General features: G+C 39.0%; 1 protein-coding gene across 1 annotated transcript; it reads left to right on the top strand.

Annotated features, from left to right (window-relative positions):
* The first annotated feature begins 29,019 nt into the window (after positions 1-29,019).
* Positions 29,020-58,288, top strand: LOC130834490 (rho GTPase-activating protein 20-like). Its single transcript, XM_057704634.1, has 14 exons — positions 29,020-29,084; positions 30,043-30,210; positions 34,555-34,704; positions 37,119-37,160; positions 37,792-37,876; positions 41,663-41,740; positions 44,178-44,244; positions 46,772-46,972; positions 49,642-49,817; positions 51,206-51,367; positions 54,860-54,969; positions 55,513-55,702; positions 56,925-57,054; positions 57,985-58,288. The coding sequence occupies exons 1-14, from the start codon at positions 29,020-29,022 to the stop codon at positions 58,113-58,115; spliced, it is 1,755 nt and encodes a 584-aa protein (XP_057560617.1). The 3' UTR covers positions 58,116-58,288.
* The last annotated feature ends 13,801 nt before the right edge of the window (positions 58,289-72,089 follow it).

Genomic DNA, 72,089 nt, shown 5'->3' with positions numbered 1-72,089 from the left:
CTACTGAAGTTCAATATTCAATATTAACGGAAGCAAAGCAAAGACTCATAGATTTAATGTCGTGAGGAATTTAACTCAGGAAGAGACTAAAGTTTCTCCTAGGGCCTCTTAATGTGCAAGCACGTTACTAAATGAGGTGCCTAAAGACTTTGCCCAAGTGGGTTTCGTTTCCATATATAATTTTAGAGTATGAAAAGTGGGACCTCGCCAATGACATTTTAAAATAGAACGGCTGAAAACTTGGGTACTAGACTGTTACCATTGTATTTTTAGTATTAGAACACAAATACCCTAAGTACAGTATATTTTCAAAGAATTTTTATCCTCTGATACATTATTTTAGGCAAGAGTACGAAACACATTAAACTAGTTGCTCTACAAGTAGATTTCATCTAATTATATTTTTAACCCGTGAGAATTATGTTCACATCAGAATTTTACACTGCTTTGTAAATTTTTCTTTGCCTTACTTTTCTAGATGCCAGGAAATAGTCTATAAAACCTAGACAAAGTATTTAAATTATTTTTCCCTTTCAAGGCATCTGGAATACTGAATATGTACTTTAAGGTATTTCTGTCTTTTTAAGATGAGTGAGCACAGTAAAAGCTATTGCTTCGTGGAGCCCCTTTGTACACAGTTGCGAGTGCATGTGTGTTTGTGTGTGTGTGTGTGTCTCCCTTTTGCTAACCGTATTTGAAATGGTATGTGAGAATTTGCATCCCACTATGCAGTAAGTTTTGCATATTCTATTTAATACTTCTAGATAGTAAGCATTTGGAAGAAGCTATGACTTGTTTAGATTAGTGGGAAATTTCTAGAACACAAATTATAAACTGTAGTTTTCCTCCCTGGGATAGGTAATAATATTGAGTGAAAATTAGAAATTGCAAAAGGGGGAAAGTTGTCATTCATAACAGAGTATGTGCCATCATCTGGTGACATTCCATTTTTTCAGTGGATATTACTAATCAGTTTATAAAATTTTTGTAGAATATGAGATGAAGCATAGCTCATATCTAAAACTTAAACCTATTTAAATATCCCGTAAAAAGATATTCTTAGCTTGGTACCATTAAATTTAATCATTAACTTAATTGAATCTATCATTTTAAGAATGATACACTTTTCATCTTCTTTAAAAATATGAGCACACAGGATGTGTAGGAATGAAATATGTAGCACTTTGTTTCTACCATGTGTGTAATTTTGATGAGATAACTCTTTGTTACAACCGTTGTAAAAATGACAATTTACCTCCTAGGCTTTCTACCCCCCAGAATTTCTTCGATGCTTTTTTCTTATCATTCACGAATGAATTTATTCTTTCCATTTCTCTGTGTATTACCAAAGATCCCAAATGCCCGACACTGGAAATGTCAAGCTCAGCCTTTTCCTGCAGCAGCTGCTAGAACCTGGCCGCCTGGCCTTTTGAGTGCATGAACTCATTTAGTTTTGTAGGGTGCTCCAGCCACAATGAACATTGTCTTGAAGGATGCAGTGCCGTTGGGGCTTTACAGAAGCCTCCTGAAATCAAAATATGTTAAACGTTATTCCTCATGACACTGATGTTTGTATTAAATCATCATTGCACGGGTGGGACTCTTGAGCTGCAAGCGTCTTCAGTAAAGTAGAATACTAAGATAGTAGACTTCTGATTGGATTCATTGTTTTAAGAGATTGGGGGTTTAAAATCCAAGTCACATTTGTGATAACTCATGGCACGTTTTGATCAGCTTCCAGTGGCTGTATTTCCGGCTCTCTAATTAATTTCAATCTTTGGGGTTCTTTACTTGCTCAGGAAGGGAAAGGATCCCTTCGTGAGCCCTGAGCAGCATCTCTGGTACCTGTACGTTTGAAAGCACAGATGGTATTCACATTCATGTTACCTGAGTGAAGTAACTCCCAACATTGATTTTGGCACCCTCCAGGGTTTCTCCAGTTATTTTAAGACATATTGTAGAAGTTTAAAAACAAAACTACGTCGAATTTACCCATTTTAAAAAGGTGTATAATGCAACTCATTTATGAGGTGAGAAATTTTGTGTGTAATAAAATGTGGAAGGAAATAACTGACTGGAGAATAAGAAAACAGATTTCGGTGAGGAGAGAAGGAATGACTTAGATGGGGTGTTAAACATCGGGATCTTGTCATCGATGATAAATTCTTGGCGTTAATTTTTATTGCATTTCCCTTGCCTGTGGGTTTTTTTCAAGGGTCCAGGGCCTGTTGTCCTTCATTAACCAGGGCCTGTTGTCTTTCATTAACAGCCTTGTAAAAGTTAAATCAACTCAAAGACTTCAAGAGGTCTGTTCTGCTTTCGATTGCAGGGCAGTTAGCAAGGACTTGCTGATACCTGAAAGCAGAGTCACTAAGTTATCAGTGCTTGTAGGAGAGGGTGGAATACCTTTGTGGAACGTGCATCCATTTTGTTCTTTTCGTTCAAGTGGCGAGGATGTAACTTATGTAGAGTTATGATGTAACTCTTCTTTTTAGAGGGAGAACTCAGTGGGATTCTGTAATGAGTGACAATCTGCAGTATCTGCTTTGGACAAGTACTCTGGATGCTCAGGGTGCAGGTAGTCAGCCTGTTTCCAAACCCTCTTAGGCCCACTCAGCCTGTGGGCCTGTACCACCAGGAATACAACCTTTTTCTCCCTCACTTTCTCTGATTCTCTTGGCTGGACTTTAGGAGGGAGTGAACAGCCATGGCTCCTTACCCCAGCCCTACGTCTCCACTGGAATGAATCCTAAGGGTCTAGGAGACAGCAACATCTTCAATATATGGAAGAGATTTTGAAATGCTTCCACGTGCGTTTTCTAACTTGACTCGCACACCAACCCTGTGCGGTGAGTGAAGGAGGAAGACGTCTTTTGCCTGTTTAAAAATGAGGAAGCTGAGGGGCAAAAGGAGATGACAAGAGTTGACCAACCTAATCCTCATCACCTACTGGCCCGTTCATCATGTAAGCAGGCTTCATGACCTGTTCATATGGCTGACCGTGTGTACAATGAAGAACTTGTACTCTGGAGACAATGAACTCCAGAGAAGTTGTGATTGGTTCAGCCTCACATCTGTGTATTCTTATAGTTGGAACTAGAGTTCTCTCGTGATGGCCAGTTTGGTATTCTTGGCTTCATACTCTGCTGAAGAAAGTCAGCACCTTGCGCTTCATGAAGAAGTTAGAATAGGCAGTATTTCCCCTATTATACAGAGGATGAAATCGAAACTCAGAAGAAGAAAATTGTTTGCCACTGGTCACAAATCCCATTGGTAGCAAAAGCTAAGAAACAGATTGGAATTTAGGATTTATGGCTGAAAAACACAGCTTCCCGGGGTGTGGTTGTAAGTCCCAAGAGTTTTTAGCACTTAGTCAGCCTCCCTTTTATAAGTAGATTGCAGTTTGTTTTTTCTCTATTAAATATATGGTATAGTTTGGACAGTAAAATGAAAAACTTGATTTAAGGAAGACTTTTATGCCACAAATTATTAATCCAAGAGCTTTCAAAAGGTTCAGTTATCTTACACAGGATCCTTTGTGCTCTTTCAATGATAAAATTAGTATTAGTGATTTGATAGCCTGGAGCTCATTAGCATGCTGCATAGAACCTGCTTTTTTCTTTGTTGTCTACCTGCCAACAGTGTCACTTGGGAAAAATAGAATATCGAGTGACTAGTGTGGCCAGCTAAAATATAGGACACCCAGTAAAATTTGAATTTTAGATACTGCTGATATTAAAAAATTATTCATTGTTTACCTGAAACTGAGTTTTAACTGGATATCCAGGATTTGTATTTGCTAAATCTAGCAGCCCTGAGAATTATTCTTCTCTTGAACACATTTATTATATATTCTTTTCAGTGAATCATTTTCGGTTTGTAAAACATTTTATGCTTTCAGAGAAACATAGGCATGGGATTCAGTCAGATTTTTTTTCAGGACACTATCCTTAAGAATCTTTGTTCTCTGAATCCCTTGAGGCAGTGTTTTTACCTCAGTGGTTAAGTGTGCTGTCCTTTTATGATCTGGATGGAAAGAATTTAGTTAGAGGATGTGTATTATAGGTGATTTTATTTTCTCTATGCCTTGTGTGTTTAAATTTGATCTTTGACTCTTTCAGATGCAGCTAGACATTATGAAGTGTCTTCGTGACAAACATTGATGTTCTGGGAACTTTTAGGTTCTTGTAGGCCAGAAGACTTGGATTAGGAGACCCAGATTTGATTCCAGGTTTTGTTACCAGCTTGCAGAATGTGTTTGGTTCAGCCATTTAATTTAGCTTCATAATTTAGAAACTGGGATTGTGCATGCCTGCTTCACGAGGTTTAAATAAAATGGTGCTTTTTTTTCCCTTCCAATATCACTAATGTAAATACTTTTCAAAATCTCAGAGACTCAAGGAAGAGAAAGAAGGGAAAACAGAGATCCTATCTCAGGCCAAAGAAGTGATTTGCCCCATCAGAGCTACCAGCCAGGTTTCTTGAATCCCATCTGGTATATTACCCTCATATTTGACATGTTCATCTTTCCATCTTTATTCATTCACATGCAGTTACATATAACTTCATATGACAGCAAATTCAGTGTGTGTGTAAATTAGCTGCTGGACACAATATAAGCTTCAGTTTGGGGAGGAGAGGTCTGGGCTTGCTCACTCCTGTATCCCTAGTGCCTGACACACTCAAGGACCTTCATGAGAATAATTTATTCTAGAAAAAAAAGGACACAAAAGTGAATCCAATTAAAACGGAAAAATATCAGTGAAAAGGCTTTGATTGGAACTTTATCTTGAAAAATGGAACCACGGGTTATAAGAGTAAATTTACCTTATTTTAGATTTAAGAAGATTTAGATTATAATGAAAACGCCAAGCTGTTAAAATAAACAATTTTCTGGCAAGGCTGTATCGTAAACACAAGTATCTTTACTTCTTATTTGGCATTCGCAGCAGGATCCTAAAGAGAGTCTTTTTTCCTCAAATATAGTTTTTTAAAATTAATATTTGACGTTTTTCCAGCAGCCTTTCTTAATCTAGAATGCAGTTATTTTCACATGTTTGTTATATCATGATCCTTGTTGATTTTTTTCCAGTTGTTAGCTGTTTTTTAATTGGACTTAACCCTTAATTATCAGTGGCTTTATGTAATATTAGAATAGTTCTCCAATATCACCTTGGTTTCCTTCTAGAAATTCTATATCTTACATAAGAGTGTAAAATTGCAGTCTGCAGGTGATTTGTATTTGCAGAGATTAAAGTATTAAAAAACAATCAACAGGAGATGATAGATATTAGTCTTAGGAAGGAAGGCCCACTTCATACAGCCACATAGGTCATGCACTGCAAAACCTCAAGGGATGCCTAAAGGGAGAGAGGTGTGAGAGAGGATTTAATTTCATTTATGCTTGGTTTATAAGTGATTGTTTTGATGTTATGATAACATATGTTTTCCTACGCAGGGACATATCTACAGGGACTCAGATAATCAATAATGTGGTCGTGAGAAAACCCTTCCCTCCATGACTGGTAGTTAATAAAAATTGTTGATTGAGTCACTGAATATACCAGATCTATTTTTCCTGAGTCATTTAATACTGAGTTCATCTCTCCAAGAAAATATCTAGAAGTAAAACACTTGTGACACAATACAAATATAATACAAAACACCTAACAAAGAATTTTTGGACACTGGCTTAGTTTAAGACATATATTAGGCCCTATAGGATATCCTATAGGGTAAATTAGCCATGGTCAGTTATGAGACTCACATCCAAAGGAAGATGAACATTAATAGCTAAAACACAATGTTGATTTTCTGTAACAAATATACCAGCATTCAGATTTTCAAAGGACTATTGTCCCTTTTAATGCAGTTAATTTAGGAGGCTTCATTTATTTATTCATTCACACAAATAGTTATCAAGGACTTAGTATGTGCAAGGCATTTTCTAAGTACAGACATGCAGCCGTGAACAAGACAGACAAGTATGACATTTACATCTCCTCGGAGGAGGCAGACAATAAACCAACAGATTGGTAAACAAGAAAAATAGACGATAGTAAGAATTCAGATAGCGTGGGGGGAGAACATAGTGTGTCGAGGCCACTTGAGGTGGAGTGATCAGGGAAGACCTGTCTGCGCAGGGGATGAGGAGCTGCAGTCAGCCGGGTGCAGGTGAGTAGAGTGGTCCAGACTGGGGGCAGTTAGAGTTTGATGTGATGAGGAGTATCAAGGGGCCGGCATGGGCGAGAGGGGCTATGGTAGGGATAGAAAGAGTTTGAGTTTGAGTCTCAATTCAGTGAGAAGCCAAGTAGGGTAGTTAAGATGTTAAGGTTTTCTTTGTTCAAAGATGACTCTGGCTGCTGTGTGGAGAATGGATTGAAGGGAGGCTAGTATAATATCAGAGAGACCAGTTAAGGGGCTGTGGCCACAGTCCCAGGTGAGAGGTGGTGGGCTTGGATCAGGGAGGTAGTACAGGAGATAGAAATGAACAGACTAGAATATAGGGTTTTGAAAGTCATGTAGACAAGACTTGGCTGCTGGATTGGACGTGTGAGTTGAAAGAAACAGAAATTCAGAGTAACTCCTAGATGTTTGGTTGAGTAGCTAGGGAGATCATGGTGCTACTTATTAATATGAAGAAAACTGTCAAGGAGTGAGGTTGAAGCAAGATGAAGGATGGGCCATTAGGAATTCTGATTTCACGATTTTAAGGTGTCTGTTTAGATGTTCACATGGAGTTGTCAAGTAGGTGGTTTGATTAAAAAATTTAAAAGTCGACCACCATTTTTCAATGAGAGGATAAGAAATAAGTTGAGGCTGTGTTTCAGGTTTGTAGCTGAAATAGTTAAAATGCCTATTTTTGTATACATTTGAGAATTTAAGTTACATGTACACACTTTTAAATCACATGAGACGTTAAGTTAAATGTATTGCTCTTTTCTGTCTTACATTTTATGAAACAGCTTATATTCAAATGCTTCCTGTGCATTTTTCACATACATGTCTGACATCAGTGTCTTTGGCACTACTGCTGTGATTCTGGAGGTAATGCACGCATTTCCCAAAGTATGTCCCCCTCATTTCTGTCGAAGTTTTTGAGATACAGCATTATTTTATTATCAGCGTATGTTCTCATTGCTGAAAATTTTGTCCTAAGCCTTGTCATGAATTTATAAAACATTAGGCAATTATATTTTAAAAGATTCTGTGCTGTAGGTATACACCGGGGATCTGTACAGTATACTTACTACATTGCTTTTCTAAAAATAAATTTATTTATTTATTTATTTATTTATTTATTTATTTATTTATTGGCTGCGTTAGGTCTTCATTGCTACGTGCGGGCTTTCTCTAGTTGCGGAAAGCAGAGGCTACTCTTTGTTGTGGTGCTTGGGCTTTTCAGTACAGTGGCTTCTCTTGTGGCAGAGCATGGGCTCTAGGTGCATGGGCTTCAGTAGTTGTGGTGCACAGGCTTAGTTGCTCCATGGCATGTGGGATCTTCCCAGACCAGGAATTGAACCCATCTGTGTTCCCTGCACTAGCAGGCGGATTCTTTTTTTTTTTTTTTTTTTTAATTTTTTAGTTATCTTTGTGTCATTTTTTAAAATTTAAGCTCTTTTTTGGAATATAATTGCTTTACAGTGCTGTGCCAATTTTTAAGGTACATCAAAATGAATCAGCTGTATTTATACACATATCCCCACCCTCCCGTGACTCCCTCCAACCCTCCCTATCCCGGCCCTCTAAGTCATCACCCATCATCGAGTTTGTCTCCTTACGTTATGCAGGAACTTCTCATGAGCTATATATTTTACATTTGGTTGTGTATATATTTCAAAGCTACTCTCTCACTTCGTCCCAGCTTCCCCATTCCTTCCCCCTCCCCCAACCCTGTGTGCTCAAGTCCATACTCTACATCTGCATCTTTATTCTTTCCCTGTCACTGGGTTCATCAGTACCATTTTTTTTTTTTTTTTTTTTTAGATTCCATATATATGAGTTAGCATACAGTATTTGTTTTTCTCTTTCTGGCTTACTTTGCTCTGCATGACCGACTCTAGGTCTATCCACCTCATTACAAATAACTCAATTTCATTCTTTTTTATGGCTGAGTAATATTCCATTGTATATATGTGCCACAACTTCTTTATTCATCTGTTGATGGGCATTTAGGTTGCTTCCACGTCCTGGCTGTTGTAAGCAGTGCTGCAATGAACATTATGGTACATGTTTCTTTTGGGATTATGGTTTGCTTTGGGTATATGCCTAGTATTGGAATTGCTGGGTCATATGTTAGTTCCATTTTTAGTTTTTTAAGGAACCTCCAAACTGTTTTCCATCGTGGCTGTACCCCAACTTACATTCCCACCAGCAGTGCAGGAGAGTTCCCTTTTCTCCACACCCTCTCCAGCATTTATTGTTTTTAGTTGTTTTGATGATGGCCATTCTGATTGGTGTGAGGTGATACCTCATTGTGGCTTTGACTTGCATTTCTCTAATGAGTAGTGATGTTGAGCATCTTTTCATGTGTTTGTTGGCCATCTGCAGGTCTTCTTTGGAGAAATGTCTATTTAGGTCTTCTGCCCATTTGTGGATTGGGTTATTTGCTTTTTTGGTATTAAGCTGCATGAGCTGCTTGTATATTTTGAAGATTAATCCTTTGTCCGTTGCTTCATTGGCAAATATTTTCTCCCATTCTGAGGGTTGTCTTCTAGTCCTGTTTATGGTTTCTTTCGCTGTGCAATGGCGGGCAGATTCTTAACCACTGCACCACCAGGAAGCCCTATATTGCTTTTTTAAAAACTAATTATTATTATTATTATTATTATTATTATTACTATTTTGGCCCATGCTGCGTCACATGCAGGATCTTAGTTCCCCAATCAGGGATCAAACCTGTGCCCCCTGCACTTGAGGGCATGCAGTCTTAACCGCTGGACCACGGGCGAAGTCCCTACATTGCTTTTTAAAGAGAACTTTAAAATTTATAACTGTATCTAACACTTGGAATTATGGGGTAATCCTGATCATATCTGTGTTATCTTTTTTTTGACCCATTTCATTCTAGACTGGTGTCATTTCAGGGTAGTGCAGTATTTACCAAACAATAGTTGCTGTTCAAAATAAAATAATTAAGGGAACATTCTATAAGTGAAAGACTTAGTAGAGACTCAGAAAAAAGGCTAACTCTTCTTTCTCCCTTCTGGATCTTCTTTTTTCACTTAATAAATTGTGATAACTATTCACATCAGTACCTATGACCATTTTTAAATGTCTGCCTAGTGTTCCCTTTATAAATGTGCCATGATGTGTTTTTTTTTTTTTTTTTTGGCACACGGGCTTAGTTGCTCCATGGCATGTGGGATCTTCCTGGAGCTTGGATCGAACCCGTGACCTCTGCATTGTCAGGCGGATTCTTAACCACTGCGCCACCTAGGAAGTCCGCCATGATGTGTTTTTGCCAGGCTTCTGTTTGTGGTATTAGGTTGCTTCTTATCTTCGCTATAACAAAAAGTACCACAGTAAATAAATACCCTGGTACTTCTTTTCCCACATGCGTAAAATCTGTGGAACAAAGGATAAATGCATTTTAAAAGTTGCTAGCTATTGCCTACTTGCCCTCTGAAGAGGTGTTATCAATTTCTATTGCATTCAGAAGGATTAGAGAGTGCCTGTTTCCCTGCACTCTCCAAAATGATACACTGTCAAACTTTTTTATCCTGGCTCCTTGGTGAAGATAATCAGTAAGTCATTGTCAAGTGGAGATTGCATTGCTTTTATAGGGCAGTTCTTTTAAGTATCCTCAGTGGTAGCAAGTTTCTGTCTCTTGAAAGTGAATTTGAGTTTCAGAAAAAGTCAAGTCTAATGCATAAGATATACATTAAGTTAGCTTTTACTCTAGGTTTTTGTGGTTTTACTTGCTTGTTTTGAGAGGAAGGCTTACTGAAAAACAAGATCTAACTTTAAGATAAAACAAATATTCTTTCTACTCAATACTCTGTAATGGCTTACATGGGAAAAGAATCAAAAAAAGAGTGGATATATGTATAACTGATTCACTTTGCTGTACAGCGGAAACTCACACAACATTGTAAATCAACTGTACTCCAAAAAAATTAATTTAAAAAACTAATATTCTTATGTGGCTCTTGAAAATTTTTAGAAGTTAGTTTCAAAAGAAGAGTTCCAAAAATGTCTAAAGTAATGGCACCATCCGTTGGCATGAGAATGCAGCTTCCCAAGAGGAATTATTTGACCTGAACAACAATCATTTGGATGTGTATGATCTGGCATATTTGTTTAAAAAAATCACCCACTGTGAAGGCTTTAGCCCAAATGGGTTTTTTTCATGGGATGGCACATTAATAACATAAATAACTTAAGTTTTCTTGGACTGAATTTTCTATATGTTATTACCTACCTTTTTTGTTTTCTCCTTTATACAAGGAGTAGATACTCTAGAAGAAGAGATCATCTTTACCATTAATTGAACAAATCTTATTAGGATGATTTTAATGGAAATCTATAATCTTTCTACCACATACCAGATCAAATGGTTTATATTTTCCATTTCCCTTTCTAAATCTAATCTATATGTAGCGATATAGATTAAAACAACTATCTACAATTAAGCATATTAGCTAGCCAATTTTATATAAATTTTTAAAAATTTTTAAATATTTAACTTCAGAAAAAGTTGTATGTTTTAAATAGCAGATAAATTTCCATATTTATATTTTCCTAAGACTCTTGTCAAATTTAGTGTCTTTTACTTTAACACAAACTGATTTGAGAGGAGCAGACTTGACAATGTGTTATAAATCAGATATCTGAAAATACACGTTATAGGAGTTAGGCTTTATTCAAATGTTCACTGAAGCAATTGTCCTCTAGAGTTTTTCAAAATAAAACTGTCTTAAATAAACCATCTTGTTTTTATTTTCTATGACAAATCAATCATTACCACATCAGTTTACCATGAGCGGCTTTTTAGAAGCTTTCGGGGGTAGCAGTATTTAAGAAGGGGTGTTCCTCAAACATTTACTGTGTCTACATGTTCTTTTCTGCAGAGAAATGGTCAATGCATGGTTTGCTGAGAGAGTTCACACCATCCCTGTGTGCAAGGAAGGCGTCAGAGGCCACACGGAAGCTTGCTCTTTCCCCTCACAGCAGAGTCCCCATGCAGAGAGCAGCGTCCCTGGAACACCAACCAGGAAAATTTCCGCCTCCGAATTTGATTGGCCTCTTAGACCCATTGTCGTCAAGGATTCTGAGGGAACTGTGAGCTTCCTCTCTGACTCAGAAAAGAAGGAACAGATGCCTCTAACCCCCCCAAGGTTTGATAATGATGAAGGGGACCAGTGCTCAAGACTCTTGGAATTAGTGAAAGATATTTCTAGTCACTTGGATGTCACAGCCTTATGTCACAAAATTTTCTTGCACATCCATGGACTCATCTCCGCTGACCGCTATTCCCTGTTCCTTGTCTGTGAGGACAGCTCCAATGACAAGTTTCTTATCAGCCGCCTCTTTGATGTTGCAGAAGGTTCAACACTGGAAGAAGCTTCAAATAACTGTATCTGCTTAGAGTGGAACAAAGGCATCGTGGGACATGTGGCTGCTCTTGGTGAGCCCTTGAACATCAAAGATGCATATGAGGTAAATAAGAAACAGAGGCGGGGTGGGAGGTGGAGCGTGGGTGGGGCCTTGGACAACTACTGTGAATTGTGGGGATATTTGAAACTGAGATGTAAAAATGTGCATACTTGTTAAAAATGGGACTGTATGGTAAGGACCTCCCCATCTTTTAAATGCCAGAGTTTCTTCACTGGGGGCTGAATCAAGGATAGAGGCCTGAGGGAAATATTGTCTTGTTTTCCTGCTTAATGATAATTTAACATAGCTCATCTCACAGTTGTATTCTTTCATCTTTTTACCTGATCACTATACATATCCCCTATCTATGTTATCTCCACGTGAACTTCTGGGGACTTTACTAAGATTCTAAAATGATAGGTCCAAAAAGTGTCAGAAAACCAAACCCATAGTCTTTTTAAATTCATTCACTCGATACATCATATTCATTCATTTGAAGTCCCTTTGACACCAAAGTCTGAGTTTCCTTCTTCCCACTCTTTCATTTCATTAAACAAATAAATGTGTGGATAGCTCTAGAAAATGGACATTTTTGCCCTACAATATTTCAGTGGAAAGATTTGATATTTCTTCCACTTTTGCTTCCATTATGAACAGATCTTTATTATGGACTTAAAGTTTACACTGTATGATTTTTCAAATTTCCCATTTAAAATGATTCTTTTATTAATTGAATTAGAGGTTTTAAACAAATCATCTTAATTGAATGACACTTACAATGTTTATGAATTATGTTCTGGCATCATGCTAGAACAATTATGCTAGTTACTTATCATGTGGTACACTTTGAAGATTCCATAATAATACCAGCTTGAGGCTCCTCTGTGTCATTTGAGGGGTCATAGATGTTTTATTCATTCCTGTACTCCTGATGCCTAATACAGTGCCTGGAACATAGATAAGTGTTAATAAATATTGATTGGGAGAAAATTATAGTAGATGAGATAAATAAGTAGACTAGATAGCAGGTCATAATTGATCCAGGGAAAATGTGTTAGGTTCAGGGAAGCAGGAGATCACATACAATTGGGGAGATGGAGAGAGGTTTCTTTGAGGAAGCAATGATTGATATGGACCCTGGAAGATGGATAAGATTTCAGTAGATTGAGTCATGTGCATATTGAGATCCAGTTGCAAAAAGAAGTTTGAGGAAGAAACCGGAAGTTGGACCATGGGGTGCTTGTAAGGAAATGTGTGGGTGATAGTATAGACGTTGAGGAGCTACTGGAGATTACTGGGGTCTTAAATGCCAAGCTGAGGAGTATTTATTTGATTCAGAGCCATGAGGACTAATTAAAGATGGTTTGAAAGGGGGACTGGCATGATTCAGACTGTGCTTTAGAAAGATGAATATTATGGTGGCCATAAAATGAATTAGAGGGAAAAATACTGGAAACTGGGAGGACAGGTTAAATAGTCTGAGGGAGTAAGCACCTGAACCAGAGCACTGGCCTTTGAGACCAAAAGGAGGGACTGGATTAAAGATGAAGAAGCTGAATCTGCTAGACTTGGCAGCTAACAGGAGGTGGAAGTGAGGAGAAAAGAGGAGTTGGAGAAGACTCAGGTTTTGAAGTTGGGTGAATAAGTAATAGTAACTGGTGAGAAATCCTGAGGGCAGGTATCTGGGGGAAGATGTGATAGTTCAGATTGGCTAAATCCTGAGATAGCTTTCAGAATCCACTCTATACCAGCAGTGTTTTCAATTTTGATTCTTCACGGAGCTATCTCCATGACCTCTTTGAGCTCTGTAAGTAATGTCACAGCATAGCAGACTCCAAGAGGGGTATTAAGGACACAGCTGAAGGATGGCTGCCAAATTTGCAGAATTCCCGTCCTGTCTTAGGTGACAGCTGGGTTTCCGCTTTTCAATGGCACTATAGTCCCAAGTACAGTAGGACCATAAATATGCTACAGCTTTGCTGAGAAAGCCTTCATCTGTTTGCATGGTCCTAAATTTCTCCAGCCCTGAGAATTTCTTCACTTATATGCACGTTATTTAATCTGTTTACCATCTTTAGAGTTTTGATGGTGTAATCTTTGTTTTGCAGTTAGTAATGATTTAATGCTTGTACTGCCATCTAAAATAGGCTCAGTGTCCTTGATTTGCAGTGACCCCAGACTGAAGCCTCTTAGTCTGTGGATTTCTCATGTTGCTGCTTCACCCTTGACACCCTTGATCTGTGTTTATAGAGGCCTTGCAGAAGTTATTCCCATCCCAGGAATTTCATTAGAAGTTGTGGGATTGATCTGGGCCATAATTTACATTGGTATTAACAGTGGAAATCAGTTGGCTAGTGGGTAATTCATCACTTAGCCCACTCATAATTTGAATAGTCAAAATACTGTCTCATAGCCGTTTATGAAAATCGTCAGAATATGAAAGTACGTTCTATGTTTTCTGAGTCCTACTTCTTTAAATACGTGTCTGTGAAAATGACACATTTCTTCAGCTTATGAGACCACAGAACACTTAAAAATTAATAATGTAGCAGTAGAAATCCAAGAAGTGGCCGTGAAACAAAGTAGTGCTCAGATTGAAGCTAAGAGTAAAAAAATAGTCTGCTAGATAGATTAATTGTAAGAAATGGTCAACTTTTGATTCGCTTTTTAAAACTTTGTAACAGAATGATATAAATGTAGGGATTCAACTATTATATTATTAATAAAATAACACATTCATATGTTTAAAATAGAAGACAAGGTCCACAGTTTAGACCAGTGAGTTTCAATTAGACCACATATACCAATGGTGTTCAGTCACACATCATCTCCTCCTTCATCAGCCCCATCATTCGTGCAAATTTCTTGAATGTGGCACAGTATTTATTAATAATAAGATATTAACACATAATAATCAGAACAACTATATAAATGTGTTGGCATTATCCTCATATGTGAAAACTAGATATCATCCAATATCGAGATTGAATTGTGTATTAGTCAGTGTTCTTCAGAGAAACAGAACCAGTAGGATATCCAGAGATAAATAAGTGATTTATTGTAGGGATTAGCTCACTTGGATATGGAGGCCTAGAAGTTCCACAATCTGCCCACCATCTGCACAATCTGGAGAACCAGATAAATTGATGGTATAATCAACTGAAGGCCTAAGAATCAGGGAGGGGTCAATTGTGTAACTCTGGTTTGAGTCCAAAAGCTTTAGTTCCAAGAGCTCTGATGGACAGCAGGAGGGCAAGAGAAGATGGATGTCTTAGCTCCGAAAGCAAATTCGTCCTCCCTCTCCCTTTTTGTTCTGTTCAGGTACTCAAGGGATTGGGTGATGCCCACTGCGTTGATGAAGATCTTCTTTACTCATTCTCCTGATTCAAATGCTCATCTCTTCTGGAGACGTCCTCATAGACACACCTAGAAATTACATTTTATCAGCCACTTGGGTATCCCTTCGCCTAGTCAAGGTGACACAGAAAATTAACCATCACAAATTGCTTTGAACCCCTGGTTCCATGACCTGTGGAAGCCATAAGCCTCCCCAAGATTTCCTATGTCAAAGGATTTACATTGTCTAAACAACCCTTTTTCCTAAGTCAACTGGAATGCAAAACTTGTACTCTTCTCTTGTTTCCTGGAGACAGCCTCTCCATGGATACCATGATTTCTAGGGAGGAAACTTGGAAGGTCTTAGGGAAGGGTCACATTGCCACTCATGTGGCCTTCACCCACCCCTACTTTATTCCTCCCTTTTCAGTCCTTCTCCAGATAAACAAATCTTCACCAGCTCTCATCCTACAGGTCTCACTTGCTACTCAAGTGAATTTCTGATGAATGAAATTATTTCTAAAATGAATTTTCAGAGGAAAGAAAGAACAACAGCAACTGTTTTAATTTTGATAAGTCTTTAATTTATCAAAATTATTAATTGTGATAAATTTGATAAATTTGTCATGGCATAATTGTACTCCAGGAAACACAGTTCGGGAACTGCTCTATCTTTGTTCAATGTTCTAATAATCTTTAGGTATTCCACTTTGCGGAAGAAAACCGACATATAATTTGGCAAGTCTACTGTGTTATTTCCGTTTTCGTTTTCTTTTATCTTTTATTTTTATATTATTTCAAGCTTACAGAAAGGTTGCAAGACCAGCATCACAAACTTGTGTATACCCTTTACGCAGATTCTCCAATTGTTTATATTTTGTGCCATTGCTTTATTATTTTCTTTTTCTATATATAATGCATGTAAGTAATATATGCATATTATTTTTTTCTGAACCATTTGGAGACTTTTTTATGAGTATATATTTTCTAACAAGAATATTCTCTTACACAATTGTGATACATTAATCAAAATCTGGAAATTTTATGATACAGTACTCTTATCTGACATTCTATAGTCAAATTTGGTCAGTTGTTCCATGATGTCCTTTATAGTTGTTTTTTCCCTCTGATCAAGGCTCTAATTCAGGACTGCATGTTGCATATACTTGTTCTATCTCTTTAGTCTCCATTAAATCTGGAATAGTTTCTCAGTGTTTATCTTTCTTAACATGTATTTTGGAAGAATACAGGGCAGTTATCTTGTAGAATGTTTTCCTTGAATAGATACAAGTTAGGCACTTTTGGCAGGAATACCACAGATGTTGACCTTGAGACCTTGTTTGGTTTTACAAACAACAGTCAGTTCTTCACTTCTCCTGCACCCGCTTTGAGCTACATTCCAGCTCAATTCAGACACTAGCTACCTGGAGTTAGTGCAGACCCCACAGGTTAAGGACTCAGTGCCACAGTATTGTCCCCGCTTCAGATGCCAGCCATAAATAGGATCCCCACATCCATGTCTGGCTAGCTACAGATTCAGGAGTTCCCTGCTCAGATTTAATGATTTCTTAAAATGACTCAGAACTCAGGAAAGCACTATAATTAACACTACAGTTTTATTATAAAGGATACAATTCAGAAATAGCCAAACAGAAGAGATGCATAGGGCAAGGAACGAGGTGGGGGACACAAAACTTCCATGCTCTCTCGAGTGGGAGGAGGGGCAGTGCATCACCATCCCAGCACACAGATGCCGTCATAACCCAAATCTCTGACAAACGGGGCAAGAATATACAATGGATAAAAGACAGTCTCTTCAGTAAATGGCGCTGGGAAAACTGAACAGCCACATGTAAAAGAATGAAATTAGAACATTCTCTAACACCATACACAAAAATAAACTCAAAATGGATTAAAGACCTAAATGTAAGACCAGACACTATAAAACTCCTAGAGGAAAACAGAAAACACTATAAAACTCCTTAACATAAATCCTAGCAATATCTTTCTGGATTCATTTCCTTATTCTTTATATATGTGTGCATGTGCTCAAGCCATGTTCCAAGCTCTTTACTCCTCTCTGTAGAATCTCTTATCTTTCTCTTCAAGCTGAAGAGCTTTCATTAACTCTTCTTTAGTACCCGTGTGGTGGTGACCAATTCTCTGATTTCGTTTATCTGAAAATGCCTTTATTTTGACTGTAATCCTAAAAGATATTTTCACTGCCTGGACAATTCTTAGTTAATAGTAGTTTCCTTTCAACACTTAAAATGTTCTCCCACGTTTTTCTGGTTTTAATTTTTCTTATGAGAAGTCAGCCAGCCTTCATTTTTCACCTTATGAGTTTCACAATATATGTCATTTTCACACTATGTGTGTATGTTTAAGGTTTTCACTAATGTTGGGAAATTTTTGGTCATGTGTTTAAATATTTTTTCTGCCCCATTCACTTCTCTTTGAACTCCAATTGTATATATGTTAGACCATTTGATGTTGGACTCAGAGAACACTGAGGCTCTGTTAACTTTTTTATAGATTTTTTTTTTGTCCTCTCAGTCCTTTTGACTAGATATTTTCTGTTGATCTATCTTCAAGTTCACTGACCCTTCTGTTGTTTCCAGTCTGTTGTTAAATCCATCAATGAACTTTTGTTATTTTTCAGTTCTAGAATTTCCATTTGGCTTTTTTAAAATACTTCTTTCTTTCTACAGAGATGTCCATCTGTTCATTATTACCATATTTTCTATTCAGTCCTTAAACACACTTATAATAGCTGCTTTAAAGTCCCTGTTTGTTAATTCCAACCTCTGAATTATCTTGAGGTCATTTTCTATTGACTGCTTTTTTTCACAAGTCAGTTTATGTTACCACTTCACCTATTTTTGTCCTCCTGCCATTTAATCTATTTTTATACTAGAGAAACATAATATAGTTTCATTTATTTGTGTAAAGTCCGTTTTCATCCACGTTTATCTGCATCATTTTGCTATGCAAGCCTGTTTGCACCAAGGAACTTGCATGAGATCAAAATCTTTATTATCTTGGAATTTTATCTGTGCTGGAAAAGGCCGCTGAGCATAAGGAGGCAAACCATACTCTTTCTATGCAAGGGAAAGATCTCAAAATGTCTTTAAAAACTATCTAGATATGGACATATTGAGTGGATGCCTAGACATGGTTATGATTTCTATTTGAATGGCAGTCTCACTAAGTGCAGAAGTTAGTGGTTTTAAAGATTGAGTCAGTGATATCCAAAATACTTCATTTCTAAAATACAGTTCTTGGATCACTGTACTCAATCATAATAGTCAATACAGCTCTGTAGAAAACAGTTCAAAGCTTCCAGATCTAAGAAAAGAAATTTATAGGTAATGAGCATCTATTGCGTGCCAAATACCAATTCGGTGCTTTACACCTGTTCAGCCTGGTTCCTTCTAGGTGGGGAAGTGGGAGACTTGGGCTACAGCCTGTGGTCTTGGAAACTGATGATGGGACATAGGCAGAGCCACGAAGCAAAGAAAATGATGAAGTCTGAGTTCCAAATGACAAGTCCTCCAGAATAAGGAATAGCTCCAAAACTTCAGGTCTGTGAGGGGAGAAGAGTGTGGAAAGAGAAGGACTGGATCCAGAATGAAGGTTGTATAACTGCTGATCCCCAGTAAGTCCCAGAGGATAACCGTGAAGGAACACTGAGTAGGGAGAAAGAATCCTTCCTAGAGTATCTTTAGCTCAATTTGTGGGCAGGGAGGGGATCCGGCATCAAGTTAGTACATTACACATGCATTATCTCAGTCCTCACAACAACCCAATGAGAGTTACTATCCCCATTTTATACCTGTAAACAGTGAGATTCAGGAAGGTTAAGTAATTTGCCCAACTTGAAACATCCAGAATACATCCCCAGACCCGACTCCAAAGCCCATATTCTTTCTACTGTATCTCATTGCTTCTCAGAGACTGGGGAACAAAGAAGGGTTCCCCTGTTTCCCTGTGCAGACTCAGCCAAGGAGACTACAATACCACACGACTCTAACCCCAAGCTGGAGAAGTGAAAACTCACAGCCACAATATTTGAGTGTCAAGGAACATTAACTTTTTAAAAAACTCTTTTGCATAATAAGCTATCACTAAATGTTTATTAACACAAAACATTTTGTTGTGTAACAGGAGCATTCGTTTTCTTCAGTCAACATTTTCTTCTCTCATTTCTTTCGCTTGTTTTTGTAACTAAATGCTGTGTTGGAATTTGGGCTTCTGCTTTATGGACTTTAGCCAGGTTGAGAAATAGACCCAGGAAGCAGAGATTGAAATGTATGTCTTATCATCTAAATTATGGGGTTCCCTAGTAAAGCTGAGTAGGAGATGAGGCTTAGGCCTAAAGCAGAAATAGGTTTGCTCCAGTTCTCCACAAATGAACTTCAGTCTTCCTCACTCAAGCCCAGCTCCAGCGTGGGAGTAAGAAGTACTGCTCCCTGAACGCCAAGGGCAGAATTAGAAAACGCTGTACCTGAGCTCCTGCAAGTCTTAGAAACTGAGTTCTTCTTTGTTGCCTGGGAAGGTGCGAGAGAGAAGGTGTAGAGAGGGGCCCCAAATATTTATCCAGTACCACTTTCCATCAACAGGATTAGAACAGAAACCTGAAGAGTGAAGCAACACGCATCCCTCCCCTTCTCTGCCAGGTTTCTCATCTTGTAGCATATTACAGTGTGTGTCCCACTGGCATTATGTCAGTTGATTTCAGGTAGCAGGGTGATGGTGACAGGCATTTTTTTTAATTTTAGTAATTATGCATTTTAATCTGTATTCAGAAAAAAAATATTTTAACATATCATGAGCTCAAGAATTTTAAAGTACACACAATATTTTAAAAATGTATCAGTATTAGCATGGGTGATGCGCAAATAAATAAAAATCCCAAAGCAGCGCGTATATGAAGGAAGGCTGGGAAAGGATGTCATAAGGCATTGTTCTTAAGCGAGTTAGAAGTCAGCCAGGGCTGCCGTCCTCTCAGCAGGGCAGGCAGCTGCTCACAGTGCTGCTGTGCTCTCACCATCGTACACTCTGCTCCTTTCTACACAACGTTCCCCTCTGGAACTGCTGATGGGCATTTCACCTTTTGCCCACAAAAGACTCTAGCATCATGAGTCAGCCAGGATTCCATGCGGCACCCTAAGCTCAAAATTCACTCCCTATTCTATTCTTATCAGTAATTATCTCCTGTCATGTTGTCCAGAATAGATCCACCAGATTTTATGAAATGAATACAAAGACTGGATCAACAACAGAAACATGTCCCAAATTTGAACAATAGGAAACTCTTATTATTCAACGTCCTCAAAACGAAATCCCCTTGCAAATAAAAGCCCACAGAAATGAAAGTCCAAATGCCTTCATTCCCAATTTTATACGACTGGCTCCGTCTCAGCCAGAGGGTCTTACTTACTTGTCTGGGTTCCCACATCTGCAGCTGTGTCCCAAGCTGTCTTTCATAGGTATGTAGCTTCTTCAGCCTCTTTAAATTCAAATCTCTGGTTAATTTTACTCTCCAAGGGGTCAGTAGCCACAAAGGAAACTACAGCTCCACTGCAGAAGTTATCACAAACAAAATTATGATCCCCAAATTAAATGAATGGTGGAATGTCGTTCGATGTTGCTATTCTCAGCCAAAGAGCATGGCAGGTAACTCTTAGTGGTAGCTGTGTGGGAGACAGTGAGAACCTGAGAACACCTGGTTTCAGTCCCATGGCAGGCCAGCCAGCTGCACCAGTGTTGAGTCCACAGCCTGGGCATCTGTGTGTACTGACCAGAAACTGCCCAACAGTTGTATTTCTACATGTATAATATATGTATTTCTGTGTTTCTTCTTGTTTTGTTTTGTTTGGGAGATGCTTGTGGGGATTCCCCCCGTATGTGTTGCCTACTTTCTCTCAGAGAGTGACATGCGAGACATTATTGCCTTCTTATTTAGATATTCTGGTTTCTTCATTTCCTCCTGTCTATTGTCTCATGCAAGACTGTGGTCTAGAGAAAACCTCTACTCCCAGATCCTTCCAAGTGTGTTCTCTGTAGGGGTGAAGTACACTATTCTCCATGAAAATGTGAGGAATGGAGTAGAGACCATCACCCTACTTCCTTCGCACTATGTTTTAACTTAATAATGTACACTGTTTTATTTACTCTGATACTAGTCATTGTCGTCACTTTTCCATAAACGTTTCCTTCCTACCTAGGCAGGCTGAGTTGGACTCAGGTAGGCCGTAGGTAACTAGAGTCAAAATTAAAAAAAAAAAAAATAAAACACTAGGATCAGGACTTCCCTGGTGGTCCAGTGGGTACGACTCTGCACTCCCAATGCAGGGGGCTGGGGTTCAGTGCCTGACGGGGGAACTTGGTCCCACTTGCGTGCTGCAGCTAAGACGTCTGCATGCCATAACTACGTTCGCATGCTGCACCTATGACCTGGAGCAGCCCAAATAAGTATTAAAGAACAAAAAACAGAAACAAACAAAAAAACACCAGGATCACAAGAGAGGCCAGTGAGTCAGGATTACTCTTGTGCACTGTTGGTAGGAATGTAAACTGGTTCAGCCACTGTGGAAAACAGTATGGAAACGCCTCAAAAATTTACTAGAACTTCTAAATGACCCAGCAGTTCTACTTCTGGGTATTTACCTGAAGAAAACAAAAACACTAATTTGAAAAGATATATGCACCCCTATGTTTACTGCAGCATTATTACAACAGCCAAGATATGGAAACAACCCAAACGTCCAAGGATGGGTGAATGGATAAAGAAGATGCAATGTATATAGACACAACAGAATACCGTGTAGCCATAAAAGAAGGAAATCTTGCCATTTGCGACAACATGGATGGACCTTGAGGGCATTATGCTAAGTGAAATAAGTCAGAAGAAGAAAGACAAATACCATATAATTTCTCTTTTATGTGCAATATAAAAACCAAAACAAACAAAACGAAAGCAAACTCACAGATTCAGAGAACAGATTGGTGTTTACCAGAAGGAAGAGGGCTGGAGGAAGGGTGAAGTGAGTGAAGGAGAGCAATTGTATGGTGATGGATGGTAGCTAGACGTACAGTGCTGATTATTTTGTAGTGTATACAAATATTGATTTATAATGTTGCATACCTGAAATTTGTATAAATGTTATATACCAATTTTACCTTGATTGAAAAAACAAAAAAAGGAAGAAAAAGTAACAGGAGGATACCAAAGTTTAGCAAAACTTTTAAGGAGATTCTAGATATCACAGATGTAAGTAGTCAAAAGTTAGTATTCCAAAAGGTTGGGCCACTGAAAAGACAGAGCACAAGCACAGACAAACAAAAAATACTTAAACCTAAACTTCAGGGTAGAAACTTTTCTGTTCTTACGCATTCCTGTCTCAGTAGGATCTGACCATCAGTGTAAGGAGAGAGACTGCAGCTGTGGAGGAAAATGGTGCCAAGAGCTGCAGCTGCAGAATTTTTTTTGGTTGTTTTGTGTGTGTGTGTGTGTGTGTTTTCACTTTTTACTTTAACCTGTAAAATTAATACATGCACAAGTTAAAAAAAATAAAACAGTACAGAGTGGTACTAAAAAATGTAAGTTCTCTACCTGACCTCGTTCTGCCACGGCCCATTTCTAACCCAGCTTCCTACTTTTTTAATTAATTTTTATTGGCGTATAGTTGCTTTACAATGTTGTGTTAGTTTCTGCTGTAGAGCCAAGTGAATCAGCTATATGTATACACATATCGCCTCCTTTTTGGATTTCCTTTCCACTTAGGTCACCACAGAGCACTGAGTAGAGTTCCCTATACTATACAGTAGGTTTTCATTAGTTATCTATTTTATACTTAGTAGTGTATATATGTCAATCCCAAAGTCCCAATTCATCCCACCACCCCTTACTCCCTATTTTTAAACATCTTTTATTCTGTTGCTGGTTATTACCATACCTCTGAAACTTATGCTAATTCCTCCACTTCTCATTCATCAACTTTAGATAGTATCTATTGAAAGACAATAAACTTAGTTCATATTTCCTTATCCATTACTAAGTTTTTCCAGTTATAGTGCTTTGGTTCTTCTGGTGGTTATCTATAATTTTAAAGAATATGCTTAAACCCCATATTTCGTTACATCAATTTTAGATAGTATATCTGATTCATTACTAGATAACGTGAGAAAAATCTGTCTGATATTACCTTCCACATCTCTCTGCTGCCTTAAAAGTCAGACTTCCATTTTTATACATTATCAATGTTATTAATATTAGATTCTCTTTTATAGCTACTATTGTCTTCCAAGTTTTGTTTATATGTTGATTCTACAAACTGAAATAGCATTTACATTATTCCGATTATTAAATTACTCCTTGTTGAAAGACTGAATAGCTCTACCTATTGAGGAAAAAAAGGTAATCTATATCATTAAAATGGAAAGATGAATGTTCCAAGTGTCAAGCTCAAATGGGATTCCTTAAACCCAATCTTCAAGACTTCCTACTAAATTATTCATTTAGCCAAGGATACCTTTAATTTCCAAGAAATCTTTCTTCTTTGATTATTCTCATTTCCCAGCCACCTATTCTTTGGCTTCTTGACTCTGAAGATGTTAGGGTTTGGGGTGTTTTTTTTTTTTATCCATTTTTTCTTCAGTTCTCTTAATTAACTGTTTTCTTCAGGAGTCAACTGTTATATCGGTTCCACTTGGACCCTATCATTTTTGCTGCTGGTTTCTACTACACTTTCTGGGGTTTTTTTCTCATACACATGCATGATGAAAAAGACTGATCAATACTGTTAGCATGATTTTCAACTCTGCTATCAGACCTGTCCCTTGAGTGAAAAGATGGATGGTAGGGTCTATGTACATATAAGGTGGTACAGTCAGCCCTATGCATCCATAAGTTCCACGGATTCAACCAACTTAAGGTCCAAAATATTCCAAAAAAATTCCAGAAATTTCCAGAAAGCGATACTTAAATTTGCTGCACACTGGCAACTGTGTACCTAGAATTTACATTGTATTAGCTATTATAAGTACTCTGTAGATGATGTAAAGCATACAGAAGGATGTGCATAGGTTATATGCAAATACTATGCCATTTTACATAACAGACTCAAACATCTGTAGATTGTAGTATCCACAAGGAATCCGGGAACTAATCCCCCACAGATACTGAGGGATGACTGTATTCTTTAAGGATACATTGAGATATTTTGTTAATCATGTATTTTTTTTGAAATTTGAAATATATTTTAAAGTATTTTTTTGAAATTTGCCTTTTAAAAATAATGCATGAAAATATCACTTATTTTATTTACTTAGTTTTTTTGTGTGTGCCAGGATTCACTCACTCTATTAGGAATCTGGCTTGGACCAAGGGCCTGGGGGTTAAACATAATTCCCAGGTATGGTCAGCAGGGGGCAGAAAAGGGTAGTGGAACAAGTACTCACTGCCAAGGCCTGGGCATCCCTCTCTTTCCCCTTTCTGCGGAGGTAAAAATCAATTAGTAGGTAGTAGACGGTCCAGAGTGCCAGAATCAGGAGAGAAATTACTCACAGAGACAGTGACCCAGAATGGCGAGTAGGCTGAGGAGGCAGGGGAAAGGTTTAGCCACCATTCACAGCCTGGTCTGTGTCACAGAGACGTGGACAACCAGACATCAGGAGGTGAATCATCAGAGCACTTTCACAGTCCTGACTGCTACTCCCAGCCTGCCCGAAGCCCAAGGTCTGGCTCCTTAAAGTAACAGGAGTCGACGATCCACCTTGGGAGCTGATATAAACTTCCTGTCTGAGAGCTAGTCCATGCTGCCAGCCAAGGGTTCCACAACCAGCCATTTTAAGGAGGACAGAGTAGGGTATGGGCACCAAATGCAAATGCTGACAGTTAATGAAAACACTTAGATACATTCCAATTAAATAATTTGGGAGCCAACCTAAACCTGATGTGGCTTAAATATATTTTCTTCCCTCCTCCAGAGGGGAAACATTGTTCAGTTGTGCAAACATTTTGACTTTGAAATGAGACAAACGTGACTCTAAACTGTTTGGTATATGGTTCTCAGTTACTTAACCTTTCTGAGCCTCAGTTTCTCCATCTCTAAAACTAGAAATAATGATTCTCACCTCACAAATCTGCTGCAAAGAAATGAGATGATGTACATAAACTGCATGGCAAAGAGCTTGGCAACTTGTAGTCAGTCAGTCAACATTGGTAGCTGTTCTAGCTCCCTGTCTTTGTCTTGGAAGAATATCCACCATGCTGCTTGCTATCTTTGAATACAAAGTTTCAGTCTCCTAAAAGTATGACTAACATTAACTGAGGGATTACTGTGTTAGGTACCACAGTAAGTTTTCTGAAGTATAATCTCACTTAATTTTCATGATGTACTTTTATCATCATCTCTATTTTACAAATAAGGACATTGCACACCGATTTTCCTAGTCTTTCCACATGGTAAAGAACAAGGAAGGATTCAAAACTAGGTAACTGGATTCCAGAACTCATGCTCTTGACAATACCCAATCTGTTTTCCAATACAGACATTTAATCAAAGAGTTAAAAATCTAAAGGAAAAAACAGAATAGTCTCGTCTTTGCAACGTGTTTAAATGTTGGTACTATTGTCATAGGATCACCTCTTCTATTTGATACTTAGGGCAAAAGTTCAGTGTTCAATGAAATAAATGAAAACGCACCTTGTCGCAGACACAGAGAATGGACATGTGGACACGGAGGGAGATGGAGAGGGTGGGACAAATTGGGAGATTATGATTTACATATATACACTACCATGTGTAAAATAGATAGCTGGTGGGAACCTGCTGTATAGCACAGGGAGCTCAGCTCGGTGCTCTGTAATGACCTAGATGGGTGGGATTGGGGGTGGGGGTGTAGGGAGATCCAAGAGGGAGGGGATATATGTATACATATAGCTGATCCACTTCATTGTACAGCAGAAACTAATACAACATTGTAAGGCAACTATACCCCAATAAAAAAATTAAATAAAGTTAAAAAAAAAAGAAAACACACGTCACTGTTTTTCCATTTAGAATTCTTTCATAAAATTAAAAGAACTAACAATGGTATTTTGGAAGAAATTCAGCTTTAGCTATTACATTTAAAGATTACTATTACATGACTAAGGAACCCTTCCTTGATCTTTCTGAGAAGTGTTCTCTCTTTTGCTTCACTAGAAAGGGAAGATGGTGTAAGAATACTTCTTCCTCAACTGATGCCTAAAAAAACAATCACAGTCCTGGTCCTATGTAAGGATCACGCAAAACACTTTTTATAAATACAGGTTTTCTGGATCTGGTAACTCAACGTTTCTGGGAGAGGACAGCCTAAAAAGCTCCTCGATGAATATCAGAACCGATTGCCAGTGACTAGATTCTAGAAGGGGAGACGTCTTCCTGGCCCCTAACCTCTCCAAAAGGGAGAGGCAGAGAATGGAGATAATTTGGGAACTGGGGAAGGTGCAGAGATATGTCTGCCTACATTTCTTGCCTTAAATAGATTCTGCCAAATGCTTGATGAGAGGCCAGAAAGTGTTGCCCAATGAGCCTCCACGGTTCTAATCACAGTCAAGCATGTCCAGACCAGCACTGTCCCTTTAAAAGTGCTGAATAGTCTCTGGAGGCCACTGTCTATATGCCGCTTCTATGCTAGTTCATTTTAAGAGTGAAGACCTTAACAAAGTCACAAAGGACTAAAAAGACCTGTGCTTCTGGCCTCCACCCACCTTTCCTGACTTACTTCACCTTCCTGTACCTTCTGTTAGTGTCTCCAATCTACCAAACTCTTTCCCGTCTCTGAAATGTCATATATTCAGATTCTATCCCTTCAGCAAGAAATATGAAACATCCTCTCCCAACACACATTTTTCTCTTCTCTTCTCTTCTTCTCCCTCTTTCCCTCTCTCTCTTTCCGCTCCTTCCCTCCAACCCTCTTTACCTCTCTCCTTTCCTCTCCACCCTCCTAATTAATTCCAAATTATCTTTTTAAAAAATCTATTATTTATTTTGGCTATGCCGGGTCTTAGTTGTGGCATGTGGGATCTTTAGTTGTGGCATGTGGAGTCTTAGTTGTGGTATGCATGTGGGATATAGTTCCCTGACCAGGGATCGAACCTGGGCCCTCTTCATTGGGAGCACAGAGTCTTACCCACTGGACCACCAGGGAGGTCCCCCAAATTATCTTGTAAAGCTCATTTCACAGGAGCTGTTCAAAGAAGCCTTCCTTGCCTGCCCTCTCCACAAAGTCAGGTGTCTGGTCCGTCTTGTAATTGCTCATCTCACTCTTTAATTTTTCTTTGTAGTACCTACCAGAGTCTGACATAAGAGTTATTGGTGAGATTCTGTTTAATTTCTGTCTCCCCCATTTAAATCTAGGTTTTGTGAGAGAGCTGGGCCAGAGTCCCTTTTGCTCCCTGCTGCCCAGACCTAACCAAGTGCCTTTCCTTCAGTAAGGGTTCAAATACTCTCTGTTAAATGAATGAAGTAAAAGGAAGAGAGACTTTTAGATTCTCTCTTTTTTTCCTTCATCCAGGGCAGAAAGCTATATCATTGATTTACTCAATAAAATGTTTTGAATTCCTCCAATGTGCCAATGCCTGTGAGAATTTAATGATACATCAAAAAATAGACTCATTCCTTGAGGTCCTTAGAGTCTAGTGGGGAATAAAAGATATGTATTCAGATAACTATTACAGGAGCTTGCAAGGGAAACCACAAACTTTCTTACATAATCAGATTTCAGTCCTTCACTGTTGTCAGAGCAAAGAGACCATCCCTGTGAGAAAAGATTAGGGGCCTCACTGCCCAGAGGCTGTGTGACCTCCAGAGTCAGCGGGATTTGAATCCTTCCGTTACACTGTGGCTGCTTGGGTTCATGGTACCTAAACTATCTGTGCAGCAGCCTCCTCAACTGCACAATGGTCAGTTTTCTAGTGGAAAGAGAAAGGTGTCTTTACAGGAAATGTTTTTAGCAGATTACCGTAGGTTCGTAAAACTGAAGAAGATATACAGATGGCAAATAAGCACATGAAAAGATGTTCAGTGTCATTAACTATTAGGGAAATGCAAATTAAATCCACAATGAGATGGAGCTACCCAGCTATCAGAATGCCTAAAATAAAAAATGACACCACCAAATGTTTGTGTGGATTTGGGGAAACAAACACATACAGTACTGGTGAGAATGTGAAATGGTACAGCCACTCTGGAAAATGATTTGACCGTTTCTTTAAAAACAAAAGGTACAACTACCATACAACCAGACATTTGCACTCCTGGGCATTTAGCCTAGAGAAAGGGAAACCTATGTTGACACAAAAATGTGTACACAAGTTTTTGTTGCAGCTTTATTTGTAACAGGCCAAAACTGAAGACTACCCAGTTGGTTAAGCAAACTGTGATACATCATTATCCTGGACTACTACCAAGAGTTACAAAGAAACGAACTATTATACCTGCAACAATTTGGATGAATCTCCAATTATGCTGAGTGGACAAGAGCAAATCCCAAAATGTGACATACTGTATGATCCCATTGGTATAACATTCTTGAAAATGGCAAAAATTAAAGAAATGGAGAAAGATTAGTGGTTGCCAGGGATTAAAGAGGTGGTAAAAGTTGGAGGGAAGTCTACATAGCTGTAGAAGGGTAATTTAAAGGATTGCTGAGGTGATGGAAATGTGCTGTATCTTGACTGTTTCAATGTTAATATCCTAGTTATGATATTGTATCATAGCTTAGAGACATGTTACCATTGGGAGAAACTGAGGAAAAGGTTATAGACTCTGTATTATTTCCTATAGCTACATGGGAATCTACAGTTATTTCAAAATAAAAAGAGTAATTTTAAAATATGAAAAGGTGGAAGCAAAGTCAGCGAAACAAGTATGGCGTTTGTCAGTTATAGCATAAGCCTCAAAACTCTGACATCATAATGGCCAGTGATCTTGACTACTACGGAATCCTGAGCTTTCATGGATTTGTCCACAGTACTCTGCCAAGTGCTGTAGACATACTCTGGTTTCAGTGCCAAGAATTGGAGAAAAAACGATGTTCGCGTCAATCAGAGAGCACTTTGAGCTTTTTGGTGGTCATTCAAGGTTTCGCCGCCTCAGGTAGTCTTTTAATATACTATTTTTGATCATCAAAACAGATGGTGGTCACAGGAAGTGTTTTGTTTTATTTCCTCAAAGACATATGAACTAATTTTTAACTTCAGCACTGGTTTCATGAAAAGCTACTGGTGTTCATAGGATTCAGTGCTGCTGAACACAAGTGAGCAGCTTTACATTCCTGGGGTGGAGTGGGGAGTAGGAGACACTTTTTGGCTCCACGGGGGAGAACTTTCTGTAGATCTATGAAAATGTCTGTTCTATTTATCAAAGAGTATTTTCTGTTCAACTTAGTTGTTTTACCTATCATGACCTGAGAGTTATGTTAGAGCGTAGTCATAGCTCAACCAAATAATAGCTAAGCACTACCATACTTAGAAACTTTTTGATGTTTCCAGCATTATTTGCTGATCTTTGAGAATTTTCCCCCAAATTGGAATACTTAGATAAGATTGGGGTCAATCTTCCAGAATCCTCAGTTATCTAAATTTTTATGTTCACGTGAAACTGAATTGTTGTAATTACTTCTTTGCAAATCTCCATATCCTTTTATTTTATCTATATGAGGCCACAAATTGTCCTATTTTGGGTGGTTGTTGTTGGTTTGTTGGTGGTGGTGGTTTTTACCTTCTTGTCATACTCTCTACCTTTGGCCTCTTGGTTCTCCTCTTCCTAACAGTTCCTGAGCAGCTTTGCTGCTTTCTTCTTTTCCCCACCTTTAAGAGTCCACATGCCCCAGGGTTTTGTTCCTGAAACTGTTCTCTGTCCATATCAACTCCCTAGGTGACCTCATTTCTTTCAGTAACGTTCTATAACTTACTGACTCCTGAGTTTGAGCTATGAAGCCCTGTTTGGGAGATTGAGTCTAATTTTTAGAGATGTGTCGAGCTTGACATTTAACATAAACTCCATCACATATCTGACCAGCGACTAGCTGTTCTATGGTGTTTGTGTTTTGCAGGAGAAGCCCTTCCGTTGAGGTGGACACCCACAGCCAAAATACTACATCCTCTGAGGGAGCCAATCATACCCTGCTGATCCACAGCCCCGTAGAACTCAAAAGAGGCTGGAGGAGGCAGAAGCAGCACCTCTTCTTATACAGCGATGTGTTGCTTATATCTAATACCAAGTGCGTATACATGACATGCTCTCCCGAGGATCATAAAATTGCACATTCGCTAACCCTTATTGTAGGAAAATATGACAGTGTCTCTCTTGCCCGGGGCTTGCAGACAGATGATAAAAATAAGAGGGGGAAATTACAGATTGTGATGAGTGCTTCTGATACAAGGGAGATAGGGTACCGTGTAGAAGATGGGACCATCTTAGAGAGGGGTTGTGCAGGAGAACCTCTCAAGGCGGCAGCCTCTAAACTGGACCTGCGGGGTGAGCAGCAGCCACCATCCCCAGCCAAGGTGCATGAGTCTCCTAGGCGTCTAGGCCCAAGTGGGTGCAGCTCAGTCCCCTGGAGGGAGGAGTTCAGGGAAGGCCAGTGTGACTGGAGCCTAAAGCAGGGGGCGTGACATTAGATGCGATATGGTAGTCAGGTCACAGAGGGTCTCCACAGGCCTGGAAGGGGTTGAAATACTCTGCTGAAGGGTGTTTAACTAGGATAGGAGCCATATCTAGTGTATATTTTTAGCAGAATGTTCTAACTATTGGAAGATGATGGATTTTTGGGTAAGCAAGAGTGGAAGCAGGGAGACTAGTTAGAGGAGGCAACAGTCCTGATGAACAGGAACAAAGGCTCCATCGTGGGGTTGACAGTGAAAATGAAAGATGAGGCCAGACAGATCTGGAATACATGTTGGAGACAGAACCAACTGGGTGCACTTTGCTCTCAACCCTGAATACAAATGCAACGAATACCATAGACTTGGTGGCTTAAACAACAGAAACTTATTTTCTGATAGTTCTGGAGGCTGGAGGTCCAAGATCAGGCACCAGCGTAGGGAAGTTCTAATGAGAGCTCTCTTCCTGGCTTGCAGATGGCTGTCCTCTCACTGTATGTTCACATGGCATTTCCTCAGTGCATGGATGTGGGGAGAGTGGAAGAAAGCTCTCTCCCTCCTCTAACAAGCCCACCCATCCTACTGGATTAGCATCTTAGCCTCATGACCTCATAAGCCTTAATTACACCCTAAAAGCTCCATCTCCAAATATAGTCGTGTTGGCAGTGAGGGCGTCAGGGTGTGAAGGTGTTGGCAGGGAGCGGGGGGAACACAATTCTTCCATTGCAATAACTAGCAGGACTGAATGCCGCCAACCTTGCACAAATTTTCTCCACAATTTTTAGAAAACTACCTACAAGATCATTCCCATAACACATTTAGGTATAGTCATGATCATTATTAATATGAAAGAAAAATTGTTTTTTTTTATTCCAGAAAGAAACAACAAAAAAGAAATAGCCGTCTGTGATAACAAACGTACTTCTTCCCTGTCGTGCCTCATCTTTTTAGATGGAGGACCGTGTTATGCCCTGAATCAGTCTGTTCCAATTAATAATCTGAGTTTAGCACCCAGTTTTTCCACTTGCCGTAAGAAGGGGTGGAGGGACTGAATAAAGTTTCCTTTTACCTCAGCTCACCTTCAGACTTCAGGTGAAAACTCACTCATCTTTAGACTGATGCTACAGAAATCAACACAAATGGAATAAACAGCTGATTGCTACCTATGTAGTTGGTCAGAATCAGTAAAATTTAGCTTGTATGTAATAATAAGGGGGATTAAAATGTTTATTTCTTCACAAAGAAATTATATTTCTCCAGTTGTGTGGGATGTTAATATTCAGTGAAAATTGTTTTGAGGTTTTTGTCCTTTCTTTTTCATACTGCATACACTAGAAAATTCTGTTCTCAAGAATTAAACTCAGATGAAACCTTCAATATCACTTTTGATATTTATTAGAATGCTTAATAAGTTATTTTTCAAATAAAATGATTACCTCTGTTGTTTAGAACAGGATCTGCTTTGTAAATACTAAGATATTAATACTAGTAGAGGTCCATGAAGAATTTACAAATGGGAAGGGACTGTACGTAGCTCACACCGTCTTTAGACATCACTATCCTCATGTTTAGTTATTGAAGAATACAGAAACAATGAAAACATGAATTTTATTTAGGTCAAAAGATGACGATTACTATTAATTTACCAGTGAAATGACAGATACTTACAGAATACACCACAATCCCTTCTCCTAAGCATCTAAGGGGACACCCCTGTGTAAAGAGAAATCTCCCTAGACTCCTATAAATTCCACAAACCATTGGGGCTTACTCCCTGGTATAAAGGTTGAGGTAAAGGAAAGGAGAGGGGTATCCATAGTAAGGGACACACGATAGAAATGAAAACTGCAGCCCTCCTCTCCCTTCTTCTCAAGTTAGTTTACATTAGCTTTGTTCTTTCTGACCTCTACTGAGAAAATCTCACTGAGTTGTGACTGAGTGTGAAGAAACACAATGAGACCCTAGGAGAATCACTGTAGTATAAAGCTTTGTTGTGATACAGTTTAAACATTTCCAAGCTAGCATCTAGCTCTGTTGGTATGATATCATGAGATATATCATCTCACTCCACAAATAAAAGAACAATCCCATCAGAAAGCCTGGTGGCTCTGTGGGAAGAGGTGGGGCTGAGGACAGGCAAGAGGAGGAGGCTTCTTCAGGGACCTACAGGTCAACACCCATGGAGGCCAAGTGGTTACGAGCACAGGCTCATGAGTCAGGTTGTCTGAGTTCAAACCCTGTTTCTGTTGCTTTTGGCAATTCACCTAACCTCTCTGTGAGTTTCCTCCTCTGTAAAATGGTGCTAAAAAAGACTGCCTGGTGTGGTTGTTTGACAATTAAAGGAAATAGTGTTTATAAAATATTTACAATAGTGCTTGGCATATGGTAAGTGCTCAATGTTATAGGAGAGTGGAAACCATGCTCTGGACTTTTGGATAACTCCTAGGTTTGGTTTCAAGGGAGTGGATAATTTTGGCACTTCATTTCACTAAGAAGAGAATTACTGAAATGACTTTTGCAAGGTCAGTGTATTGGGAAGTTTCTGCACAGTACTTTGGGTGTCAATACACATGGATATCTACATCAGAAAAAAAAATCTATAAAATCCAGCAGATATGTGTCTATCTTCCCCATTGGCCATATATTTTTAGCTTCATAATATCTTTAGAATTACTATGTAGAAAAAGAATTTTATCTGATAATTGTGTTTCATAGAAATCTTAAAATACACAGACATAGGGTAAAACTGTTGAAATTAAGTGTAGAAAAAAGCCACCTTGAATTATAAGGTATGTTTCCATATATATATATATATATATATATATATATATATTCATAGTGCCCACTGAATCTAGATTATCCTTCAAGTGGGCTTCCTGCAAAATTATTTTCATTTCATAAATCCCACTGAAGAGTTGTAGCTTTAACTGTTCCATGAATCAGTAGAGTCACAGGGATTTCTGCACGTGAGGCGTCTTTGATCTCATTCTACCTTTAGTGTTTCTACATGTGGTTCTGGCTAGTGGGGAGTTCCAGAGCAGTGTGCCCAAGTCCCCTAGGCATCTTTCATAGGACTTGTAAAGATCTAAATCCTAGGCCCACCTAAGTGTTCAATTTGTGAATTAACCAAAAGATATGGTAGTTTCCATATCAGAAGTCAAAAGAGAATCAGCAGAAACTGTCAGAAAGCAGTTTCACTGGTGACAATCACCTTCTGACTCCCCAGAGATAAATGGGAAGTATATCTATCACTTACACATGAGACACCCTAGCCACTGGTCTGAGATTGACTGACTGATTTTTCAGTTGGGGTTCAGCCTGTATGCTAACAGTTTTTCAGTTTTAGCTATAATCAAAGAGAAAATTGTATGAACAAAATCTTGAGAAAGGAAACTTAAAATAACCTATACTAAAAAATCTTTTTAAAAATTAAGGTTGAAAATGTATTTTAAATCTCTCTAATCCCAGCTTTTATTTTGCCTGTCTCTGCTAGGAAAAAGACTGTATAATTATTTTTACAAACCATGTACCATGTATCTTTGTTCAGCCCCTCAATACTTTTTGAAGTAGGCAAGACGTGAGTGTATAATAAATTATAATTACAAAAATACATATATAATATATAGTGTCATAAATAACAAATATAAGAATGAGTTAATGGTTCTCTAAAAAAAGCTCTAAAATATAAACGATGGTCCATACTCAACACTCAACATTCAGAAAATGCCTATTTCCTGCCATCGAGGAAGTGCTTTCAGGGCCTTCCTGGACCAGCCTCTGCTCAGCACACACTTTGAAAAGGTCTATCAAACTACTCGCTATGCTGTGCACACAGAGTAACAGAGATGAAGGAGACATGCTTTGCCCTGGAGCAGTGAGAACTAGCATCCTTAGCATGAACACAGCTTCTCCCATTACATTTAAGAAACAGACTAACAGAAGTGTTGTTTGGTTCTTTCCAGGTATAAAAAGAACTTGAAGGTAAAAAATGAAATACCACTGAGCACCATGTGGACTGCCAACTGTACAGACAAAGTTGGTGAAGCCAACATTGGTGCCAGGAAGTCCTTTGTCCTAGGCTGGCCCACGGTGAACTTTGTGGCCACCTTCAGGTAAGACCTACAGCTTGGTCCTGTATTTGTAAGGGTTAAAAAAGGAAAACACTTAAATCTGATCGTATATCACGCCAGTGATCACCTTTTGACAGCCCATGACACTTGTATGCCTTGTACTTTCCCCAAAAACGGTTTTTATGTGCAAATACATGCATATTGATCATAAATAGTGGGAACTACTGGAATAACTTCCTTTGGTTTTGACCAGCGGTTTTTCAATGGGCCATGTGAGCTTGGGAAGTTGCATCTTCATGTGTTCATGGTGTTCGTGTATCGGGAAGGAGGAGCATGAGAGCAAGACCCTAGGAACCCGCTCCAACTTCCTGCCCCCTAATCTCAAGGGAGTATCTGTGTCTTTAAATCACTAGAATATCTTTCTTGAGCAAGTACAATTACATTTGAAAAACTGACTTTATATTCCCAAATTAATTCCCTTAAAAACAGGATTTAATTAGACACATAACATTCATCATTTCATCAAATACTAGGTCGCCTAAATTGCTGTGTACAGGTTATCTTATTTGGTGTCTGCAGAGGGGTGACAGTCTAAAACAAAGGTATGATTTCATGGAGTACAGGTCAGTTTTCCAAGACGCATCCTTAGGCTGGAGTGAGGATGGGGAATGTGGACATCCTAGGTTGACACTGCTGGGTTCCCAGGGGTCACGCAACACTTATGCCTGCCCTTTGGGAACAACCACACCTCAAGTCTCATTCTTATGCACACTGAGTGTTCATCACAGGCACTCAACACTCCTCTTTCTTGTCCCCCCCGCCCCACTCCACCAAAATCTCTGGCACCATCACAAAGACAGGACAACGAAAATGTTGCCAAGTTGTTAATTTATACTCTATTCTAGAATGCAGCTGTTGACTTCAGGAACGTTTTCAAAGCTTTTTGGGAAGAAACATGATTTGTGTCATTTTCTACATGTCTACTTTCCATGACTTACTTCTCGAAAGATTATCAGCTCCTATGGCTTAACATCTTTTCCATGTTGCAAGTGAAAGGAAGCAGTTTCAACTGGGAATATTCAAAGATTATGATAAGGGAGGGTCCAAGATTCTTGTTTTCTAGTGAGGGGGGAATGCGAAAGGCAGGTTCACACGTGTCATACTGGCTAAAAATCTGTGTAAGAACATATACGGCATGTATGACAATGCCTGGCACCTAGCGCTTTTGCCATTGGCTGTTTTGCTCTCCCGCAGACTGCCATGAGTAATTAGAAGCTGTGTCATGTACATATGTCGGTTGCGGAGATAAGTGGGCATTTCCACTTCCTGATTAAAACACGTCCTGAAATGGTGATGGAGGGGGCAGGAGCAGCGTTGCGGACGGGAAGATAAAATGTGGCAGCCCCTGGAGAACATATATATTCTGGGTATATACCCAAAGGAAATGAAAACACACATCCACACAAAAATCTATACACACATGCTCACAGAAGCATTATCCACAATAGCCAAATAAACAAGCCTAAGTGTTTATCAACTGATGAATGTATAAACAAAATGTGGTACAGGGCCTGAGGTTGGGGGGATGGGGAGTGACTGCTTAATGGACACTGGGTTTGCTTTTGGGTGACGAAAATGCTCCAGAACCAGATAGTGGTGAGGGTTGCACGATACTGTTAATGTACTGAAGGTCACTCATGGTCAATTTTATGTTATGTGAAATGTACTACAATAAATAAAAGCTAGTAAGTGATAAGTCCACACATGAATGAGACTTAAAACATTTTCAGCTTTGGATAGTAAATGCTGCACAAACTTTAGCAGACAAACTACTACTCTTTAATAACTTAGCAGTAGGTAGATTGATCTCGATCAGAGGATCACAGTACTGAAAAACGTGTTTTCTAGAAACTAATTTAATGTATTACAATCTGCTATACGCTATACACATAAAGGAATAAAATACTGTAGGGTTTTTTCCCTAAAAAGATACTCTTGTTTCTGGGACAAGACAGTTCCATCCAAATGCCAGTTCCTAAGTATGATGTAATCTGAATAATAATGTTCTTTATACCTGAATCGCACTTCCAGCTGCAAGAACACTCTGAGGTATAATTAACCCTTCTTCAGTTCTGAAAACTGAAGCTCAGAGTGGTTAAGCGACTTGCCCGTGATGACACAGCTTGCATCACACAGCTGCAATCAAGTGTTTAGATTCCAAACCAATTTCTCTTAAGATCTACTTGCGATCGCTGTAATACTGCTTGAAAAAGAGCAGAGTCCATCCATCAAAAGCCCAGTTATGAGGAAGGTACAACTTACACATGCATACACATCGGTTACCAACTGGCTGCTGATATTTTTACCTGGAATGGCACTTGATATGTTAGTACAAGTCTTAATATGTTAGTGTAAGTATTTCATGTAATTTTTTCTCCCATTTTTTAATATTACAGTTCTTCCAAACTAAAGGAAAAATGGCACTCTTTCCTTCAAAGGTATTTTGTATACATATCTTAAATCTTTAATCCATGATAGAAGAATACAAATCTCTTCAAGGCAGTGCCCCCAAACTTTTCTCCCTCTCTTTGGTAGGAATTGTTAGACTGCCCTCTTGTGTAGATTTATCATGGCTCCTACTGCAAATACTGTTCTCTCATTTACATGTATGTTCTGCTTATTTTTGAGGAAGTTCTGATGATCACTCTCATCTTTCCCTTTTCTCCATCCTTATGGCCGGAGCTAACATTATTCTCAAAACATATATTAAATTTCCATAAGTGCAGGTTACTGACTGTACTGAATGATTCTCAAAGCAACTGCTACTTCCTACCCTTGAACCCAGGAAGGCACTGGGCCTGCCAACCTAGGCAGGAAAGCTTTGAGGACTGGATCCGCTGCCCACATCTCACATGACAAAGGAGACCTGTTATTTTCTGGGTCATATCTTATTTTCCTGAAACATTTTTGCATATTTTCTTCCAACCCCTAATTTGATTTTGTTGAGTCTATCTATATGCTTTGAGAATAAAAAAGACTATTTAAAATATTAGCAACACAGATTGATTTGAAAATAAGCTAATAGCTAATTCGTCTACTCTGTTTTGGGTTATTACTGAATTTTATTAGGTACATCAAGTTAGCCAAAGAGAAGGACCAGCCAAAAAGCATTCCCCTCAAAATCTTCACTGAGGACATCAAGAACTGTGCCTGTGTAAGTGTTTTTAAGATCAAACATGAAATTCCAAGTTCTTGACTTAGCAAAATGAAACTGATAGAGATATACAGGAGAGAGAAAGAGAGAGAGAGAGAGAGATGGGATGGGTGGGAGGGAGGGAGAATGAAAGAGAGTGGAAAGAGAGAGGGAGTATTTAGAAAGTACTATGTGGGAACATGTATTTTCCTATAAAAATGTGTGTCTTCACAAACACACACACACACACACACACACACACACACACACACAAGGGTGAGTCAGAAATTATCTGCACTCTGGCTGTAGAATTTAACTTTCAGAGAAGACAAATACATCATTTTTCGATGTAATCTCCTCGCTTTTCAACACACTTTGTCCATCTGTCAACAAGCTTTCATATTCCCTCATTAAAAATGTTCAAATGCACTGCTGTCTTCACTTCTTCATCAGAAGTGAATCTGGCTCCTTCTTGATGGCTAACACTTGTGTGACCTTCCTTGAACTCCTCTATCCATTCATACACACTTCGTCACAACAAAACACTTTCTCCATACTGCGCACAAAGTCTTCGATAAATATCGGCACCGGGTACACCCTCAGAGCACAAAAAACAAATCACTGCACGCTGCTCTTCTTTTGTGCAGATCACAAGTGGGGCATCCATTTTTGCTTGCACTGCAGTTACAAATGAACTGATGTAACACGTTCACACCTCCACACCAGTGACTGGGGAGACAGTAGCCTTGAACAGAAAGCGCTGATAAGACAGTACAGCCAACAGAAGTTTTAATATAACCGGAGTGCGGATAATTTTTGACTCTCCCTCATAAAAAGTGAATCCTAGGCAATATGAAGCAAGAGGAATCCACGACAGCTACACTGTTTAAGCATGGAAAGAATACTGACCGTTAAGTGTCCATAATATTTCTCTGGATTCTTCTAATAACGGCTTTAGTGGTTCACTGTAATAAAGTAATTTTCATAAGCAGGTATTTCCTATCGAAATTAAACATTTTTTCTTCTAATTGTTGCTACTTACATACATTGTGGTTTGGATTGTTTCCACAGTTTTCTTTCTTTCCTGTGATGTTTTTATTTGGAATAATTGCAAACTTACAGAAAAGCTACAAAAATAAAAACAGTGCAAAGAATACTCCATATACCCTTGACCTAGATTCATCTATTTATGAACACTTTGTTCCATTTGCTTTATCATTTCTCCCTCCCTCTCTCTCTCTCTCTCTGTAGGTGTATGTGTCTAACTATTTTTGAGGGTCATACATACACCATGGCCCTTTATGCTTAAATACTGAGGTATCTCCTAAGAATGAGGATCTTCTCTCATATAACCACCACACAGTTATGACCTTTACTAAATTTAACATTGATGTAATACTTTAATCAACCATTCATGTTCCCATTTTGTCAGCTGACCTCAGTGCTGTCCCCTTTCCAGTACAGGATCAAGGGGATGGTGTTGCTTTTAGTCATGTCAAATGCAGAAGACTTCTGAAAGGTCTTTCATTCTGAAGAATGTCAGGATCGAATTGAGCTGAAAGGGATGATACTCTGAAATTACCAGCATATTTCTACCTGATTTTGTTTCCGCTGTTGGAGAAAAAAAAAAAGTCACACCATTAGCCCCAGTTATCTGTATATCATTTAATTTCTGAACGTGTACTGTAGTAGCCAAAACATTTACAGTGACAAGATATTCTGGGTACTTTTTATGACATTCTGTTCTGCTCTAGTTTACAGTAGCTCTAGATCACATAAAATAGTATTTGCAGACAGAAGAAGAGGTAGTTTAAGACAGTTATTTCCTGGCCAACAGCAAAAGCCATGCAAATATTCTGATCTGTTTCTGAGCACCAGATAAATGCAATGGTTGAGGGAGATGAGACGAGAGAGTTCTCCTGTAGCAAAGCCCACTCTTTATCTCTGCCAGCTTTGATTTGTGGCAGCGGGATACACTCAGAATTTTTCACAGAAAATCACCTTGAAATTTTAAAAAATCAACTTTATATATAATTTACACAGAATAAACATTTCTGATGTTTTTCATTCCTGAAGATCCAAGTTTCCCTCTGGTACTACCTCATTTCATCCTGAGGAAACTGTCCTTAGCTTTTCTTGTACAGATCTGGTGCTAACAGATTCTCTTAGTTTCTTTTATCTAAAAATGTCTTTACTTTGGGAGACTTCCCTGGCAGCCAAGTGGTTAAGACGTTGCCTTCCAATGCAAGGGGTGCAGGTTCAGTCCCTGGTCAGGGAGATAAGATCCCACGTGCCTCAGGGTCAAAAAAAACCAAAAAACATAAGACAGAAGCAATATCGTAATAAAGTCAATAAAGACTTTTTAAAAAGTCTATCTCACCTTAACTCTTGAAGGCGATTTTTGCTGGCTATAGAATTTTGTTTGCAAATGTTTTCCTCTCAGCACTTTAAAGATGTTCCATTGTCTTTTAGTCTCTGTGTTTTCTGATGAGTATTCTGTGCTCAAACATTAATCCCCTGTATGTGATTTGTCATTTTTCTTTGGCTGCTTTCAAGATTTTTTCTTTATTTTTCGTTTTTAGCAGCGTGGCGATGAAGTTTCAAAGCATGGTCTTTTTCGAATCTGCCTGTTTGGCATTTTCTGAACTTCTTGAATTTGTAAATTTATGTCTTTCACCAAGTTTGCAAAATTTTAATCATTATTACCTCATATTAATTTTCTATAAAGTGTCTTCCTATTTTTTTGGAGCAGTTTCTTAATGTGATGTGTGGTAGAGCTATTATAAATACCCTATTCACGGGCAGAGTTCGAAATGGAACTGGAATCTTTAAAATTTACAATCTCATTTCCTAGATTCATTGATTTTATTTAATTGACTCAACAGATTTCTTTTTTTTAATTAATTTATTTATTTATTTATTTTTGGCTGCATTGGGTCTTTGTTGCTGTGCACGAGGGCTTTCTCTAGTTGCAGCGAGAGGCGACTACTCTTCATTGCAGTGCGCGGGCTTCTCATTGCGGTGGCTTCTCTTGTTGCAGAGCACAGGCTCTAGGCGTGCAGGCTTCAGTAGCTGTGGCACACGGGCGGAGCAGTTGTCACTCTCGGGCTCTAGAGCGCAGCCTCAGTAGTTGTGGCACACGGGCTTGGTTGCTCCTCGGAATGAGGGATCTTCCCTGACCAGGGATCGAACCTGCGTCCCCTGCATTGTCAGTTGGATTCTTAACCACTGTGCTACCAGGGAAGTCCTCAACAGATTTCAATCATGAAAATCTTAGTAACCATGATACCTGACACAGAGAAAGTACTCACTAAATAGTAGTTTTTTTAGAAATATATTTTATAGCCAGCTCTTATTCTAATTTTACTAATTTACTTTACTATGTAATTGCAAAGCAATAAAACCATACTATAAAAACACAACTCAGGAAGAGAGAAGAGGGTCCAGATCCTTCTTTTTAAACTATCCTTCCTCCATTATAGACACAGCCTTAAGGTGCTGAAGACCAGCCCATGTGCCCTCTCAGAATTCTGTCTTTCTCTTTCTTACTTAAGCTTCTATATTTTGTGTGCCACAAATCCTTTAAGAGAAATATCTGTTTTACTGAAATGCTTTCTCCTAGCTAGCTTCATGTTATATAAAGAAATGGAAATCAACTATAATTAGGGGTTTGTGTTCTACATGCGCTTTACATTGTCATTACCTGAAAACAAGCTTTGCCTTTAGAATATGGATAAATAATTTGACAATAGTTATTTACTCACCTGTTTAAAACTTATTTATAGCAATTTTTCTTGCTTCTTGCAGTCTGTCACTATAACAGTAACAAATTCAGACACAGTGAATGATGTTATCAACATGTCACTTTCAAAGCTAGGAATAACTGTAAGTACCTGAAAGTTATTTTTAGTTAAAAACCAACTTTGATTTTTGAGATTCGTGTGTATGTGTGTGTGTGTGTGTGTGTAATGTACCTACCATCATAAGACAGCTGATTATTACAGATATGTAAGTCATATTTTGTCCCCTAAATTTAGAAGTTGAAGGCAGCAAAGCTATATTATTAGCCTATGCATGTTATTCTTGTATTCTCATTTTAAATTTTGTGTGAGTTGAAAGTCACAGCATAATGAAATCGGGCTATAATTTTAGAGTGCTAATGAAAACGTGCTTTTTATTGTCTATATTATATATATAGACAATAAAATCTTATAAGATTCTAAACATCTCCTCCTCTCTAGGACTGTTCTTTCTGTATCTTCATTCCTGATTCCTCTAGTCCCATCCCTGTTTATCCTGATTGCCACCTGAGGACTCAATCTCAGCATCAGAAATCCTAAATGATATGTTTTGTTGTAAATTTGACATAAAGACCACCTGGCTAGACACTACATCCCCTTGATGCAGGTCCTGAGAACTAGATGGCTAATGCCACCTGTGAACTGGTAAAGAAGAGAAGTTCTGAGTAAGACCATGGATCTGGGGGCATCTGTGTACACATCACTTTCATCTTGTTTTGCTTTCAAGTGTCTGTTCCTTTTTTTTTTTTTTTTGATATTTTGATTATTTTATTTGTTAAAGCTCTTTATTGGAATATAATTGCTTTACACTCTTGTACCAGTTTTTGAGGTACACCAAAGTCAACCAGCTGTATTTATACACATATCCCCATATTCCCTCCCTCCCGCGACTCCCTCTCCTTTATGTTTTGATAGGACTGTTATGGCTTGTAAGAATTTTTTGGTGAAAGGGATGGCTATGGGGATGAGGGTGCATAGGGGAAAAGAGAGGGAGAGGGACATTCAGATGGACAGAATTGAAAAAAGCACTTGTAAAGCACGGCTCCTTATATAAAATTTATATATACAAATATGAATATATATTTATATATATATATATACATATACATAAATGCGAAAATGTCTTGCTATTGTGAAATGACATAATTAAAATATTTGTATTTAAGTTTTGTCTGACTCAGTGGTATAATAAAGCCCCTTAAAAACTCAGGGCAGCCAGAATGTGATATAAGAAAGCGTTGATTCTGTAAAAATGGAATTTAATAATACATTATAAATAAAATTGAATTTATATGCACTGGGTGAAGTACCCCTCTGCATTGATTTCTAACCTATTTGATACGTATGTCCTGAATAAGAATTAAATCTTACAAGAGAGTGGTTTTAGGGATAAGGCTGGGGAGACTGATTAATGTTAGAGCTCATTTTATTTCATTTTTGTAATTTTCCTTTGCTTAAAGTGATCAATCTCACTAGACAAGAAAAAATTTCTATTTTAATGAAGAATTGGGGTTATTTGCCTATATGTGTATGCCTGATTTAAGGGATTCCAACACAGTTTTTTCAATCTTTACCTTAAAAGAAAAGATTTTTTATTAGCTTTCACTTCTTATTTGCAATACAATTTTGAGCAGGTTTAGCTGTGTGTGTGTGTGTGTGTGTGTGACTGCTTCCACTACCTGGGACCTTGCCTCCTTCATGGCAAGGCCATGGTTTTTAATCAGAAGTCAAGGGCAAGCATAGTACCTATCACCAACAACTCTATTTCAAACATTTTTTTTGCTTTATCCTCTCCTGGAGGACTCTTTAATTCAGCATTTTTTATAATTTAGGCTTGTTTCAAATGGGATATCCAATATTCCTAGGCAGTGATTGTTTTCTGCATCTGACACTCTCTAGGCTACAGTCCTTGTCCCTTCTCTCCCTTGAATGGCACTCATCTGCATCAGAGCCAGTGGGCTGACTTGATTCTGCCATCTACTCAAAGCCTCTTGGGCATCTGTCTCCTTTTGCTCATGGTTGCTGAGCTTATGATGCCTTTCAAGTTGTACTTTGCTCAGGAATGGTCATGGCAGAGTGTGTGGCTCTCTGGACAACATGCTTGTCTGGGCTGGGATATTCGAAGCCAAAAGCCAACATTCTCCAAGGAATCTAGAGACAGCAGAAAGCAGGACTCCTGAGATTAGACTTCTCCTCCATAGCGAAGGGGCATTACTGCGATTTTTTTTATGCCATGGGCCGCCCACAAAGTGAGGGGCTAATTGCACTGTGGTCCCATAGATCCCCACCCTTTACCAAAAAGGACAAGAATCTCAGAAGGTCCACTGGAGGCTGCAAAAGAGACAGGAGATACTGAAATCAGCATTGTTAACTCAAAAATTGTAGCCACCCCCATGCACCACATAGCATTTATACTGGCCCAAATTCTTTCTCTTTGGAAGTATAAAAGTGCTAAGGAAATGGGTTCTTCAAGTACCTACTGGGAAGATTTGCTGTGACACACAGTTCTTTTTGTCTCCAAGGGCTCTGAGAAAGATTACCAGCTGTGGGCCAGTTCTGGTAAGAAAGAGGCCTCATACCCACTCATCGGTAAGTGTCAGGGAAAACCTAAGATGGGGTTGATTGGGTTCAAAACTGTAACTCTAAAGTCTCAAAGTAATAGCTGATCAGTCTTGAACTTAAATACCCTTAAAAATGAAAATCTCATGCAATATTTATTCATACATTTATTAACGAATTCCAAGCACTTACTCTATCCTGAGCACTAATAACATCTCTTCATTCAGCAACTTACGGTCTAGCTGGGGAGAGAAATGGGAATTTTTCTTCTTTACTTTTTTCACTTGACAAACAGACTTGTCTTGAAAACATTGATTTACCTCCCTACGTACTTACTTACTTAGGTATGAAAGCAACACAAACTGGAATTTTTTTTTCTCATACATTACTTTTCTTTTCTTAAGCTCTTTATTGGAATATAATTGCTTCACACTGTTGTGCCAGTTTTTGCTGTACAACAAAGTGAATCAGCTGTTATACATATATCCCCATATCCTCTCCCTCCTGCAACTCCTTCCCACCTTCCCTATACTTTTCATATTCCAGTCTTGAAGTCCTCTGATCCATTTCCTAACTACTAAGCAGTCTCTATTTTGTGAGACTCTTCTAAAATCCAGCCATGCCTCTGTACCCGAGTACATTTATTTAATAATCTGCTCTGTGCCCAAAACTTTTCTCAGCATCATAAAGAGAATGAGATAATCACACTCAGATTCTTCAAGTCTTCACTGACTAAACCACCTGTACTTTGCTGTTTCTCAAGCTGTTTACCAGCATTGCTCTTGAGGTTTTTGATACATAGATTCCATCTTTCCTACAATAGTTATTATATAATAGTTAGAAATAATAATAATATAATAATAGCTAAAAATAATCTAGCTTTTCTAAAGCTAGGAAAGACTTGCTTTTCTTAGATCAGCAAGTCTGTTCAGTGTGGTCAGTGAAAAAAGGAGGGAATAAAACAAAGGAAAGGACAAAACCTGTAGCAGAACTTGCAATACAGTAACGGTGACAATGATTTCTGCTAGAAATCTTAGAGCATTCCCTCTTTTTTCTTTTTTTAATCTCTTCAATAATCCTGTGAGGCTTTTACTCTTTCAAGTGACCTGAAGAACGTTTTCAAGTGATCTAGAAAATCTAATCAACTGAGCTTTTTCTATGATATGTATATTCCCAGTCTCAGAAATACATGGAGTCACCAAGCACCAAGCTGAGGACAAACTCCCCGCACCTATTTCATGTGTTTTTCTTGTTTAATGTTGACATTTTTGTAAAAGTCCACCAGCAATAAGGTGAAAAAAATCGAGTACTTAAATATATTTATTTTAATGAAATGCATTCATTTAAACCAAACCATGTAAATGACAATCTTTAGGCTTAGAACAGCTTCACGCACCGTGGCTGGCTCTAAGGACTCCTAAGAGCCTGGCCTTCATGATGCTACCTCAGCAGTCACCCTGAATGCATTTCCTAACCTGCTCTCAACTCACAGTTACGGATTAGCTCCTGGTTATCCTGGTGATTTGGTTGCATTTTATTGCTGTCATGGAAGCTTCTTTTGCTTTAAAGGATGGAAGTCACTGTGATTCTTGCTCTGAACAGAACGCTGACATTGCACTTATGTTAGATGAAAAGCAAAAGCAAGAGCTCCCCAAGTTACATTCAATAATAAATCAGAAACAAAAGAAAAGGAACTTTCCTTCTATTCTTAAAAAATGAAATCCACATCACAACACAGGGTCTTTGGGCATTCTATGGAGAGGAAGCAATGTAAAGCATGAAAGAGCAAAACAAATCCCTTGGCAGGCACCTCCTGAGGATTTCTGGTGTGGTTTTCCACTCTGTAAACACTGGTTTGCACTTTGCTTCCGGGTTTCCACCACCGCGCAGCCTTGCCTCTGATCACTGCCTCGCAGGAACCCCCCCCACGGAGGGAAGGCAGCAATGGGAGGGAAACATAAAGGCAAACCACCCCGCTGCTCTGGAATAGCTCTGGCTGTTGAACTGACAAAAGGAAATGAAAAATCTGTGTGTTAAACTGACACGTGTGAGAGAACAGTGATCAGAGCAATTCTTAACGTATATAGCCCAATCATTTTAAAAATATTAAGCACCAATGTTTATTCATATATTTACTTTGCTCCTTATCAGTCTATGTGAGGGTGAGCATTTCAAAGGAAGAACGTAAGGCTTGCCTGAGATGTACAATCTAGTGAGTGTCAAGGCAGAAACTAGAAGGCCTTCAATATTCTCAGATGGAAACACAACAAAAGTCAACATTGTGCAATGCAGGGATGGATATATACATTCCAAACCAAGCAAGGTGTCTCAAAACATTCTTCTCTTTACTATTTAAACTCATTTGCTTGGGCACCTGCTTTTTGCAGGGTGTCCCCCATGACAGTGCACATCCTACTCAGAAAGTACAGCCTTCTCTACCCAGAAGCCCCAGAAGAACAGCAGCCACACCAGTGTGGGGCACTTGCTCACGGTAAGGTAGGTTTGACTGTACCCATCATATCAGCCTGAATCTATATGTAGATTTTTCTCCACATAGGGCATGAATATCCATATGGAATTAAAATGAGCCATCTTCCAGCTACTGTGCTCCTGCAGCAGGGATCGGAGGACTCCACCTCTCCTTCTGCCCTCCAGGAGGCCTTCCCACTGCAGCAGGAGTCCCAAGAGATCCAAGGCCGGTTTATCCTGAAACCCAAGCACACAGCCAGGAACCAAGCCAGGAATCAGCAGGGGAAAGGTGAGCCCCTTCCTTTCCTGGAAGTGTCTTCCCTTGGCTCTTGTCTCTCCTGCTGTAAACAAACTCATGACATACAGCCGATTCTCCATGTGGGGTTAAGGGAACCGTATAGGCAGGCCCCAATACCCACAGAATCAAGCTCAGAGAAACACCAAAGGTCTGAAATCAAGATCCAACTCACTTCCAGGAAGGTTTTGGCTTTTGGTTTTTTGGTTTTGTTTTGTTTTTTAATTCCTTCAGGTACACATCTCCCTTCTCTGTATCCCCAGAGCACTGCCTACATATAATTACATCTCTACGCATCTGTGTGTCTTATTAGAGTATGAGCTTCTTATGGCCTGGGAACACATGTTCCCCATGTTGTGTCTAGCATCTCGTGCCTTCACAGGAGGTGGTTAGATGACTGTATGGCTTAGAAAAGACTTCAAATCTATTCTGGACTTAGGCTGAAGTGGCTCTGGGGGTTCTGGTTAGAATTGAACTCTTAATTCTACCCCCACAGCAGTCTCATTTCCACGTTTGCTTCAGACCCAGGTTGCGATTGGAACTGAACGTTTATGGCTGGGGTTTTTAAAAATCTTCCCTCTTGCAATTTTCTCCCCCTACCATTCCAATAGTGTCTCACTAATATTTCTTTCTCTGAATAAAATGTTCTTAATTAATCTGGGAAGTACTGGGGCCAGAATAGAATTCCTACTTAAAGTATTTTTATTGTTATGATTGTTATTCTGTAAGCAAAAAGTTTCAAAAATTATATATTTTTTTAATATTCAAACCCTAATCTGAGCATCAGGAAACACTAAACTACACCTTGCCAAGACTGTGTAAGAAAGATGAGGTTGTAAGGTTAGCTTGTTTACTAGTCTCCATATTTTTCATGGCTATAGCATATATTTTGATTGGTCACAGAGGCAACATGAACTTTAATGTACATTATGAGAGGTCCAACTAAGCCTGAAAGTATCTTTGAGAAAGTATAGGACTCAAGGTCTATTTTGCTTTCTGTCTATGCTCATAGAGTAGCTGGATATATAGCTTTATAGCAAGGGATAGAGCACTCTTCTTAGGAGTATTCTTATTAAAGCTGAACAGTGAATGAATACAGTTGGAATACATGAGTACATTTGGATAGCTTTAAAAATAATACAGTCAGGTTAAGAATAGGGAAACCAGGTTGCATAAAACAACTCAACCTATCTAAACATGTATCTTAAACTTCTGTACATGTTAAGGTAGAAAAATCTCCTCCTGGATTTAAGAATGTATTTGCTTTCTTCATTCTCTCCTTTTAAAATGATGGAGGTATACATGCCAGGGCAGGAAGAGCCTAAGGTGGACTGGTGGCATTCGTTCATGAGTGCACATCTGCAGGCTGCAAAATCAACTGAAGAATGGGGGTGGGGTCTGCTTTGCAGGGAGGAGACTGATGTCTAGGCTGCCTTAGGCTCTCTGAGGGGGGGGAAATTACCTCTGCTAAGGCTGCTATGAGCCATGTCTTGTGTTGAGTAGTACATTACATTATGTAGTTCAATGAAGTGTAGGTAGCATCATTTATGTTAAATTTGAGCAAACCAAAGCTCAAAGAGTTTAAAGTAACTTATCCAACTAGCTGGCAGAACAGGAGCCTTCTGGTTCTCTCATCCAGAACCAGAAGTGTTCCGTCCACATGAGTGGACATGGTGATGCACTCACTATGTCTCAGGAAAGCCAAGTGGATGGGCGTTTAAGGATATTTGGTAAAATGTTGCTCATCTGTTTATTTTCCTACAACTTGGCACCTCTGTTGACTTTTTTAGTTGGTTATTTCAGCAGGTTTTTTAAGTAAATGTTAAACAGGTTACTTAAGCAAATATCCAGAAAATACTCACAGTTAGGCAGTAGAAATGTTGAACTCAGCTTTTCATTGATGATCACTTTTTCTTTAAAAGCCTGTCTTCAGCTTTCCTTTGACAGGGGCCTGGGTAGCTGGGTAGGGTGTTACAGGAAGATGGCCACCTGGCATCTTACCATATAGCCAGCATTTAATGACTACTTCCCAAGGACCCTGACTGCAGAAAGTCATCTATAGAGCTGCCAGAGGGTTGTGGCCACCCAGAAGAGAGGTCCAGAAGCTGGCTGAGAAGTGGGGTCAGGCAGGATGTGTCATGAAGGCAGATCCTTTTGACGGGAGAAAGTTGACCATGGTTGGGTACTCAGCCAAACAGGAAATCTAAGAGTGGGAAGAAACCTACTACAAAAGTAAATGATTACCAAACTCTGCTTGATTTGAATACCAAATCTTTTTAGCTTTTAAAATGAGATCTGACACCTGAATCCACTGATAACACTTAACATCAGGAAATTTGTATAATAGAGGTTAAGTGCCTCAGGACACAGTTAAGAGGCAGTAGATAGCACTGTCTGGGGAATACTGTCACTGGGAGAATCAGTCCTGAGTCTAATCAAGCCTCTAAGTTTAAATACTGGGTTGCAGGATACGTTGAAGAAGAACACATGAACACCACAAGGATGCAAGTAGCCAATTTCAGAATGTGGGAAATTCTGTACAACAAATGACTCAGTTGTTCTCTCTTCCGGCCACTGCAATGAATATGCTGTAAAATGTAAACCGTGGAAATCAGGTTAAATAAACTACACTGCTATTCGTAATAATCTCACTTCTTCCTTAGATGCAGGCCAAAAGACAGTCAAGAAGAGTTCTGCCAAAAACTGGGCCTTCTGGCGGAGCTTCAGGACTCGCCGGGACAGCCAGGGCCCAGCCCCACCGCCCACAAAGCCAACACCGCTCCTCGGAGTTTCTCTGGAGGATGTGTGCGATGATGACAGCCTGCCCACCCCAATCCGAGTAGGTCTCATTTTGGGCTTCTGCAGCCCTCCTGAGGAGGGGAGCTCTGAGAGATCACGTGTTCTCATCCAAATCCACCCTCAAATGGAGACGTCATTAGACAGCCCCTGGCTCTGACTGAGAAGTTTTGTTAACACTATTTCAAAGAATAGGATCTGATTTAGGTAGCGCAGAGTCATAAGGCAAATACAACATGGAAAAGATGTTCTTGGCCATTCCACTGGTTTCAGCAAAGACCCACCTGCACCTGGTCAGATCAACTGTAACGGGCTCTGTGCATATGAATCTCTGAAAACCCACCTCATCCTCATAGTCTCATCTCCTTCCTTGAACTCCATACAAGTCTCAAGTCTCCTTCAGCTGAGTCTACTCCACCTTACCACTCAAAACATCTCACAGAGATTTCATTTGTAATTCACATGCTTAAGCATAAAGATATCCTCTGGCAAATACGAATCATTTAATCCTGACAGAATGTGTCCAATGAAAGTCACAGAGTTTGGCCTCTGTTATCTCAAAGTAGTGTATTGAATTGTCAGTGTTAACATCTGTTCACGATCCACTATCCCTCCAAGCACTGTCCTAGATGCAGGGATTCTTACGCTATCTATGAAGAAATGTATCACGCTATTAATAGGTACATGCTAGCTCCTACCCCAGTCCTTGCACCTTTCACAGCAAATTTGGGGCTAACTATGATAATTACCATCCCCACTTCATAAATGAAAAATAAAAAAGCCTCAATAAAGTATGTGCTGTGCCCATAGTCACACAGCAGATGAGTAGCATAACAGAGTTGAGTGCTTGGATTACCTGACTTCAACATCTGTTATCTCTCTACCCTGTAAGTACAGGACCTGAAGACACAGCAAAAGGAAATGAAAGACTGATGGGAAGGGAATGTGATCAGAGAAGGAGGAGAAGGGTTTTGAGCCTGTTTTAAGAGAGTGGAGGAAATACCAGAAGTAGAAATGGGGTGTACAGTCACGGAAAAAAGAAAAAACAAATGGGAAATGAGTATGGAAAAAGATTTCTACACTTAGGAAGGAGCATCTATATTAGGTAATACTGAGAAAGGAACAGTGGAGGAGGAGAGGATGATTCTACTAACGCCTCAAAGCAGAGAAGTTTGACTTAGTGTAAATTTACTAAAAAGGAAAATCTGATTAAGCAAGTGTGTCAAATGTTTCAGTGTATGAATGTAAAATGGATTGTTGGGTAGAAAATATATTTAGAGACACTGAAAAAAAATTTCAAATTGACTCCAGTCCTTGCAGCTCTAGCACTGTACCCTCATACACCTCAGCTCTGTCAAAAAGGGGGCAAGCTTGTGCTCTGAGCTTGTAGATATGAAATGCTGCACAGTTTTCTTTTTTTTTTCTCTATAGGATATACTTTACTTTATCAATCAAAAAGGGCCACTCACAGAAGGCATCTTCAGTAAACCAGGCGGTATAAAATCATGCAGAGCCCTAAAGGAGAAGATAAACTCTGGGGACAAAGTGAACTTGGATGAGGAATCCGTTCTTGTGGCAGCATCCGTCTTCAAGGTAGGGAAATTTCTAGCATTATCCACACAGAGTAACTCTGAAGCTATATGACTGGTCCTGCATCATGACTGCCCAAGAACCCTAACAGGCGTAATAGAAAAACACTTCACTCACCTCACCGGTTAGAATGGGGATCATCAGAAAATCTAAAAACAGTAGATGGTGGAGAGGGTGTGGAGAGAAGGGAATGCTCTTGAACTGTTGGTGGGAATGTAAATTGATACAGCCACTATGGAGAACAGTTGGGAGGTTCCTTGGAAAACTAAAACTAGAGTTCCATATGACCCAGCAATCCCACTACTGGGCATATACCCAGAGGGCACCATAATTCAAAAAGACACATGCACTCCAATGTTCACTGCAGCACTATTTTCAATAGCCAGGACATGGAAGCAACCTAAATGTCCATCAACAGATGAATGGATAAAAAAGATGTGGTACAGGGAGTCAAGGAAGGGAGGGAATACGGGTATATGTGTATAAAAACAGATGATTAAACCTGGTGTACGCCCAAAAAAATAATAAAAAAATAAATAAATAAAAAATAAAACAACAATTTGAATATAAAAAAAAAAGATGTGGTACACAGATTGAAATGAGTCAGAAAGAGAAAAACAAATATCGTATATTAACATATATATGCGGAATATAGAAAAATGGTACAAATCAACCGGTTTGCAAGGCAAAAATAGAGACACAGATGTAGAGAACAAACATATGGACACCAAGTGGGGAGGGTTGGGGGGAATGAACTGGGAGATTGGGATTGCCATATATACATTACTAAGAAAAAAAATACCAAATTGTACACTCTAAATATATGCAGTTTATTGTATGTTAACTATATCTCAATAAAAGTTCTTAAAAAAAAGAAAACTTCACCAAGTCAGAATTGGAGGAAGCTACTTTGGGTGTTAAAAGCCCCACATGTTAGATATACTTTCCTTTTTCATCACACAACACCCTCCCCCATTTACTCCTGAACACTCTATGCAAAAGAATAAAAATAATAAATGTCAAAACACACACTTATACACACAGAGTGTTTACCAAAACAAGCTTCCTGCTTGTAATGACTTCCTCGCCACTAATGAAAGCAAAGTTCATAGTAAAGAAAATTCATATTAAGCTTTTGGAAACAGTTACAGAAGTTTACCACAGTAAGTAAATATTTGCCTTACCATAAATCAAAAAATGCTCAGTGAGGCCACTGAAATCGCTGACCATTTCATCTTCCTTCCCCTGTCTCTCAATGCCTTTTACTTTAAAGTTAGTGTAGGGATGACTCCACCCTTAGTTCCTCCTTTTTCCTCCTTGTACCACCTTTGGCATCCTTTGTTAATACTTGTTATGTTTAACCCACCACCTGCGGTTATAGTTACATGGTAACCAGCTCCTACCCACGTGCCTTTTCCTATAAATCTGACTTTTAAAGTGGGTGCAGCAGTCAAAATCAGTTTGGAATTCTGAAAATTCAATAGATTCATACAAAAATAGATTGAGTTTGAAATGATACAGCTGAATTACAAGTGTCTAGTTACATTCTACTTGTTAGTAGCTCTGAACAAAAATATGTTAATGTAGTAAACAGGTTATTAAAATTATCTTAGGAACTCAGTAACATGTGGTCTTTCCCTGTCCCCTATTACTGTTCGGTCATAATTCAATTATATGATAAAGTGCGACAGTTTAGAAATGACTTAGAGTTGACTGCTACTACACTCGCACCATAATAATACACACTAGGTAGGCAAACAGCAAGCTAAGTGTTGCCCTCTGTAAGGTACACACATGGAACTGACTTGATTTTCTAGCAAGAGTTAGTAGGCTCTTACCTATTTCCATGTTATAAGCACAGACTAGCAAGAAGGTGGCTACTCATGGGTACGGTTCTTAGACATTCCCAAAGTTTTCTCTTCCTAAAGTTGACGGACCTTGGTGGGATCAGACTTTGCAGCCTTGACCTTGATGATACCACGTGTCAAACTAACCAGAGAGTTGGCCTCAATCAGAAATGAATGTATCATGCGTACCGCACCGAGTTTGCCATTAAACTTTCTGTAAACAGAGGTCCAACAGCAGATACCCTTGGCATATTCTGCATGGGTCATGTTCTGGCTTAATGACACTCAGCCCCACCAGTGGACTCTGCAGCACAGGGTCCAGGAAAGAGAGGAGACACACACTCCAAGTGCATGCAGTTTGGTACACATGAGGCAAAGGCCCTGCTGCACCCTCCCAGACTCCCAGAACCAGCCAAAGCTGGAGTGCTGCTTCTCTCCAAAGACACTGGGGTCACTCCGTAGGAAACAGTGAAGAACTTAAAGACCGTGAGTGGGTATTGTATACCAATAACACAGTGAAGGTTTGAGAGAACTGAGACTTTGTCCATTGTCTTCACTGCTCTATCCCCAGTACTCAGCAGAGTGTCTGGCACAAAGAGTAGCTCAATAAGTATCAGAACAAGTGGACAGTTACTGGATTATAATCATGATAGTTGCCTAGAAGCACTTCCTGGACAAACTACTACTAAGAGAAGTCGGGCTATATATTAAGATCAGTGGAAGCAAGGTGTGCCTTTGAAACTAGCAAGGCAATGCAATAATTTCCCCTCAGTCTTGCACAGAAGATTACAACTTCATAAATTTTAATGGGCCCAATTCTATGATATTAAGACTTGTTCCTCAGCCCTCTAAAGGGTCAAATTTTCCAGGCCTCCACTTGGCAAACTTACATTTGCATATCACTAGCCTGATACTCAGAGGCCTGAAGCTGCTATATATCTAAATTTTTAATTTCCTTTTTTTAGGAGGATGTGTTCCATTCAAGGAGGTGTAAGAGGTAACATGTAGTTACCCACTGGGGATTTTGATATATTTCAACACCTGCTGCTTAGAAGTCTGCAGAACAAACTTTTATATAGTTATAAAAAAAAGGAAGACTGAAACTATTATTAGAGTAGTTTTTTCCCAAGGAGCACACATACCTCAAGTCAGAAAGCCCAGTTCTCTCTTAAGATGCAAGAGCATGTGGGAGTGTTTTTTGGTTATTTTTTTGTTTCAGAACTTCTCTTGCTTGAATTAAGAGCAAGCACTGTGTCTAAAGTAAACAAGCAAAATGGGTATGTGCATTTCTTTTCAAAAAACTAATACGATTTAGGATGAGCTATCACCAGACCTTGTCAGTTTGTGCTACTGTGCTAACGTGTACACAAAGAGTAAGTTCCAGGGTCTTAGAAGGGGCTTTAGCGTCACTCTCTCTACAGCCCCGACTCTACTTTTATGCTTCTAATTTCAGTTGCAGAAAATCCAAGCAATGCTTCTGGATGTGCAAGTCTGTGGAGAATCAAAGCCAAGCTCTGTGTGGATCACAGTTTGTGTAGTTGTGAAGGAAATGGGCATTGAACTCAATTTTTCAACTAAATGTTTTCTCTGTAATTTCTCCAACATATTTAACTTAAGATTAATATATATATATTTTTATCCACGTAAGGATTTTCTTCGAAATATCCAAGGAAGTATATTTTCGGCCAGTCTCTATGATAAATGGCTTGGTGTTATTGACCAGGGGAACGAGGAGGAGAAAATAGCTGCAGCCCAGAGGTAATGATGCAATAATTACTCAACCCTGTTCACACCTCAAAAATGCAACCAACATACTCTCAGGAAAATCTTAGCTTATAGTTTACAGGTTTGTCCACTAAAATAATGACCAATGTCAAAGGGTTCCACTTGATCCTAACCATGGCAGCCAGTATAAAAAATAGACACATGCCTTACTGCTGATATTGAATTCGTGTTTTTCTCCTAATCTTATTAATATGGAATCCTTGACCCTTTTATACCTTCTAAATACATGAAACTGCTGGAGATGAAATCCACTGGTCTAAAAAGAGATGCTAAAGGACCAATCTGCCAGGGGTATTTGATTTTAACTTTGTCAAACACATAAGTAACCAGAGGAGTTCTTATCTGGATCAGGAATTAAATTCAATGAAACATTTTTGTATGCATTCACGCCTGCAACTCTGTGAGAGTGGAATGTGTACATAGTATACAAAGAAGTCCTCTATTTTCTGTCTTTGTATTTCCACTTCCTAAGCAAAATGACTTGTTTTATTTAGAAGTGCATTCTTCTGCCTTTAGTCTTTTAGGCCAGCTGCCAAGAGCTAATGTAGTTCTCTTGCAATACCTTTTTGGAGTGTTACGCAACATTGAGCAGAATTCCTCATCCAATCAGATGACAGCTCACAATTTATCAGTGTGTATAGCCCCAAGCATTCTTTGCCCACCTCGTTCTGGCAGCTCAGCATTAGAAAACGACTTCAGAAAAAAGGTAATAAGATCTCTCATTTTTATGCCTTATGGGAAGGAGTCCCCGCTTTCGACCTGAAGTTTGTGGTATTAACTCTGATGGACCAGTTTTTTAAAGTGCACATTTTAATTACACTCCCCTGGAGTGGCAGAGTCCTTCTGTGGTGGGATATGGGAAGGTGGGCTATTAAGCGGGAAGCTGAGAGCAGTTGAGTCACTTCTCCTTTTCCATCTAGGAGACCCAAACAATAGAAAGATGAGAGTAGGATGATATGATAGAAAAGAATCTGGGCTTTGAAGTCTGAGAGCCAAGGTTCAACTCTCAGCCTAATCACTGAAGGATGTGTAAACTTGGGCAAAGTTTCCAAGCCATGGTTTCATCATTACATAGTGATGCCAACACCTTGCGGCTCCGGTCACTGCTGGCACATCCTAGGTGGCTCGGGCAACGTGAGCACCTGTGGCTCCACACATGCTGGCCTCCCGCTGGCTCGTTCAGAGAAATACTTGGCTGCTATTTCACCTCCACTACAGGATGAAGAAACTAGTAAAAGATTTCAGAACATCCTAACAGAGCCACAACATGCCTAATAGGATCACAGCTCTTCCCCCAAGCTTACCCAGAGCAAGCATGAGGCAAGGCAATGCAGTTAGACAAGCAGACATGTTTTCTCTCCAGCTGCTTCCTTCTTTCACAAAAAACCACTGAAATCTCTGCTTCCCATATTTCAGATATTTCTTAACTGAAGTAAACCACACAAGTTTTTCTGTATTGGATACTTTATAAATTTTAATAAGATGTTATATATAAATTATATCTCAATAAAACTGGAAAAATTTTTAAATAAAAATAAATAAAATTTAATAAGAGAATATACACCTTGGCCCCAAACATTCTATGTGGGTTACTTGAAAATTATCCTAGTATTAAAGACGTAACCATCATTACAAAAATGTTCGCTATTTAAACTAGCCCACAAATTATAACTTTAGCCCACTGATTGAAGGAATTTTAAAATCTGTGCCCAAAGTCCTCTTGAAAGTATTGGTTATTTCTTAGAGAAAACTGGTTTATAAATATGTATGTGTGTGTGTATATATATATATATTTTTTTTTTAATCAAGTCAATTTCTCTCAGGATTATTTTGCTTTTTTGTTAGAGCCAAGATTCATATATGAAGTGTGATTTACCACTATGCCATATGTAAAATAATACCTTGTTTTTGGCCCTTTTGTGTAACAGATTTCTTTTGTACAATTTCTCATTGAAAACTGCCTCAAGATATTTGGAGAAGATATCACTTCCCTCTTTGAAGAGAGCTCAATGAGTTGTGATAGTAGTGATATCACTGACAGCCGTGAGAAGGCTGCAGGTACTGTGAATAATTTAACTGGCCTTGATGAGAAAGACAGCAAGGCTGCCAGGGGTCACGGCAGATCCTTAGACTGTGCTGTCCTGGAGCCTAAAGCACATCCCAAGGGCAACGATTTCCATGTGCTCCAGGTCAGGTGAGGTTTCACACTGTTGTGAGAGCAAAGAAAGGATGAGACAGATCTAACTGCAAGAAGTTGCAAGCACAGCATTAGGAGACATCACGGTATAATGCAGCATTTGGTTTTTCAAACAAAACTTTAAATGGGACTGATATATGTGTCACATGTGCTCTGGTTGAAACCAGAGTGAGAGGCCCAGAGCACTGCTTGGTTTATTCCCCTCTCTCTCCTTTTTCTGGTCAGTGGTTCCTGACGTACCACAGGTACCCCGTGTCTTTGAAATAGGTTGAAAAGAACCAGCATCACTGAGAGAAAAAGGACTTGACTTCACGTCAAACAGCCTTTCCAGACTATAACCTCATGTGCCTCTATTTACCAGCTGCGTTAACTTCAGCCACTTATTCTAGCTCAGTTTCAGTTTCTTCGTCTCTAAAATGTGAATAAAAATAATGTCTAAATCTTAGGATTATTGAAAAGATTAAATGAAACAATGGATGTAAAATAAATTTGTAAAAAAGCAATTAATGGGGCCAGTAGACGTTTCCGTGAGATCAGAGCTAGTTCTAACTGAGCCTAGCTAATCACAGCTAACGGATAGCAGTCCATTTTATGCGGCAGCATTTAGATTCAGAACCTGAGGACATGTGTCATGCGTTCCTTCATATTTTTCACATTTCTTGGTTTTATGACATTTACCTCACTGCTTTGAGGAAACCGTTAGGAAAAGCCATTTAATCAGGCATTGAGATGAGCCTAATATCAGAGAAGATGCTTATACTTAGATAACTGTTTGTTTTTCATTTCATCAGTGACAACAGAACAACCTCTTGAATCCAAGCCAGTGAGAGAGACAGTGATTTACAAAAAGGCGCAACTGCAGGATGATGCCAAGACCCCGCCTAGCATGGGTCCACCCAGCGACGTGTCTACAACTTTCTAAGTCCCCGAAGGTTATAATCTCCATAATCACACTTGACCCTTCCTTTTCCTCTCTTTAGCGACCTGTCTACAATTTGCAAAGTCACTGAAGATTAGAATTCCCCATAATCACACCTGACCCTTCCTTTTTGTGTATTTCCTATAATACCTCTTTTGAATTTTATTAAAGGCTTTTTCTGCATCTATTGAGATGATCATATGGTTTTTATCCCTCAGCTTGTCAATATGTATCACATTGATTGATTTGCGTATCGTGAAGAATCCTTGCATTCCAGGGTATTCATGGAATACTTGCATTCATGGTATATGATCTTTTTAATGTGCTCTTGGATTCTGTTTGCTCGTATTTTTTTGAGGATTTTTACATCTATATTCATCAGTGATATTGGCCTGAAATTTTCTTTTTTGGGTGACATCTTTTTCTGGTGTTGGTATTAGGGCGATGGTGGCCTCGTAGAATGAGTTTGGGAGTGTTCCTCCTTCTACTATACTCTGGAAGAGTTTGAGAAGCATAGGTGTTAGCTCTTCTCTAAATGTTTGATAGAATTCACCTGTGAAGCCATCTGGCCCTGGACTTTTGTTTCTTGGGAGATTTTTAATCACCATCTCAATTTCAGTGCTTGTCATTGGTCTGTTCATATATTCTATTTCTTCCTGGTTCAGTCTTGGCCCCAAATAGTCAAAGCAATCTTGAGAAGGAAAGATGGAGCCAGAGGAATCAGGCTCCCTGACTTCAAACGGTACTAAAGGCTACAGTGATCAAGACAGTATGGTACTGGCACAAAAATAGAAACATAGATCAATGAACAGAATAGAGAGCCCACAGATAAACCCACGCACATATGAGCACCAAAGGAGGCAAGAATATACAATGGAGAAAAGACAGCCTCTTCAATAAGTGGAGCTGGGAAAATTGGACAGCTACATGTAAAAGAATGAAATTAGAACACTTCCTAACACCATACACAAAAATAAACTCAAAATGGATTAACGACCTAAATGTAAGGCCAGACACTATAAAACTCTTAGAGGAAAACACAGGCAGAACACTCTATGACATACATCAAAGCAAGATCCTTTTTGATCCACCTCCTAGAATAATGGAAATAAAATAAAAAATAAACAAATTGGACCTAATGAAACTTAGGTACCATTTGCACAGCAAAAGAAACCATAAACAAGACAAGAAGGGATTTCTTAGGTGGCGCAGTGGTTAAGAATCCGCCTGCCAACACAGGGGACACGGGCTCAATCCCTGCCCCAGGAAGATACCACACGCTGCAGAGCAACTAAGGCCATGCGCCAAAAAAACAAAAACTAAAAACAAACACAAGACAAGAAGACAGCGCTCAGAATGGGAGAAAATATTTGCCAACAAAGCAACGGACAAAGGATTAATCTCCAAAATATACAAGCAGCTCATGCAGCTCAATATCAAAAAAAGCAAATAACCCAATCCAAAAATGGGCAGGGAACCTAAATAGATATTTCTCCAAAGAAGACATGCAGATGGCTAACGAACACATGAAAAGATGCTCAACATCACTCATCATCAGAGGGATGCAAGTCAAAACCACAATGAGGTATCACCTCACACCGGTCAGAATGGCCATCATCACAAAATCTAAAAACAGCAAATGATGGAGAGGATACAGAGAAAAGGGAACCCTCCTGCACTGTTGGTGGGAATGTAAGTTGGTACAGCCACTATGGAGAACAGTATGGAGGTTCCTTAAAAAACTAAAAATAGAACTACCATATGAGCCAGCAATCCCACTCTTGGGCATATACCCAGAGAAAACCATAATCCAAAAAGAAACATGTACCACAGTGTTCACTGCAGCACTATTTACAATAGTCAGGACATGGAAGCAACCTAAATGCCCACCAACAGATGAATGGATAAAGAAGATGTGGCACACATATACAATGAAATATTACTCAGCCCTAAAAAGGAATGAAACTGATTTATTTGTAGTGAGGTGGATGGACCTAGAGTCTGTCATACAGAGCGAAGTAAGCCAGAAAGAGAAAAACAAATACTGTGTGCTAACTCATATATATGGAATCTAAAAAAATGGTACTGATGAACCCAGTGACCGGGAAAGAATAAAGATGCAGATGTAGAGAACGGATTTGAGGACACGGGGTGGGGGGTGAAGGGGAAGTTGGGACGAAGTGAGAGAGTAGCATTGACATATATACACTACCAAATGTAAAATAGATAGCTAGGGGAAAGCTGCTGCATAGCACAGGGAGATCAACTGGATGATGGGTGACGACTTAGAGGGCTGGGATAGGAAGGGTTGGGAAGGAGTCACGGGAGGGAGGGGATATGGGAGCATGTGTATAAATACAGTTGATTCACTTTGTTGTACAGCAAAAACTGGCACAACAAGGTAAAGCAAGTATATTCCAATAAAGAGCTTAAAAGAAATATCTCTTTGAGAACTCTTTTCACGAAACATGTGCATGAGTTTGTTCAGTCTGGATTAAATCCTCAGATCCTGTCCAGAAATAAATGAATTTCCTGGCAGAAGGATATACATGAGGCACCTTAAACCAAGAAAACACTGTAGATCACTGAATGAAAGTTAAGACCTTACAAGGTCGCAGCTCATCCCATTTGAGTTTTCTTTGTCTTGATCCCATGGATGCATATTTGAGAAAATCTTCCCACAAAATATCTCCTCTATCTTCTATTCCTGCCATATTATGTTTTTTTGTATTTTACTGTACATTTTTATATTAATAAAAGTGGGTTAGACAACCATTTTATTTGCTTATGATTCATATTAACACTGGTGGTGGCTCATCTGGCAGTCTGGGTCTCAACTAAGATCACTTACGCACCCTGCAGTCAGCTGGCAGCTCACCTGGAGCTGACTTACATGTCTGCTGGTTGCTGTTGGCTCTGGGTCGACCCCCATTGTCTTCAACAAGCTAGCCAGTCTTCTTCACATGGTGGAAGAAGAGTTCCCAACAGCACGAGAGGCTTTTCAAGAGTCAATGTAGGAGAGGACTCCACAAAAGACCACAAAGACAATGAGTTATTCATTATTTACTGAGGGCTATTCCTGTAATACTAGTTTTATTCATCTTGCAACAAATGGGATATTGGTGTGATGTATTTGGGAATAATTACATGCTTGTGTGAAATTTCTTTTAAATAGCAACAATTCCATAATAAAAGGGGCAAAAAACATAGTTGGGCAGTGCAACTGTGAGTTTTTGAGCCAATAAAGATATACAAAAGTCCCTCAAATTTGAAAAGAAGAAATAATAGGAGGTAAAGAAAAGCTGAAAATAACTAATTTGTCAATTGTAACTCATAGAGGAGATTCTTGCCATGTGGAAATGGTCAATAAATGTTTTTCCCCCTCAGGATGCTCAAGTATAATGTATCATTGAGAAAGTCAATTTATTAAATTTTAGAAAGTTTAGGAACTGATAAACTATAAAAGGACCCTGTTGTCTGATCCAGAATGTACAAAAGGCAATTAAGACTTTCTGATATTGGTCTTTACCAGCTGGTAAGATCTGTATAATCATCAATCAACCTGCATTTAATGATGTAATTAAGATGAAACATTTTCAAAAGTACAGCAAAGATACTGAGGATGAAAATCTTATTTTATCTCAGAAACAAAGCTATTCATAGGCTACCTTTATGAGAAAACTAATCTTCTTTATGGTAATTAATTACTATGATATATTGAATGGAAAAAATATATATAATATGTATAATACATATATTCAACTTTTATTCCACAAAAGCAACATGTAAGAATTGGGGGGATGGAGTATATATTTGTACAAAAAGCCATCTTTTTTCAGAAAGGATTGGGCAATGCCTTTCATATTTCTCCATAATTCCTCCCATGCTAGCCAAATGAGCTAGTAGGTACTCTAAAGATTTGTAGTGAATGGTGACTGTATTTTCCACTTTTATGCTTTACATGTCCACAGCATAACTGGTGCTAGGAAGACACTGATTTCTTTTTGGCCTTGGGTCTAAATGTCAGTATTCATTTGGTTGGCTAAGTCTTTCCAAAGAATGAAATCATTCCTTTGTCATGTAAAAGAAACTACTAGAAAACAAAATTGTCAAAGGAGGAGTTATAGTTTCCTAAAATGGGAAAAGAGAAACTACTTTGTGACAGTGGGAGTTTTTCCGAAATGCAGAGGTATAAAACGAGTTGGAAAAGTAAAATAAAACAAAACGATACTGACTTCAGGATAACGGATACCTCTGTGGATGAAAGGAAGAGAATGGGATATAGGAAAGGTGAAAAAGAGACTTCAAGCATATGTATATTATTTTATTGCTTAAAAGATTTTTAAATGCTAACATTTTGCCGTATGTTTCCATTTTTTTAAGAAATAGAATGTTAATAGGTAATTTTGTTACATAAATACCCGCAACACACTAATGCACGCGCGCGCGCGCGCGCACACACACACACACACACACACATACATTTTTATATATAACATAAAACTTTATCCAATGAATAAATAAAACAGAAATTTTTATCATTCAGCAACTTTATTCTTTTCCTTAACATATGTTTTTGTGATTTCTGTATACTGATACATGCAGGCCCGATTCACTCAGTCTAGTTGCTGTATAGTAGTATTCCATGATAAGAATCACGCATTAATCTGCGTACCTATTGGACTGGCCAAAAAGTTCATTCGGGTTTTCCCATGAGATGTTACTTTTGGGCCAACCCAATATATCTATCTTGCTCAAACTTTCTAGAGCCTTGACTAGTTTACTAGCTTTCAAAGGAATAGATTTTTAAAATTATCTCCATTAATGTTTTTCCTAGATTAATGTGTTTTTATAATTTCATTGCTTCAACCTTCTTACTCTTCTTTTGATTTCTTCATCTAGCTTCTTAGATTAAATGCTAGCTCATTTACTTATAATAAATACATTTAAGACTATTCATAACTTCTAGGTACTGCTTTAGCTACATCTCATAAATTTTTTATTTTTATTTTTAGTAATTTAGTTTTTTTAATCATCAGTTAATACATTTTATAATTTCTTTGTGAATTTTTTTAATCCATTCATTGTTTAGGCTTTTTATTTTTTCAGGGTTTCCATTACTATTTATAATACTTCATTTCTAATTTAATTACATAGTGATCAGATGATATGTGAATCACTGTGATTCTTTATGACTGAAAGTATACAGTAAATTTTATACATTTAAAATGTTGAATGCATTCTCTGTTGGGTTCTCTTTTGGATACAGAGACATATACGTTCAAAATCATGCTATATGTGTTATTCAAATCCTCTGTTATATATTCTCCAAATAAGTAGTTTCTAAGAGAGGTGTTAAATTCTGCCATTATGATAATGAGTTTGTCAACTTTATTTTGTAATTCTGAGTTTCTGTAGGTTTTGTGTGTGTGTGTGTGTGTTTTACAGCTTGTCTACGTTAAGTATACATAAATTTATAATTTTTATACTCTTTTCATACATATTCTTTATTCATGTTAATGCTTTTGCTTCATCTTGTATTTTGAGCGACACTGTTATACCAGCTCTTTTTTGGTCCATATAGCCTGGCATATCTCTTTTTCTTTTTTTCTTTTTAAATGTTCTGTTTTAGGGTAGTAGGTATGCATGGGTGTGGCAATGTGTGTATGTGTGTGTCAGTGTCTCCTATAAAGAGCATATAACTGATCTTTTTATATGCAAGCTACTAATTTGATTTTTAATTTAATCAGAATCATGTACTCCATTTACATTTAGTGTCACTATAATGTATTTGGAGTTACACTCACCATTTTATTCCATGGTTTACGTTCATCAGCAATTTCTCACGGCTTCATTTCTCCTCCTTTCCTAACTTTTCTTGGATTGGTAAACTGTAGACTAGTGTTTTCCCTATTGATTTTTATTTATACACATTAAAATTTCTCAGGCATTATCTCTTTGAATATGCTGCTATAATATTCCTCTATTTTGCTAGAATCCCAGTAAAACTTTACGAAACAAGGATTCTTGAAGAACACCATATCTCAACAACTTTTTCAATTTTTTTCTTTATGCTGCATCCTGGGTATAATTCTTAGTTCTCTCTTCCAGTTTATTAAGTCTTTAACTTTGTTCATTCCAGAGTTTATACTTTCAGTTTTATGACTTTTTAAATGCTGATATAGTTTCTGGGGTTACTAATTGGATCTTTTTCCTATTCACATATATGATTTTATCTTTTTAAACAGAGGTCATTCCTTCCTTTTCCTCTCTGATCCTGGTACCAAGAAGTAGGATGCTTCTGTAGTAAATAACTAAAAATGTGGAAGGGGCTTTGCAACTGGGTAGTGAGTAGAGGCTAGAGTTTTTGAGATGCATATTAGGAAAAGCCTGAATTGCTGTGAAAGCAGTATTGCCTTCTGAACCTCACCAGAAAGATCTTTAACATCCATATTTCTACTACATTCTGTTCATGATTATTTATGTATTCTCAAACTCTCCTCTTTTCTTTCTGAACCCTTGCTAGAATCTAGAGACAGTCTGTATCTTCTTCAAGAATACATAAATAATCATGAACAGAATGTTAGTAGAAACATAGACGGTAAAGGTCATTCTGGTGACGTCTCAGATGGAAATGAACATGTTACTGGAAACTGTAAGAAAAAAATAACCATGTTATAAAGGGCAAAAAATTTGGCTGATCTGGTCTTCTAGTGTTTTGTGGAAGACAGAACTTGCAAGCAGTAAAAATGAGTATTTAGTTCAGTGGCAGGATTTCCACTACTCTGTCTTCCAGATCACTGATCCATTCCTCTGTATCATTTAGTCTACTGTTGATTTCTTCTAGTGTATTTTTCATTTCAGTTATTGTATTCTTCCTCTCTGGCTGGTTGTTCTTTATATTTTCTCTTTGCTAAAAACTTCTAACTTCTCACTCTGTGCATCCATTCATACTGTGGAAAACAGTATGGAAGTTTCTCAAAACCTCCAAAAACAGAACTACCACATGACCCAACAATTTCATTTCTGAGTATATATCTGAAAAGACCAAAAACGAATTTGAAAAGATACATGCACCCCAATGTCCATAGCAGCATAAATCACAATTGTCAAGACATGCAAGCACCTTAAGTGTCCATCAACAGATGAACGGAATGTACATATATACAATGGAATACTACTCAGCCATAAAAAAGAATGAAATTTTGCCATTTGCAGCAACATGGATGGACTTGGGGGGCATTATGCTAAGTGAAATAAGTCAACAAAGACAAATACTACATGGTATCACTTACATGTGGAATCTAAAAAAATACAAGAGACTAGTGAATAAAACAAAAAAGAAACTCACAGATACAGAGAACAAACTAGTGGTTACAAGTAGGGACAGGACATGAGGGAATTAATAGGTACAAGCTATTAGGTATAAAATAAGCTACAAGAATATATTGTACAACACGGGAAATATGGTAAATATTTTATAATTATAAATGGAATATAATCTTTACAAATTGTGAATCACTAAATCATATACCTGTAACTTCTATAATATTATATAGCAACTATGCTTCAATTAAAAAATAAAATTTAGGGACTTCCCTGGTGCTGCAGTGGTTAAGAATCCACCTGCCAATGCAGGGGACATGGGTTCGAGCCCTGGGACAGGAAGATCTCACATGCTGTGGAGCAACTAAGCCCATGCACCACAACTACTGAGCCCATGTGCTGCAGCTACTGAAGCCTGCATGCCTAGAGCCCATACTCTGCAACAAGAGAAGCCACTGCACTGAGGAGCCCCAGCACCACAATGAAGAGTAGCCCCTGCTTGCTACAAGTAGAGAAAGTCCTTTCACAGCAACAAAGATCCAACACAAAAATAAAACATAAATTAAAAATAATTTCTTTAAATAAAATAAAATTTCAAAAAATGGGTATTTAGCTGAGGAGTTTGCTCAGCAAAAACATTAAAGGAGCAGTGTGGTTCCTCCTGACTGCTTACAGTCAAATGCAAGAAGAGGGAGATGAACTAAAGAAAGAATTGTTAAGCAAAAAGGAACCATAACTTGAAGACTTAAAAAATTCTCAGTCTACCCATTTTATAAAAAATGAGAAAGCTTGTACTGAAGAAAACACGGAGGGTATGGCTAAACAATCATTTGAAAGGAAGATTAGCAGGGATTAGAATCACAAATTTATTCAGCTACCTCAGCAAAAACAAGGGATAGAGATGGGATTCTACTAGCAGAAACACTGCCAGTTAAGGAGACTGAGACAGGATGAAATGAAAGAAGGCTGTCAACCTTAGATTCTACAAGACAGGACCACAGAGCTATTTGGGTGCAAATGTACACTATTCTTTAAGAAAAGGGAAGCATTACTCCAAAGGCCATTCAGAGATCATTGGCGCTGCCTCTTCAGCTTCGAAGGGTAGGGCCATCACCTTGGTTTCAACAGGCCAGCCAACCTCCAACTGAAGGCTTGGAGATGAGACCCCCACCCAGCAGAGAGCCACAGGACTGCCACCCCAGTGGGTCCAGAAGGTGGGGCATGGAGCCAAAGAGGATTATTCCCAAGCCTTAAAATCTAGTGGACTTTGCCTACTAGGTTTTGGACTTGCCCAGGACCTGTCACCCCATCCTTCTTTCCCATTTCTTTCTTCTGGAGTGGGGAATGTCTATGCCTGTCCCACCACTGTAGTTCACAAGCACATAAACTGTCTGGTATCACAGGTTCACAGCTGGAGAGGAATTTTTGTTTCAGGACAAACTGTACCTTGAGTCTCATCCATATCTCATTTAGATGATATTTAGATTAGACTGTGAACTTTAGACTTAAGAGTTGATGCTAGAATGAGTTAAGGCTTTGGGGGTTGTTGGGACAGAATGAACGTATTTTGCACATGATAAAGACATGAATTTGGAGTGGCTAGAGGCATATTTGAACTGAATTGTGTCCCCTCCCCAATTGTATATGTTGAAACCCTAATCCCCTATGTGACTGTATTAGAGATAGAGCCTTTAAGAAGATGATTAAGGTTAAATGAAGTCAGAAGGGTGGTAATCTGATACACTGGAACTGGTGTCCCTATGAAAGAGGAGACATCAGATTCCACACCCCCTCCCTCTCGACATATGAGGACAAAGTGAGAAGGGAGCCCTCTGCAAGCTAGGAAGAGAGCCCTCACCAGAAGCAGACCCTGCGAGCACCTTGATCTTGGACTTCCCAGCCTCCAGAACTGTGAGAAAATACATTTCTGTTGTTTAAGCCACCCAGTCTTTGGTATTACATTATGGCAGCCTGAGCAGACTAAGACAGCATTTTAAACAGACAAAGTCGTTTTAAGACTGCTCATTTTTTTTCATTTTTATCTGGAATGAATTCATCTTCTGAATGGTTATTTTTTTACTGTCTTCATATCTCCTATATTTTTAGTTTGATGGCTCCCCTTGAATAAACATTTTTAAAGCTCTTTTCCTGCCCTTGTCATTCTCATTTCATGTTCTTCAGCTGCCCCCTATCTAGCCCCCTGAAGCTACCAGCCTAAAGAAAGACTTTTCTATCAGTAGCACAGAGCTTCACCAGCACGAATATTGGGAATATCAGAGTCAGTCCCAGTGCTTCAAGGCTAGGTCTATTTCATGCCTTATAAATGGTTCCCTAGGCAGTTTTTCAGTGTTTTGGGCCTACTTTATTTATAACAACTTAGGATTTTCTGGTCTCTAGTTAGTAGATCAGAGCTATAGACTAGGTGGTCACAACTCCTGGACTGCACACGTGCATCATTATATGACTGTATTAATCACGTCTTTATTTTTTGCATTCTGATGCTTTGACATCTGACACCTTGCTAGCTTGAAAGAACTGCCCCTCCCAGTGTTAGCCAATTCTTAGGAAACCAAAAACAAAAACCAAAAAAAACCTCTCCCTTGCATGCATCTTTCAAATGTAAACCAAACAATCCCCAATGACTTCCTTTATTGGGCTCTTACACTCCAGACCAATATCCCCTTGTCCCAATTCCTCCAAAGGCTAGGTACAGTAAGTCCCCTACATACAAACCTTCAACTGCGAACTTTCAAAGATGCAAACATGCGTTCACACGTCTAATCACGTACGTTAGTTCATGTGTCTGGCGTACATTGTCAGGTGCGGGCATCCTCTACAAGTGGTTGTACTTTTGTGTACCTTACCATACAGTACTATATATAGTAGTACAGTATCTTTATTTCAAGCCCAGGATGTCCAGAAGCAAGAGTAAAAGTGATGGTGATGTAGCTGGTACTGCTAAGAAGCACCAATACATAACGATGGAAACAAAAGTGAAAAAAATTGAGTGGAGTGAGATGAAAAGATGGTAGACGTCGCTCATTTTTATAACATGAATCGTTCGACTAGCGGCACAATTCCAAAGAACAAAGACAAGATCATGGAACATGTGACGTCTGCTGTGCCGATGATGTCGACAATAATACCAAAGAAGTGTGGAAAAGTGATGGAGGAGATGGAGACACTTCTCACTGTGTGGATGCAGGTTCAGCATCAGCATCGAGTCCAGCTCAGCTTAATGCTGATTCAAGAGAAAGCTAAAAGGCTTTATGAAGACTCGAAGAAGAAACACGGCGAAGAATCAGAGGGCGCATCTTTTGATGCCAGCCATGGCTGGTTTCATTGGTTCGAGGCTACAGCCAAACTTCCCAATGTAAAAGTAGGTGGTGAGGCAGCAAGTGCAGATACTGTAGTTGCCCAAGAATTTCCTGAAATGCTTTGAGAAATTATTGATGAAGGCACATATTTACCTGAGTAGGTTTTTGATGTGGATGAGAGAGGTCTGTCCTGGAAGAGAATCCAGACCACAGTTACATCAGTAAGGAGGAAAAGCTGATGCCGGGCTATACAGCAGCAAAGGATAGGCTAACTCTGTTTGGTGGCAATGCTTCCAGCGATATAGGAAGCTGAAGCCTCTCTTAGTTCATCATTCAGACAATCCAAGAGCCCTTACAAACATAGCCAAGGGCTCTCTCCCTGTTGTGTGGAAGAGTAACCCCAAAGCCTGGGTTACACAGGCCATTTTCCAGGACTGGTTTTTCTACCACTTCATCCCAGAGATAGAGAAATATTGCTTGGAGAAGGACGTCCCATTCAACATTCTTCTGTTGTTCAACAATCTCCGGGCCACCTCCCCCTGCCCCCCAATTCATGGACAACTTTCATCCCAGTGTCAAAGTACCGCATCTGCCACCGAATGCTACATCACTCATCTAGCCTATGGACCAGGGAGCTATAGCGACTTTCAATAAATATTATTGATGTCACGCTTTTCGTCGGGCAGTAAAGGCAAGTGATGAATCGGGAACAAACCTGTGATAATTTTGGAAGGACTATAACATCTACAAGGCCATAAAAACACGGACTTTGCTTGGCGTGAGGTTACGGCTGTTGCCATGAATGGGGTTTGGAAGAACCTTTGCCTGCAGTTTGTTCACTATTTTCCTGGATTTGAGAAGGTGGATGAGGAGTCCAAAGAGGTCTTCAGCAACTTAATGACCCTCAGTGAGAAGCTGGAGCTAGATCTGCAGGAGGACAATGTCACTGAACTCCTTGCTGTGCAACAGGAAGAGCTTACTAATGAAGACCTGATGGAATGGGAGGCCCAGAGAAAGGACGAAGAGACAAAAGAGGAAGAGGTAACTGAAGAATTGAAGAGATTCAGGACACAGGAAATGGCAAGGGGGTTTTCTTTATTTGAGGAGGGACTGCTAGTTTTGGAGGCACAGAACCCAAACACAGAATGGTACACGAAGGCTGCAGCAGCTGGTCAGAATGCAATACAGTGCTACCGTGTCATCTACGATGAGAAAAAAAGAGCTGTTACCCAGACGTCACTGGATCGTTTTTTTAAGAAGGTGGATAGAATTGAATCCAGCAGGGAACCAGAACCTGTGCCATGAACATCAGGCATGAGTGAAATTGCAGCTTGCCCTCCGTCTTCTACTGCGGACGATCCTTCAGCTCTACCACCTCCCACCTCCTCTCCCTCCTCCCGTCAGTAACTCTTCTTGCCTGTTCACGCGATGCCAGTCCCTGTACGCCAGCTGTTGTACTGTACTCGTGTACTTTTCAAGCTACTGTACTATACGATGAAAAATGTCTCATTTTTTGTGTTTGTTTTTTATATATTATTGGTGTGAAAAGTATTATAAACCTATTACAGTACAGTATTATGTTAGTTGGGTACCTGAGCTCCCTTTGTCGGACTAACGAACAAATTGGACTTACAAACGCTCTCTCAGAAGGGGATGCGTTCATAAATAGGGGATTTACTGTACTAGACAATGAAGCCCTACGCCCCCAGGGACTGCTGAGCCTCTTCAAACTAGCCAATCGTGAACCTGTTTACACGGCCTCACCTGTGCCTTCCCTTGGAAACCACAGTAAAGGCTCCTGCCCATGATGTCCTCCACGCCCTCTGCCTCCTGACCAACTGTGCGGTCCCCCTGCAGGGTGTGCTGTGCCTCCTCTTTCTAGGGATCTGTGAGAGTTCTTGCTTCATAAACATTCATTTCCTAGTCTGCATGTCTTACCATACCTTATTAAAAAAAATCCCAAGTACCATCAAGGCTATGATGAACTACTTGAATGACAGAAAAATAAAGTAACTTGCGGTAGTGGAATACACATGTCTCTGTACTTGGTTAACTCTAGTCCATTTAACACCATAATTGCAAAGTTTTGGGGGTTTGGGAATGTGTGCTTTTATAATATTGTGAACCCAATAGTTCAAATCAATATTGGATTATTACTTTAAAAACATAATTGCATTGGAACTTCCCTGGTGGTCCTGCGGTTAAGACTCCGTGCTTCCACTCAGGGGGCGTGGGTTCAATTTGTGGCACAGCCAAAATGTAAAAAGAAAAAAAATGTAATTGCATTAACAATACATAGTTTAAATATGAGGTCTATAGGAGAAAACAGCACAGGGCGCTTTTCTAATTGAAAAAAAAAAAAGCTCTCCCATTAACTCCTGAATCCAATAAAACTTCCTCATTTTACACTGAATTTTAAACACCCAATATGTATTGGGGAAAGTTCTAAACGCTTAATGTTCAGAGGTGATCCAACACGTCCGGTGTCCTGCCCCCAGTAATGCTTCTCAATCTATCCAATTATTTCAACTACCCATCACACAGCCTCTTCCCTCCACACTGGTGAGTCTCCCAATGTCAATTTCTGTCATTCCTGCTCCAGCACGTATGCTCACGCTGTCACCACTCCTAGATGGTTCCCTTCTTGTCCTTTTCCTTGTCCGAATCCGACATATTGAGTGCTGGCTTCCCAGTGAAGGCCGTCTTGATTTGTTCAGTCACACTGTCATTTACTCTTCTGAATTTCTATAGCCTTGTAATCATTTTCGCATAATTTTTGTGCAATGGAGTCTTTAAGCCACGCACCTTTTAATTTAAAAATTTCTGAAACTGAAGTACTTCTCTATGTATATATGTGTTTTTGTTTTTCTTCCCCTAGTGATTCAACCAAATGTGTTTAAATGAAATAACACACGTACAATTCTTGGGTTCTAGAAATGGAGAAAGTAGGATATACTGATTTCTCAATGGTTCTCAGGTAGCCCCTCCACAGCACCTCCGGAGCCCCCAGGAGCAGGGCTGAAGCAGTAGGAAATTGAGGGAAACCAGTGGGGCCCTGCTCTGGTCACTCCTACAACCTTGAACAAGCAGCTCAACTTATTCTTTTTTTTTTTTTTTTTTTGGTGGTTTTTGCTTTACTATTTTATTCATGCATCTGAACAAAAGGTTTTGTGAGCCTGAAAATATTTATGTAAATGCTTAGTATGTGTTAGCTTGGTCTCTCTCATTAGATTCCAGGCTTCTGTACCCAAAGAGCCTGGCACAGTTATGGCCAGATAATTGGGTCAGCTTGTTCCTGACGGGTTCATGTGCAACACGCAGACTACATCCACAG

Source organism: Hippopotamus amphibius, chromosome 13 (assembly GCF_030028045.1).
Source record: "Hippopotamus amphibius kiboko isolate mHipAmp2 chromosome 13, mHipAmp2.hap2, whole genome shotgun sequence".
NCBI classification, from domain to species: Eukaryota; Metazoa; Chordata; class Mammalia; order Artiodactyla; family Hippopotamidae; genus Hippopotamus; species Hippopotamus amphibius.
Note: the sequence above shows the minus strand (reverse complement) of the source record. Positions and strands in the feature narration are given on the sequence as shown.

Excerpts from the sequence above, each read along its gene's own strand:
- LOC130834490 (XM_057704634.1), top strand. The coding sequence starts at position 29,020 with ATGTTCGCGTCAATCAGAGAGCACTTTGAGCTTTTTGGTGGTCATTCA. Across the intron at positions 46,973-49,641 it reads CAGGAATCAGCAGGGGAAAG|ATGCAGGCCAAAAGACAGTC; the intron begins GTGAGCCCCTTC and ends CTTCTTCCTTAG. Across the intron at positions 51,368-54,859 it reads TGGCAGCATCCGTCTTCAAG|GATTTTCTTCGAAATATCCA; the intron begins GTAGGGAAATTT and ends TATCCACGTAAG.